At 44.6% G+C, this 71361-nt stretch overlaps 2 protein-coding genes across 5 annotated transcripts in view; one reads left to right on the top strand and one right to left on the bottom strand.

The window, feature by feature from the left end:
- Positions 1-12369: 12369 nt before the first annotated feature.
- PARK7 (Parkinsonism associated deglycase) lies at positions 12370-29313 on the top strand. Its single transcript, XM_004013749.4, has 7 exons — positions 12370-12443; positions 13300-13458; positions 15037-15138; positions 16939-16998; positions 17865-17934; positions 22664-22750; positions 28924-29313. The coding sequence occupies exons 2-7, from the start codon at positions 13369-13371 to the stop codon at positions 29082-29084; spliced, it is 570 nt and encodes a 189-aa protein (XP_004013798.1). The 5' UTR covers positions 12370-12443; positions 13300-13368; the 3' UTR covers positions 29085-29313.
- A 36314-nt stretch (positions 29314-65627) lies between these two features.
- The window catches only part of ERRFI1 (ERBB receptor feedback inhibitor 1), a 14079-nt gene continuing 8345 nt past the window's right edge, over positions 65628-71361 (bottom strand). For 2 of the 4 annotated variants that reach the window (XM_060396122.1, XM_027975677.3), the window contains exons 2-4: positions 69295-69490; positions 69107-69183; positions 65628-68248 (exon numbers count right to left, since the gene is read on the bottom strand). In XM_060396122.1, the coding sequence (XP_060252105.1) occupies positions 67065-68248; positions 69107-69183; positions 69295-69416 (1383 nt within the window). In that variant the 5' untranslated portion in view covers positions 69417-69490 and the 3' untranslated portion in view covers positions 65628-67064. Of the gene's footprint in view, positions 68249-68691; positions 68808-69106; positions 69184-69294 lie in introns of all 4 variants that reach the window. The other 2 variants (XM_027975678.3, XM_060396121.1) reach the window with 2 other exon arrangements.

The following is a 71361-nucleotide window of genomic DNA, read 5'->3' as shown; positions in this document are numbered from 1 at the left end:
AGCTTGTTACCAAAAACTATTAAGTAAACAGGTGTTCTGTATCTTTTAATTCTGCTGGAGAGAGAGAGAGTTGCTGTGAACCATGAAGGCTTGGGCTGCAAATGAAGACTGCTGCCACAGCAATAACACTTCAACAAGCAACACATCCTTGAAGTTTATGACTTTAAAGCCAAAGGCCAAGTTCTGCTTACAGGGTATTGGCTCCCTGCCCCTAGCATTCACTTTAGCCCTTGGGAAGGTAGAGGTTTTAAAATGTATCTGATTATGTCATAAACTCAACTTTTTTCAACAAACATTCAAGTATTGTTCCTGCAAATGAAAAGCAGGACAACATTAGGAGATGGTTTTTGTTTCCTTCCAAACTTTTTTTAAAAATAATTTTTATTGGACTATAGTTGATTTAAAATGTTATGTTAGTTTTTGCTATACAGCAAGGTGAATCAGTGATACATACATATATTCACTCTTTTTTATCTTTTATTTATTTTTTGGCTGGGCCACATACCATGTGGGATCATAGTCCCCAGATCAGAGATCGAAATGCTTAGTTCCCAGACCAGGGATCCAATGCCTAGAATTGGAAGCACTGGACCCAGCAGGGAAGTCCCCTATCCATTTTTAAAAAAAATTTCTTTCCTATATAAGTCATTACAGAGTAATGAGAAGAGCTCCCTGTACTATACAGTAGGCCATTGTTTATTTATTTTACATATAGTAGTGTGTATATGCCAATCCCAGTCTCCCAATGTATCCCTCCTCTCTTTTCCCCTCAGTAATCATAAATTTGTTTTCTACATCTGTGACTCTTTTTTTGTAAATATGTTCATTTCTACCCTTTCTTTTAGATTCCACATACAAGCAGTATCATTTGATATTTATCGTTTTCTGATTTACTTCATGCATTATGACAATCTCTAATTCCATCCATGTTGCTGCAGATGACATTATTTCATTCTTTTTTATGACTGAGTAACTTTTCCTGGTGGTCCAGTGGTTAGGACTCTATGCTTTCACCGCCAAGGGCAAGTCAATCTCTGGTCAGGGAACTAAGATCCTACATGCCTTGCAGCACAGCCAATAAAATAAATAAATAAAAGCAAAAGTGCATTCCCTCTGAACTTAAAAAAAAAACAAAAGATCAGTATTATCTATCAAATAATTCCATGCAATGGAGTGGTATCAATCCATTTCTTCCTCCAAGAAATCTGCCTCCTCATCTTCTGGATTTCCATTCTAATGAAAAATCACTGCTAAAAAACACTGGTTTTCATTATTTTTTTCTCAGTGACATGTCACCACACTGAATAAGAGTTCCAACGTATTTGTGTGCAGGTTGTGAATACTCTATACATATGTATTGGGTCTATCCCACCCAAGCAATCTCTCCACTTCCTTGTTACTGTCATTATTCTCCATCCCTTATTGATTCAATAAATTCAATCCAACAGGCATTTCTTGAACGCCTAATGCAAGTGTGTCATGATCTGACCCCCAACCTTCTCCTGCTTTGCGTCCCACACTCCCCTTTGGCCTGACTCCTTTCCTGTTCTTTAACATACTAAACACATCTCTGCCTCAGGGCCTTGACTTTGCTGCTCTTTCATCTAAAATCTCTTCCTCCCTCTTTTGTAGGTTTCCCCAGGTTTCCTCCTCAAAAATAAAAAGCCTTCCTCTGACCACTCTCTCTCCATCTCCTTTGCACCTAGAGTACAGCTGGGCACATGACAGCCCCTTTGTAAGTGTTTCTTGAATGGGTTCTGGTGTTCTGTGTTCAGTTCAGTTCAATTGCTCAGTCGCGTCCAACTCTTTGTGACTCCATGGACTGAAGCACGCCAGGCTGCCCTCTCCATCACCATCTCCTGGAACTTACTCAAACTCATGTCCATCGAGTCGGTGATGACATCCAACTGTCTCATCCTCTGTCATCCCATTCTGTTCCTGCCTTCAATCTTTCCCAGCATCAGGGTCTTTTCCAATGGGTCAGTTCTTTGTATCAGGTGGCTGAAGTACTGGAACTTCAGTTTCAGCATCAGTCCTTCCAATGACTGATTTCCTTTAGGATTGACTGGTTTGATCTCCTTGCAGTCCAAGGGACTCTCAAGAGTCTTCTCCAGCACCACATTCAAAAGCATTAATTCTTTGGCACTCAGCTTTTATTACGGTCCAACTCTCACATCCATACATTACTACTGGAAAAACCATAACTTTGACGAGATGGACCTTTGTTGGCAAAGTAATGTCTCTGCTTCTTAATATGCCGTCTAGGTTAGCCATAGCTTTTCTCCCAAGGAGCAAACGTTTTTTAAACTTTATGGCTGCAGTCACCATATGCAGTGATTTATAAAGTCTGTCACTGTTTCCATTGTTTCCCCATTTATTTTCTATGAAGTGATGAGGCTGAATGCCATGATCTTCGTTTTTTGAATGTTGAGTTTTAAGCCAACTTTTTCACTCTCTTCTTTCACTTTCATCAAGAGGCTCTTCAGTTCCTCTTTGCTTTCTGCCATAGGGTGGTATCATCTGTGTTGAGGTAATTGATATTTCTGCCAGCAATCTTGATTCCAGCTTGTGCTTCATCTAGCCTGACCTTTCACATGATGTACTCAGCATTTAGGTTCAATAAGCAGGGTGACAATATCAGCCTTGACATACTCCTTTCCCTACTTGGAACCAGACCACTGTTCCATGTCCAGTTCTAACTGTTGCTTCTTACCACAGTTTGAAAGCATCAGTTCTTCGGCACTCAGCCTTCTTTCTAGTTCAACTCTCACATACATATACAACTACTGGAAAAATGATAGCTTTGACTAGATGGACCTTTGTCTGCAAAGTGATGTCTCTGCTTTTTATTTCACATAATATTCTTGCATAATCTGTTATTGTTGCAGCGTGGGTCTCTGAGAAGGATTTGACTAATTGATTTGCCTTTCCCAATCCTTGTACCTCAGTGGCTAACAGATTTCTCAGGAGGCAGGTAAGGTGGTCTGGTATTCCCATCTCTTTCAGAATTTTCCACAGTTCATTGTGATCCACACAGTCAAAGGCTTTGGCATAGTCAATAAAACAGAAATACATGTTTTTCTGGAATTCTCTTTCTTTTTCTATGAGCCAATGGATGTTGGCAATTTGATCTCTGGTTCCTCTGCCTTTTCTAAATCTAGCCTGAACATCTGGAGGTTCTCAGTTCATGTACTGTTGAAGCCTGACTTGAAGAATTTTGAACATTACTTTGCTAGCGTTTGAGATGACTGTAATTGTGTAGTAGTTTGAACATTGTTTGGCATTGCCTTTCTTTCGGATTGGAATCAAAACTGACCTTTTCCAGTCCTGTGGCCACTGCTCAGTTTTCTAAATTTGCTGGCATATTGAGTGCAGCACTTTAACAGCATCATCTTTTAGGATTTGAAATAGCTCAACTGGAATTCCATCACCTCCGCTAGCTTTGTTTGTAGTGATGCTTCCTAAGGCCCACTTGACTTCAGACTCAAGGATGTCTGGCTCTAGGTTAATGATCACACCATTGTGGTTATCTGAGTCATTAAGGTCTTTAATAGTTCTTCTGTGTATTCTTGCCACCTTTTCTTAATATCTTCTGCTTCTGTTAGGTCCATACTGTTTCTGTCCTTTATTGTGCCCATCTTTGCATGAAATGTTCCCTTGATATCTTTAATTTTCTTGAAGAGATCTCTAGTCTTTCCCATTCTATTGTTTTCCTCTATTTCTGTGCATTAACCACTGAGGAAGGCTTTCTTATCTCTCCTTGCTATTCTTTGGAACTCTGCATTCAGATGCGTATATCTTTCCTTTTCTCCTTTGCCTTTAACTTCTCTTCTTTTCTCAGCTATTTGTAAGGCCTCCTCAGACAACTATTTTGCCTTTTCACATTTTTTTCCTTTGGAGATGGTCTTGATCACTGCCTCCTGTACAATGTCCATATGAACCTCTGTCCATAGTTCTTCAGGCACCCTATCAGATCTAATCCCTTGAATCTATTTGTCACTTCCACCTTATAACTGTAAGGGATTTGATTTAGGTCTGTTCTGTGAGGCATAGATAGAAAAGACACCATCCCAAAGTGGTCACAATGTAGAGAAGAAGGAAGAAGCTTATACATATAATTATTTTAAGGCTTCACAGCCTTATAAATTCTATATTAGGAGGACAAAATAATATGCAAATATAGTTTCTTGGAGAGATTGGCAAATGCAATTGGGTTTTGCATTGAAAGTACAGTACATACTTTCAGAAGGGCATTCCAGTTACAGGGAACTGCTATGTGGAAGCGTGAAGAAGCCAAGTACGGAGTGTATTCAAGGAACTGGAAAAATGAATGAGGGAGAGTAAGAGGTCAGAATATGGAAGATCAGGCAGAAACAAGGTTTGAAGCACCTTGGAGGGATCAGGACAGTGTGGAGGGATCCCACTGTCCTCCAAACTCTTCTGTGGATTTTAATCCCCTATATAGCTGCGCACAGCCAAAGTCAACACATCCACACACCCATGCAGCCATGCAAAAGTCTCCAAAATATTTTGTTCTCACCCTGGTGCCGTCATAGTTTAACAATCTTCAGAGTAAGCAGGCCTCAAGAAAAGAAAGGGACACAAGATGCAGTCGACCCGTAGAAGTCAGGAAGGTTCTGCTAGATTCAAGTGTGTTGCTGGGTGAAAGCTGATTACCTTGCCTATTGAGAGAAATGCTGGCATGGCTCCTGGATTATCTGAAGACATTACTGAAGCAGAATTAAAGGACTACCATAGGGAATAACAAGAAGGGATTCAACATTTCAATTCCTTTGAGCTTATAGAAACCTAGGGCGTTGCCAAGCTATGGACAGGTGCTGTGCAGTGCTAAGTTGCTTCAGTCGGATCTCTGAGCATGAATACTGGGATGGATTGCCAGGCCCTCCTGCAGGGGATCTTCCAGACCCAAGCGTGGAAGCCTACTCTTTTACATCTCCTGCATTGACAGGCATGTTCTTTACCACTAGTGCCAACTGAGAAGCCCAATGGACAAAGGTTACTCTTTACATTTTACAAATGAAAAGGGTTTTTTAAACTTAAGATAACCCACGTTGAAACCATTATCAGATCTTACTCTACTTCCAGAAATAAGATGCCAATAGAGGAGAGCACGGTAGCAACTGTTTTGCAGGGGAAAATGAGGAGGGAAAAAAAAAAACACGTAGTCTTGCTTTTCACAAGGCTCTGCAGGTTTTCCAATAAGCTATCAATGAGGTGAATTCACTGGATCTTGCAGAGCCTGCGTTTTGATTCTTCAAAACACCACGACTCAGAGACCGCGGACAGGGTCAGTGTCGTCGTTCCCTCGCGCACCCATTGGCCTCGGCCACCACAGCGCATCTGAGACCATAAGGTGGGGAGCGTCGATTTCCTGCCTCCCCCTCGCAGGCCGCAACTTTCCCCGGAAGTCCACAGAGTCGCTAAGGGGCAGCGATTCCACGGGTGCGGTGACCCCGATGTGACCGATCGTGTCGTTCAGACGCCTCTCGCCGCCCACAAGGAAGCGGCCCTGAAGGCGCAGCTAGTGCAGCCGCTCCACGCTGCGGGAAACATGGCCAGAGACCCCCCCCACCGGAGCTGAGAACGCACGCCGCCCCGCGCCCTCACGCCCCACCCACGGCGGCGCGGCTCCACCAATCCAAGCGCCGCGCGTCCGGGTCGACGGAAGTGGGTCTGACGTCACTGCGGGTCGGCCGGCCGGTTTCCGGCGCCCGGCGGGCCGTGGGAGTTGTGCTAGGTGGCCCACGCTTGGGGGTGCTTTTCACACGGGGTGGGAGTAGAGGCGAAGCCATCCTCGGGCCCCTCGCAGACTTCGGTGTCAGAATTTCCCCCCTTGCGCCAGCGCTGCCTCAAATGTCAGGGCTCGCCCACTCTTCTCCGGTCTCGCCAGCTTAACCTTTTGGGGGCTCTCAGGGGAAATTCGCCATTTCTGCTGGACCTGTCTAGGGAGTGCCCTGAACCCACCCTTTACTGGATGTTGAAAAATACATTTATTTAATGCCCCAAATGGCCTCTTTATGCCCAGTAACTGCAGTTAGCACCCCCATCCCTGTCCCTAACGCTCCACCACCTTTCAGTGAATAGAAAACAGGTTAGGTTAGTATAGGGTAGTATTACCCATTCACCCTCTGGTGAAATGAATTTGACCTAGGAAATGAGGTTAGAATAGGAATAAGAAATTGGTTGAAATCACATCGTACACTGCAGTATTGTACACATGTATAGTATATCAGTCCTGAATATTCATTGCAAGGACTGATGCTGAAGCTGAAGCTTCAATACTTTGGCCACCTGGTGCGACGAACTGACTCACTGGAAAAGACCCTGATGCTGGGAAAGATTGAAAGCAGGAGGAGAAGGGGACGACAGAGGATGAGATGGTTGGATGGCATCACAGTTTGAGCAAATCTGGAAGTTTGGCTCAGGGTAGCCTGGTGTGCTGCAGTCCATAGGGTCGCAAAGAGTCTGACACAACTGAGCGATTGAACTGAACTGAACTGAAATTATTTAAATCTGTAGCCATTGTCAAAGAAAGGAAAGAACGTCGTATAGGGTGAAATTAGGATGATATTTGCAGGTGTTTATTGAACACCTGCTATGTGCCAGGGGCTGCAAGAGATGCTAGGGATTCAGCGATGACCAAGACAGGAAGGTCCTATCATGGAATTCACAGGGTTAAGGGGAGACAGATAATAAGTAAACAAAAGACAGAAAATGCTAGAATAAGTGCTATCAATGAAATAGAAGGATATGTCATAGAAAATTAGTTTTATTGAGATGAGATGCAACATATAAGTGGCCCATGGAAAAAAAAAGAATAAACCTGGCAGCAGTTTATTTTCTATTTATTGTGATCAGGCTAATTCTAAGAAGTTGCTTTTTAGAACCAGGATCAGAAGGACCATGGCTGGCTGCTGAGAATGTAGGGGAAGCAAAATCTTTACCTTCTTAAGTTCTCTGGCTGGACCTGGGAATTAAATTGGCATTAGACTTAGGAGGAAAAGTGTACAAATTAGTATAAGCTTTACCATGACCTGGGAGACTTCCTGAGGAGTTGAGGACTCAAAGAAGAGGCCAAAAACCTAAGTGCGTATACACTGGATTGAGCTGAAAGTGGGAATTGTGGGAAAGTAAAAGAAGATCAGAGGAAGATAGCAATTATTTTAAGAATCTCTGTGCAAATTGGTAGACTCAACTCCCTGTCTGGTATTAAGAATGTTTCTTTCTTTTTGGTGTAGGGAAGGCGCTTACTACAGAAGAGTAGCATCTGCCTTGGGCAAAAAGGAAAATGGGAGTGTGCTTTTCTTGCACCTATTGTTTTTCGTGTCCCTTTAACTGAAAATAATTGATATCTTGAAATGGCATATTTGAAAGTGGCACATCCTACTGTCGTTCACTCACATTATCAACACCATTTCTTGATTGTTGGGTTGTGGGCTCCACAAAGCAGATCAGTATCTCTTAAATACATGTTGCAACAGCTGCAAGAAACTGACAATTTTAAGCTCTTTGGAAACGGAGAGTGTTTTAGTTTCTACTTGTCCCAAGGCCTAAAGACTTGTCAAAGTTGAAAAATGTAGTGGATAGGATGGCATTGTTTTACCTGGAAACAAGGGACTGAACTAGGGGATGTCTTCATTTCTCATACTAGAGCAAGGTTTTTAGGGGAAATGGTTTAATTTTTTGGCTTTGTTTTGTAAATGTGTAATGAGAAATAAATATGAACTGTAAGGTTGAAGGGTGTCAAGTTGCTGACTTATAAATAAGTAATATTGATAGACTCTATGGTGAGTAGAGTGTGAAATCTGACATCAGAACATCTGAATTTGACCAAGACTCTGCAGGACTTTATACAGTCATTTCATCCCTCTGGACCTCAACCTCAGCATCTGTGAAATGAAAATTATGTTCATACCTGCCAGGAAGTCAATATACAATGTCTAAAACCAACATGTGAGAAATAACAGTATTAGTATATTGTTTTAAAATAATCACCAGAAGAAATCATTTAAAGAGTTGAAGAGAGGAGGGCTGGAGAGCAGGGCTGAGGGATATGAAGAATGGAGTCAGGAAGCTGTTTTTTCATGAGTCTTTGCAGTTAGTATTAGTGGGCTGTGTAACAAAACCCGGGTACTGCTTTCTGTTCCCCGGGGAAAAGGTCTTCCTTATGACAAGACAAAAGTACAAGCAAGCAAGCCTCATAATCACATTACTGCTTTACAAGGTTTTGATCAGGTCATGTCTGTTACCATTCCATTAGCCAAAGCAAGGACAAGCCCAAAGTCAAGGGGCTGCAGGTGAAGAGGAAAGAGAAAATATTTCTGAAAAATAATCCAATCTACCCTAAGAAACATTTGAGTTTTGAAAACTGTATGCAGTGTATTCATTTGGTGAAAATTCACACGAAGGTCCATTTCAGATCTTAATGGTGATGTAGCTAGGAGTGGTAACTCAGAGTCTCTCTCTTGCTTAGCATCATCTTGCCATTTTTATTCTGTCGTGGCTGTCTCATGCTGCAGCAGGCCACCAGCATGGTTGTCTCCTTACACGTTTGCTGTGGACACTGGAGCAAAACAGCTTGTTTTCTCTTAGTTTTCCTTCCATCTACCTAAATCCTTCCTTTGTTCTTGAAGCATGTCCTGATCACTTGCCTCTTCTCCCTCTCTGTCTCAGTCCTATTTCCCACACTACTTCAAAATTAAAAGGGGGCAATATTTGCCTGCCTCCTTTGCAAATAGCCAAATGTGATGTCATTCAAGAACTCCCCAAACCTGTTCTTCTTAAAATGCAGCGTGATTGAAGACACTTAAATTTTTTGCATGCATGCATAAAATAGTATTGCATTAATAGCATTGCATTAATCTATTTACAATTAAAAAAAAATAGAAACCACTCTCACCACCATTGTAAGGGTCACATGAAATGTATGGAAGTGTTTTGTAAACAAAAATAGCCTGTTGTTTCTTAAGAAGATACATGTTTTTAATATTAATTTAATTTCTAATATTAATATTCAATTTAAATTGAAACAAAAAACACTGATGTTTAAAAATCCTTTTTGACCTCATATTACTGGTGAGAATACTAAGTGATTCAGCTTATATGGAGTCAATCAAATGTACTTCCCACTTCTGGAAACTTACCCTCCAGTTATACTTGCACGAGTAGGACCTAAGAATGTGATCATGCAATGCAGTGGTTTTGACAGAAAACCATTGGAAATAACCTAAGTGTTGACAGTAGGACACAAGTAAATAAGGGCTTCCCATGTGGCTCAGAGGTTAAAGAATCCACCTGCCAATGCAGTAGACTCAAGAGGTGTGGATTGGGAAGATCCCCTGGAGAAGGAAATAGCAACCCACTCCCATATTCTTTCCTGGGAAACCCAGTGGATAGAGGAGCCTGGGAGGCTACAGTCCATGGGGTCATAAACAGTCAGCCACAAATGAGCATGCACATGGCAGTAAATAAGATATGGAACATGCCCACCCGCAGTGGCACACTATTTTGTTCACAAGAAAAATAAAATGAGGAACTTCTTTTTGATACGGAAAATCTTCAAGGTTTTCTTAGCGTGGTAGTGGTAGCAGGAAGGGAAGTGTATAACAAAATAGTCTGCTACATTTCTATGAGAAAGGAAAACAGTAGTATTTGTATTTGCTTGTGCATGCATAAAGAAATACTGGACATATGCCCAAGAAACTAAGAACGTTGTTACCTAGAAGGTGGGAATGGAATTGGATGGGGACCCAGCTAGGAATCATCTGTTCTATGGAATCATTTTGGATTTTGAAACTAGTAAAAGTATCACTAATCAAATAATTTGAGATTGCTGACCTTAAAAAAATAAGACATTCAGAAGGCCGAATTTACTTGGGAATAGCAGAGAAATTGCCAACTCAGGACAAGCCCACCTAACTATGGTGAACCACAGGCAAGTTCAGGAAGCCACGGAAAAGTCAACATGTATTAGATTTTAGAATGAAATTGGGGAGGGCTGTGAGTTGGAGAAGACTCTTGAGAGTCCCTTGGACTGCAAGGAGATCCAACCAATCCATTCTGAAGGAGATCAGCCTGTGATTTCTTTGGAAGGAATGATGCTAAAGCTGAAACTCCAGTACTTTGGCCACCTCATGCAAAGACTTGACTCATTGGAAAAGATTCTGGTGCTGGGAGGGATTGGGGGCAGAAGGAGAAGGGGACAACAGAGGATGAGATGGCTGGATGGCATCACTGACTCAATGGATGTGAGTTTGAGTGAACTCCGGGAGTTGGTGATGGACAGAGAGGCCTGGTGTGCTGCGATTCATGGGGTCGCAAAGAGTCGGACATGACTGAGCGACTGAACTGAACTGAACTGAACTGTGCACTTTCACAAGATTATAATTTCAATAAATTAATTAATCAAGCATGGACATACATCAATTTATTGCATTTACTTGTGCTTCACAGACATTTCATTTTTTTACAAATGGAACGTTTGTGGCAACCCTGCATCAAGCAAACCTACCAGTGCCATTTTTCCAACGGCATTTGCTCCCTTTGTGTCTCTGTGGTACCCTTTGTTAATTCTCCCAGAATTATGAGTGGAGTCCAAAGATGACTCAGTTGCTGCAATCTTGTGATAAAACTTTATCTTCAGATGAGATGAGGTGTAACTTTTTACCGATGATTTCTTGAGTGGGAATCTACTCCTGGTGAAGATACTGTGAAATTGAAATGACGACAAAGGATTTATAATATGACATAAACTTAGCTGACAAAGCAGTAGTAGGGTCTGAGAGAATTCCAATTTCAAAAAAGCTTTGCTGTGGGCAAAATTTTACCAAATAGTATTGCGTGATAGAATGACTCCTTCCTGTAAGGCGAATGCAGAGAAAAAGAGAGCGAACCAAGCATTCAGGCAAGAAAAGAGAAATTTATTAGAGGGAAATGAGAGGTAGACTGGCCCTTGAGGAGAACCATTGTCCTCCCTTTCTGATGGGGTCTTTCTTATACGCCACCAATGAAAAATTTTCTGAAGGGATGGTTAACTTTTAGCCTGTAGTTGAGTCCTGGAGTCACGTAGCTGGAGGTCTGGAATCTGGTGGTCTTAAACCAGAATGTTATTTGGGCAATTTGGTCAGTCTCAAGGATCACTGTGATTTTATTCTTTGTTTGTGAGGGCAACACAATGAGCCATGTTAACAATGAGACCCCCACCCCCACCAGCAATGTGGGCCTTATCACTTCACGAAAGAGCCGCGTAACAAATTTTATTAAGAAACTGCCACGGCCACCCCCAACCTTCAGCAAGCATCACCCTATACTGTCAGTCATCAATATCCCAGGTTCCACCAGCAAAACTCTTCATCAGGAAAAAGATAGGACTCACCAGCTCAGTTGATGGCTAGCATTTTTTAAGGAATACTTTTAAAATAAAGCATATACTGTTATTAAGACATAATCCTATTGCATACTTTAACAGGCTACATATAACTTTCATCCCTGGAGAAACCCACTCCAGTATTCTTGCCTGGAGAATCCCATGGATGGAGGAGCCTGGTGGGCTACAGTCCATGGGGTCGCAGAGTCGGACACGACAGAGCGACTTCACTTTCACTTTCTATAACTTTCATGATGCACTAGAAAACCAAAAAAACTGTGGTCTGAAACCCAATCTAGTGTCCCTGACTTCGGTGTTCAGCTCCTATTCAAATCCTGTCGATGCAGTATTAAACTCTACTAAAAATACTATTTTGAGAACCAAATACACGTGAAATTAGCCACTAGCCAAATCAGTCACAGAGGAATTGGGGAGACCTTAAGGAGTCATAACAGAGCGGAGGTGACTGGACAACGCCCGCCAAGAAACAGAACAATGCAAAGAAAGCCCCTAGGACACAGAGGAAGCAAGAAGGAACTATTTTATTTTGTGAAAATGCGGGTTTAAAGCAAGCCCACGCAGCTCTCCAGACGAGCACAGCGAAAAACGTCTGGCTTGCGGCATGAAAAACGGGTTAAATTCAGCGCGCGCTGGGGGCACGCTGGGCCGTCCCTCGGATGCGGGAGATTTCGGGAGAATGCGTGAGTTTAGAAGATTCCGCTTTCTCTTGTTCCAAATGGAACCAGGCCTAGGCGTACAATCTACACGCAGAAAGGCAGGAGGTACCGCACGTCCCCCGAGGTTAGTTCGGCCGGATATGACATCACGTGGGGCGAGCTACGTGGGTTTGCGCAGTGCGGGGCTGAGGAGCCAGGCAGGGCGGCGCGCGCCTGCGCAGTGCGGGGCTGAAGACCAAGCCTGACAGCGCGCGTGCGTGCCGGCGTGCGCGCTTGCTGCGTCCCGGGTTGGTGCGGTACCGGCCCAGTCGTCACCGGCGCAGAACTGCGGACGGAACGGGCCGAGGCTGGCCGTCTGTGGGAAGAGAGGCGAGGTTCAGGTCTGGGCCATGGGGAGCGCAGCGCAAGCTCGGGCCGTGGGGGCACGGGCCGCCCGCTGGACCCCTAGAGGGTCCCCGAACCGGGGCGGACCCGGCCTGTGTCTAGCCGCGTCTGAGGAGGATGCGGTCTCCCAGGGTTCGCAGAGGGCGCCGTTCGCTCGCCAGCATAGTAGCAACGCTGAAGCTTCTAGAATTTGCCTGCATAACATCGCACCAGCTTGGAGCTAGTTAATCTTGTTTTTTTGACATCGTTTACTAAAATCTGTGTTGCATGCGAAACAAAGTCCAGAAAAATAGGCTAACAGCAATTCAGACCCCGGCATAGCGGCCGTCGTTTACAACGAGAGCTAAGTGCGAAGAATCTATCAGGATTGAGTGTAGCATGGGGGAATTACCATTTTTCTCCGTTTTTCTTTTTTTTTAAGCGTGTTCAAATATGTAACACTGTTAACCGCCCCCGAGAATTAAGTGCAGTTACTGGAACTAAAAAATAAAATCCCCTCCAAAAATCTCGGGGTGATTGCTAAAGACAGTATTTCTTTTTTTATCCATGAAGTTCAGTCTTCTCTGTAAAATAGTACTTGAAAAAAGGTGGTTTTGTATTTCTCTCTCCCTCTTGGAAAGCTTCATTTACAATATATTAGAAATTAGATTTTTATAAACGTGATGAAATCTGAACAGTAACCAACGTGCTGGCAATCTTGCTGTGATGTCATCTCAAAAAACAGGAACTGAAATTCTGTTTAAGTCAGTATTAACCAAATAATGCTGTTTTATTGTGTTTGCCTATCAAAATCTTTTCCCTGGGAAGCACTTGGTTACTCTGCTTAACAGTGTTCCTTAATCTTGTTTTTAGGTCTTGTACACTTGCAGTGAAAGTTTCTTGAAAATCTTGTTTTGAGTCTTTAATAAATACAACATAAAAATGGCTTCAAAAAGAGCTCTGGTCATCCTGGCTAAAGGAGCCGAGGAAATGGAGACAGTTATCCCTGTAGATGTCATGAGACGAGCTGGAGTAAGTCCCTCAAAGTTTTTTAGCCCTCCTCTGTTTGAAAGCATTTTTGGATTCTTATAAGTAATTTTGGATAAAGTAGTGTTGAATGTACTTTCTGAAATATTTCAAACATACGCAACAGTACAGAGGCTGTGTAATAATTATCTGCAGTTTAATATTGTTAACATTTTACTGTATTTCTTTCAGACCTGTTTCTTGAAGATACAGATGCTTTAGAGGAATAAACATTGCAAAGCTCTCTTTATTTCCCTAATTCAATTCCCTTTCTGGCCCCAGAAATAACTGCTTTCCTCACAGTGATGTGAATCCAGCCCAAGCGTGTCTAAAGTAACATTAGACTGTGGTTCTCACTCTGCATATCCGCATTATGAACCTTTATACGCCCACATAACCATAGTGAATGCTTACGTAGCCTTGACGGAATGGTGGATGCCATTCTAAGCACTTATACTAGTTTTTAAAACCTTAAAACCATCCTAAGAGTTATTGCCAACCTCATGTTACAGTTGAAGAAACAGGCGGAGAAGCAGTCAGTCAGTGAATCAAATATTTAAATAAGTGAACTAGTCACATTCTAGTAAAGAATATAGATGCAGTTTATTTAAAATTGCTGCTTAGTATTGCACTATGGGAATATGCCCAGTCTCCATTCCTCTATTGCATTGTTTTACAGCATTATAGTGCTGTAATACTCTTTTTTTTTTTTTTTGGTCGTTCTGGTTTTATTGAGATATAATCAACATATAGCATTGTGTAAGTTTAAGGTGTACAGCATACTTAAATCTATCATGAAATGATGACCACAATAAGTTTAGTGAATATCCGTCATCTTGTATCAATACGAAAGTAAAGAAGTAGAAGAAAAATATTTTTTCCTATGATGAGAACTCTTAGGAATTACTCTTAAAAACTTTTGCATATTACACACAACAGTATTAATTGTACCTATCCTGTTGTACATTAGTTTCTAATGCTTACTTATCTTATAGCTGAACATTTGTAATATTCTTGTGCAGGTTTTTCTTGTTTAAAGATATGAAAGTTTTTCTAGGCTCTGAGCCTAAAAGGAATTACTACTTGCATATATGATGTTACTAGATTTTGTCAAGTGACTCTCCAAAGTACTGATATGTGGGCCCACCAGCAGTGAGGAAAATTCCTATTCTCAGTATTGTCAACTTTGTGAATTTTTGCAGGGCAGCAGAGTAGTATTTCATTGTCTTAACTTGCATTTCTACCTTATGAAAATACCAGGAGGGTTAAATGGCAACAGCAACTTTGCAAGCTGTTTTATCGGTAGGATGATCATATGATTTATCACACAGACAAGAACACTTGTGGAAGAAAGGAGGCTAAGCAGATGGGGTACTGGGACAGCATCTTTAATTCATACTGTCAGACAAACTGGGACAGATCTAGTGGTTAAATAATATTTAGCCAACTTAATAACCTAAAGTCAGCATGGTTTTGTTGCAGTATTTCTTGCCAGGTTATTTTAAAACACAGGCCAGCTGTGAAAATGTTACTCTAAATTTATGTTCAGTGTTCTTAAATATCATGATGACGTCTTTCTCTTAGATTAAGGTCACCGTCGCAGGTCTGGCTGGAAAAGACCCGGTACAGTGTAGCCGAGATGTTGTCATTTGTCCTGACGCCAGTCTGGAAGATGCAAGAAAAGAGGTTTGTTCTCTAGACTTGGGATCGTTCCTTCTTACTGCTTCTTTATCAGTTTCTTGAACTCTGTCTTAACTACATCTGAAACTGTAATTAGCACAGCCTTGTTTTAAGAAAGTTACTTTGCTTGGAGGTCTTCAGCACTAAATTAAGCCCTGGGAATTGGAGAACTTTGCCTTTTTCCACTCTGTATCCTCAGAACCTGGCAGGTCCCTGACCTCATGTGCTTGGTGTGGGCGGGACACCATCACTAATGTTCTGGCTCATACAGGCAGCCTTGCCTCCTTCTGTAACTACATTACTTAGTATGAGAGTCACCTGCACATTTCCCATTCATTTCTTACCCTTTATTCGAAAGCTGCTTCTTATCTTTCCTTTATCAGTGACACAGATGTGGGGTTGTGTGATTCATTTTACACGGAATAACTCATACTTGATTTGTGGTTGGATTAAAGGAGGAGTGAGTTCTCCTTAAATTGTGTCACTTTTTCAGTATCTTCAGAATTGAGGTTCTTCCTTTCGTGGGGGACCAACACTTTTGGGAATCCGTCAAGAGCTGTGGTCCCTTTCCTCAGAAGCATGCCTGCCCACACATACCAGACACTTGAGCCTGTGCTTTCACGGGGCTCAGGCTTCAGGGGCCAGTGTGACAGAAGTGTCGGGTACACCCTCTTCCAGCAGGGATGGGGCAATCACCACCCATGGCAGCTTTTCTGTGCTATGAGGAGCCTGGGCGCAGAATTCCCTGTGCCTGGCTCTCCTCAAAAGCATAGAAAAATGTATGCCTCTCTGATAAATTCATGTATCTCAGTGCTAGATTGTGAAGTATAAGAATGTTGATATTTTGTAGTTGTTGAATCTCTAAATAAGAGGTTAAAAATGAGAGAGTAGCAGTGTTTCTTCCCTGTTCTTTTTTGTCCTGTAGGGTCTGGGTGTTCTAGAATACTGGTTACATTTTGTGTCTGTTTATTGTTCAGTTTCTAAATGGAGTGAAAGAAATTTTCATACTTCACAGATTTTAAGTTTTGCTTGGCTTCGAAACAACATAGGACATTTCATAGTCTTTAAAAGTAACTAGTATATGTTGGAGTAAAAATGTATTAGATTTTCATTTTGTTGTTTGGTTAATGACAAAATTTTTTTTAAACTTTTAACATTTTAACATACTGTATTAAATCAATTTCTCTTTCATAATTTAAGCAAGTTTGAAATCATTAGATTTCTAGGGTGTTTTAGTATCTGAGATAATAAAATATTGTGTCATTTTTTTTTAATACCCCAAGTTCCATTTTACTTAAGGTTAAAACATGCTTTTGTGCCTTCTAGAGTTTTTTTAATTTATTACTGTGTACATTCTTGTTGAAAAATAATCCATACAATGTAGACAAACACAAAGTCAGGTGTTATTGTTAATGTCCCTTTCTCATTCTTCCCTTCCTTGCTTCCTGCGTCAGCTGGCAGTTTCCTTTGTCCATGAGTATCTATACTGTACACATGTATGTGGGGGTGAGGGTGTGTATAGAGACACACATATGCATTCACATACATTTATTGTTTTTATAAGAATGAGATCATGCTACACCTGCAATTCTGCAGCACAGACATCATTTCGTGTTATAGTATATGGAGGTTTTCTGCATTGTTGGTAGTTACAGTATTCCATTGTAGAGAAACACCTTGAGTTATTTAACTTTCTCTATGAACAATATTTTTACTGTGACCATATTTAACATATGAATGTGTTACTGTTTAATGCACATTTCAAATAAAACATTTTCACTTTTCTTATTTTTTAAACTGTTACAGGGACCTTACGATGTGGTGGTTCTGCCAGGAGGCAATCTGGGTGCACAGAATTTATCCGAGGTAAAGTGTGTAAAGAGAGTATTCCAACATCTTGTATTCTGTTGCTTTTGTTATTAAAATATTTCAGGAAGGAGGCTGTGAATAGAATAGGAAAAGATGAACAAAACGGTGTTCCAGCTTAATTTTTAAAAAAGTCATTTCTAATAAAATCTACTGTAGAAGTAAGCAGAATTGGTGGAACAGTTGTGAATAGATTCTGTGAATAGAGTCCAAATGTAAGATTACCACTGCCCCCCCAGTAGCAACAGAATGATTTATTTTGTGCTTGTGAAGGGTTAAACACTGAAAGGTAAGAGGTTGGCTGTCTATTCAGCCATTGGAGTGAGGGAGATTGCAGGGGCCTAGAGCTGCCAGCTTGAATGAAAAGTGGTATAAAGGAAACCACTGCTGCTTCTGTTATGTGAAGCATCAGTCTGCAGGAGGGAAGGGAGAAGGAGATGAGAGGGGCAGGGGCTTCATGAGATAGAAACTCATGAACCAGGTCAAGTCAGACATTTGGGACCTCGGGGCTCTCTCCTCACTTTGCTATCTGGAAAAAACCCCAAACAGCACCTTTCCTCTTTGCTGTATCCCTAGAGTACAAGACAGCAAAGGTTAGCATGCCCAGGGGAAATAGTTTTCTCAGCTTATCTTTAAACATCTTTAAGGAGAGGATACCCTTTTCTATATAAACGTTGTGGTTGGGTTTAAGCCTGTAGAAACACTATGAATTTGATAGTTTTCATATTGATGATTTGGCAATATTGTTGAAAAACAGTCAGATGGAAGATGTTGTGGTTAAGCTAAAGCCAGATTCTACCAAAGTTTCTAGCCGAGATTGGCTGTGGCTTAATGACAACTTGATGTACTTTGGTTCTCTTGACTAGTCCGCTGCTGTGAAGGAGATACTGAAGGAACAAGAGAAGAGGAAGGGCCTCATCGCTGCCATCTGTGCAGGTAACCTCAGGCCGGCCCCTGTCCAAGGGTGTTTTCAGTTCAGTTCAGTCAACTCAGTCGTGTCCGACTCTGCCGTCCCATGAATTGCAGCAGCTTGCTTCAAAAAACACATGACAGGGTTGTCTTTGAGTACGAGATTGTGTTCCCAGTACTTCTTCCACTTCTAAAGCATGAAGGGCTTCTGTGTTGATGTGTTTGTTTAGTTGGGAGCGTGAGGTTGGTGTCATGTCAGAAGTGACTGCAGTTACTCCGTTTTCTGCCTCTCCCTGCCTTTGGTGTGCATTGTGTGGAACCTATTGTTTTCTGTGTATGATGGGCCTGGAGGAAAGCAAGGCCCCTCTGGAATTCAATAAACAGTTGTTACAGCCAGTCCCAGTGCCAGAGAGGACTTCTGCCAGCACAGGGTCAGCAAGAATCAGGCCAGCGCTAACAATCCCAGTCTGCCCTGAGCTTGCCCTGGGGGCTTCCCATCTGATCCTCAGGGTTCAGCTCCAAGTCTGAGGTACTGTATATTCTCTGCCACATGATTTCGAGTAAGGATGGTGGTGCTTTGCAGGGGTCCTCACATCTTTGAAACCTAGTAATATCAGTCCTTTGGTTTTTGATACCATTTTAAAGTCCGTTCTTTTTGCTCTAATAGATGATATTCCGCCATCTTCCATTTTTTTCATAGTGTAATTTGGCAGGTGCCTGTGGCTCAGATGGTAAAGCGTCTACAATGCGGGAGACCTGGGTTTGATCCCTGGGTCAGGAAGATTCTCTGGAGAAGGAAATGGCAACCCACTCCAGTACTCTTGCCTAGAAAATCCCTTGGACGGAGGAGCCTGATGTCCATGGGGTCACACAGAGTTGGACACGACTGATCGACTTCACTTTCACTTTCCTTATTCATAGGTCTTCATTAAATGTTTTATCAAGAGAACAGATAAGCAAATGAATGGATGGTTAGACAAAATGACACGATATTTTGTTCAATATGGTAGACTCTTTAAAAGAGATCATAGTCATAGGCTGGGGGTCTGGGGACTGAGCCTTAGAGCAGTCGTTCTCTCACTCTTTCCAGAGGGGCAGAGCAGACACTGCTCACACATTATTTGCCTTTTTGCTTTTAGTTCTCATAGGAATTACATCAGAGAATAACAGTGGCATCATTCAGGCATGGCTTGTGTGCTGAGTGTTCTTAGCTCGTAAACCTTTCAAGTTTTAATTTCTGGCATTACAGTTACTGATAAATGTAACTCACACTAATAGCTGAAAGGACCCTAAGACTAGAGTGTTTGAGAACCCGCGAGTAAGAGACCAGGAAGGACTGAGGGGCATCCGCCTGGCAGTCCTCGTCTTTGGGTTCCAGTCAGCACTGACCTCTGACCTGCCCTTCTGGCTTAAGGATTTCTCTGCTAAAGGACACTGCAGCCCAAGTAGCTGCACTGCTCCTTAAGGAGGAAGACATCAGTTAGTTCAGCCACTCAGTCATGTCCAATTCTTTTCGACCCCATGGACTCCAGCACGCCAGTTTTCCCTGTTCACACCTGCTCCCGGAGCTTGCTCCAACTCAGTCATGTCCATTGAGTCGATGATGCCATCCAACCATCTCGTCCTCTGTTGTTCCCTTCTTCTGCCTTCAGTCTTTCCCAGCATTGGGGTGTTTTCCAGTGAGTCAGTTCTTTGCAGCAGGTGACCAAAGTATTGGAGTTTCTGCTTCAGCATCAGTCCTTCCAATGAATATTCAGGACTGATTTCCTTTAGGATTGACTGGTTTGCTGTCCAAGGGACTCTCAAGAGTCTTCTCAAACACCACAGTTCAAAAGCATCAGTTCTTCAGCACTCAGCTTTCTCTATGGTCCAACTCTCACGTCCATAAATGACTACAGGAAAAACCATAGCTTTGACTAGATGGACCTTTGTCAGCAAAGTAATGTCTGTGCTTTTTAATATGCTGTCTAGGTTGGTATTAGCTTTTCTTCTAGAGAGCTCTTTTAAGAAGATTAGAGATACCAAGGGAACATTTCATGCAAAGATGGCCATAATAAAGGGCAAAAACGGTATGGACCTAACAGAAGCAGAAGATACTAAGAAGGAGGAGGACATAGGTGGTATTAGTTGAATATGGACTTGGTCCAGTCCACCCTCACCCCACCTCACCCCCCACCCTACGTGCTGACCCCTCACCTCTGCCACATCGTTAGTGCTTAGTGCTTTGACCAAAGAAAGAAAGGAAGGGTTTGCGTTGGGTTTGTGTCCTTAGGACTGCTGAAAGTAAAAAATCACATGTCAGTTTGTCATTTTGTGTCACTAAGGTAGCAGAATCATGAGCTGCTTCTGGTTCCCAGTGTTGTGCTGAGGCAGGATTGATTCCCAGGCTGTTAAGACATGCAGCCCTTATCATCATTTACATCCATCTGTAAAGTAAACGGCGCTGGTAACATGTCGTCTGATTGAATGTCCTGCACTTTTCTGCTGGGTGCTGCAGAAGACCTGAGAAGCGTGATCGTGTGTTGAGGAGAGATTGGAACAAGCAATGGCAGAGATTCCATGTTTCATTCAGTAGATGAGAACAAGATGAGGCTTACACTTAGGGATTGGAAACAGTTTACTGAACTGAAGGAATGTTAGCTTAACCCCTGATACTGAGTGAGAGCGAGAGAAAGAACCTGGAAGGGAGGCTTTCTGGAGAAATGAAGTGAGACTGGGGGAGAGAGGGAGCCGTGAGGGGTATGGAAGCCAGTTGGCAGGTGCTGGGCTCCAGGTACAGGTTCAAGCTCTGGGACGCCTGGAGAGGCTAGGACCCTTTCCATAAGTAACCACATGGTGGCGCTGTTGACTCTCCCTCTGGTCCTCCCAGGGTGATTCTGTCCACTGTGCCCTCTGCTCCCAGGTCCGAGCTGGACCCCTGTGTATTTGCATATATAAAACTTATTTACTTTTGACTGTGTGCTGGGTCTTCATTGCTGTACAGCCTTTTCTCTAGTTGAAGAGAGCAGGGGCTACTCTTGGTTTTGGTGCACAGGGTTATTGCGGTGGCTTCTCTTGTTGTGGAGCACAGGCCCTGGGCTTCAGTAGTTGGGCACGTGGGCTCAGTAGTTGTGGTTCTTGGGCTCTAGAGCACAGGCTCAGTAGTTGTGCACTGACTCAGCCGCTCCGTGGCATGTGGGATCTTCTCAGACCGGGGATGGAACCTGTGCCTCCTGAAGTGGTGGGCGAAGTCCTTACCCCTGAGCCAGCAGGGAAGCCCCCAACTAGGATTCTCATGCCCCAGAAAGCCATAATTTTGAGTTTACCATACATTTATTAACATCATTATAGGTAACAATTTTATCACCTGGAGGGAGCAGAAATGATTGTTTCTTAAAGTCTTACAAAATAAGAAAGTAATGAATCCATTCAAATAAAATTGAGTGATAATTATGACAGACTTTTAAAATTTGCTTCCAAACACAGCTCTTGTATGCAGAATACAGGTTAAGGAGGGAGGCGACATCAGACATGTTTAAGAGGCTTTTGATGTAAGATATAAATGAGGACTTGGTCTAAAACCGACACCTGATGTTAGACCGACAGCTTATGTAATTAGGTGATACTTGTTTGATCTTCCTGTTAGTAGCTGTTAAGATCTTGAGTCGACCATAGGTCTGCTATGTAACTACTTTTTCCTTAGAACTGTGTTGAAATATGAAAGGTCTGAAGAGCCAGTGCTTGGGTTTGCTGGAGCTGAAGTGGGCAAGTCTGTCTTGGGACCTTAGCTGCAGTGCCCTAATCATTTAGAAGGTCACAGTGGTCTTCTGGAGTTTTTCTAGGTTTGATATGAGGTGTTAGAAAGTTTTTCTTTGTGGGTTTTTTTTTGTTTTGTTTTGTTTTTTTTGGTGACTTAGAGAAAAAAGGTAGAGGGACTCCTTTTTTAAAAAGTAGATTTAAAATAACAGAAGGTAAGAAATCTTTCTGATTTTAGACTTTATTTGAGAATTATTACAAAATGATTTATCAATAAAGTTGACCACTCATTAAAGTCTCAAGTTGGCACCTGCATTTTTTTTTTAACCTTCGTTTTAAGGGCGACAGTGTAGAGGACCACAGTGGGCATTTGTGCTGTACTCTTCTCTTCAGTGCATGGTTGTAAGAAAGAAACGCCAGCACCTCTGTGTCTCAGCCATGTAGGCATTTCATGGGTGTCTCCGGTGGGGCTGGGAAGATCTCCCATTCAATTTAATATATTCATTTAATATATACCACCTGATATATTTGGGTAGATGGGTGAGTGCTGATCTTTCATTTTCAAGTAGAAAAGTAAAATTAGTCCGTGAAATAGCAGTCAAGCCCAGAGGTTCAGAGCATGCTGGTTGCGTTCAATGTATAATTAAGTCTTCCATTTGCAAAGAGGCAAGACATTTAACCCTTGGTGGTCTCCCATTCTTTGTACCCCTGTTATATTTACAGCCTGTTCCTTGAGGGGGCATGGTTTGTTAATCTGTTTGCTCCTTAGGTATAAAGGTAAATCTTCCTGATTAAGTGGTTATTGAAGTGTTTTGAGTTTGTACATTTTTGCTACACGTGTTCTGCAGATGGTTGCTTATAAACATACTTTACCTCTCATACTAGTAAGTGTTTAGTTTCAGAATCATAAGTATATTTTTAGGTAAGAGCCCCCTGATTCAAAGCATGCTCTTATTGCTGCAGTTTTTAAAACATGGGTTTTTCTGTGTACACACTTAAATCTCTTTATTCATCTTTTTAGGTCCTACAGCTCTGCTGGCTCATGAAATAGGTTTTGGAAGCAAAGTTACAACACACCCACTTGCTAAAGACAAAATGATGAACGGAAGTAAGTACATGCTTATGTTCTAAGGTGGAGAAAGACCTACTCAGAAAGCTGTGCAGTAGCATTGTCTCCCACTTGGAAGATATTTTGTACATAGGGGGTGGGTTGGGGTGTAATGTGTTCCTCACTTTCTTTGCAAGTGTTTTAATGAGAAAGACCAGCTAACGGGTGGGTCTCTCTGTGCAGGTTGCCTAACAGGGTACAGGGGCTGAGCCAAAGGCCTGCTGGGTTCCGCGTGGTCACAGATTGAAGTGGTTGCAAAATGCCAGTTTAACTGGCTTACTAAATACTTTGCCAGCAGTCTAAGGATAAAATTTAAACCTTGGTGGCAATTTCAGAGGCTGCCCTTTTGCCCACAGTCCAGAGTAAAATGGACATTGCTCCTTTCCTGCAGAGGAGGCCTGCTCCTTCATTGACAGGTTCCTTTGTAGATATTAATATCAGCCAGATGTTTAACTTTTATACATTTATTTTTATAAAAACAATTTTCTGTTCATGGTAAAAAAAAAAAAAGAAAAAAACAAGCAGTACAGAAAGGAATGAAGTAAAGGTAAATGATTTCCTTCTCTCTGACTTCCCTACCCCCTTTCTACTTTTCAGAGGTAACTTCTGTTAGGTTTCCTGTGTAACTCTAGAATTTTCTCTGCACATACTCATTATCCTTTGTAGTTTAATGTTTTTACTCAAATGAGAGCTAGTAAATATGTTCTGCAGCTTGCTTTTCGAACCTAACATTATACCTTTCTTCTCTCCTAACTTATTATTTCTCTAATGTTACTTGGTACTTGAAGGTTATGTTTTTAAAAACGCATGTCATTGTCTCTGCCCTCCAGGAGTTAATAGCTTGCAGATACACGTGCACCAAATTAAAAAATGCATCAAATTTCAAATTATGAGGCAGTGTGTAGTTAGGGGCACAGCAGGGTCACTGTGCTTCTGGATGTGCAGCTGTGTCATGATGGATGCTGCCTCAGAAACAGTGCTTCTCGGCATGTGGTTCAGAGCACCAGCCAGGCAGTACCTTCCTCTGCCACCTGTGCCTGGCCTGCATATCGAAGGGAGCAGAGACTGAAACCTGTATAGAGAAAGGCACATCACACTGGTGCGGATGTGTGCAAGGGAATCAGAAATTCCCACTTGGAAATCATAAGTGGCTCAGCTGGTGTTCAACCAGTGGGGAAACTGGGTGACCAGCTCCATTTAAAATACCCACTAACCAGCAGCCAGTGGCTACATCAAAAGACTGATAATATCAAGAGCAGATTTGAAAATAGCTGTGCCACTGATACATTTTCTCGTCATATCAGTTCTGCTCTGGACTTACTCTGAACTAAAAGTAGGGCAATTCATGTTCTTTCTTCGTTCATCCTTTCATAGCAAAGTGATGCGTTTTTCATTTTACTGCCTTGTAAAACAATAGACCTTATGCTTTAAAGGAGTGTTAGTTCACAGCAAAATTAAGCAGAGTACAGAGTTTCCATAAACCCTCTGTGCCCCCATCCTCACCTCCCTCCCCATCCGCTTCCTTTCCCCCGCAAGACGATACCTTTGTAACAATCGATGAACTGCACTGACACGTCATCACCACCCAAAGTCCATAGTTTACCTTAGGGTTCACTCTTGGTGTTGGACATTCTGCATATTCTTAGATTTGATCCAAAGTAGTATTGATTTTTTTTTTGAAAAATCTATAGTTGTTTTTTAGTTGATAGAAAGATAAGTTGTGAATAAAACCATCTATGTGAAAATTGATTTTTTTTTTAAGGCTCTGACTTCTGGGCATTTTTTAATGTAGGGGTTTAGTTTACTTTGAGCTAATGGTGGGATTTTGGAGGGTCAGAAAGAGCAGAATCAGGCTTCCTTTAGCAGTAACAACTCGTGAGAAGGAAGAAGCGAGTGGAACGTGTTCCCCATTATCTGCTTGTGTATCTTTGTGGCTCTTTCCTCGTAACACCTCAGGAAGACGAGGCTGATCAGAAATAGAAGAATGTGAGATTGTTGACTCTTGGGCACTTACAGGGCACCTTCACATGTGTTATCTCGAGCCTGGCAGCCCAGGTACCCAGTAAAGGACGTATGGGCTTCACCAACGAAAAAACAGGCCGTTGGCCCAAGTCGGTCCAGAAGTGGGGCCACGTGTCTGTCCACATGAGGCCCACACACACTGCGGTCACCAGGCATTGGGTTCAGTCAGCAAGGCCTCTTGTAAGAAAAAGACATTTGCAGTGTCTGCATTCTGAGAAGTGGAGCTGTGATCACTTCCTGGGTGAGGAGGCCCTTCTGCTTGTTCTCATCATGAACTTCAAATTAAGAGCACTGTGACATTTTTTACTCACATAAGCCATCCAATCTGAAGGACAGAGTGTTTCTATTTCTCAGCTTTAAAATAAAGAAGGGGTGACTTCAAAGTTTTGTTCAGTTCTCATTTGTGTGGTTTACTAAACGGCTGGATGCCGGCTCCCAGGGACGAACAGGGACTCCGGAGCAGGTGACTCCCATGTGGCTCCAGCCCCACCCCTCCCTGCCCCCAAGGGCTGGTCCTGTAACCTCGCTGGGCCTTGGTTTCCCCATCTGTCACCTGAGGAGGACCATAGGTAGCTCCTGCCTCTCGGGGCTGTTGATGGGCTCTGTGAGTCAGTGTGTGTGACACACGGGGACGTCCATGGTCACTGAAGCTGTGTCAAAGGGCCCACCAGTCAGTGCCTGGCTCTGCCTGGCTCCGGGCTGAGTGCTGGAGATGCAGAGCAGACAGGCTGCTATCACCAGGGCTCAGCCTGTTGGGTTGGCATAATGCCCATTTTACAGAAGAGAAAAACAGGGAGGTCAGACAGCTGCTAACTAGCAGACTGAGGTTTGAATCTGGCAGACTGATACCTGAGCTGCTGTCCTCAGGGGTCAGGGGCTTTTCCTAGAAGGGCTGGATAGTAATGATCTAGGGCTGTCTGGGCCACCGCGTCTCTGGGGCTCCCAGACCACGAAGGTGAGGGTGTGCAGGGGAAAGTGGCTGTTGGTTACTACCCTCTGGCCCCTAGCCTCCCCGGCTGCTTCGTCTCTGGGTTTTGAGAGGGGCTTTGAAGTGTTTGCTTAAAGTTAAAAAGGAATGAACACCTCCTGCAGGTTGACCAGGAACGGACTGGTGTGCAGGTGTCGTTTTTCTCCGTCTTCACCACTAGGTGGAGGTGGTCTGCAAGCAGACCTTTAGCTCTTCTGGCTGAGATTTTTGAGAACTGGAATTTTTAAACATTTTTAACCAGTGTAAGCTGTATTTGTAGTATTTTACCCACAAAGGGGTTGTTACCTCAATCGTTCAGAGCCTTGCCTTCATTGCCTGTGTCTCAATGTCCATCTCGGCTCTGGGTTCTCTATTTCAGCACTTGGGATGATCTCTAACCAACTGTAAATGAGGTTAGCTTAGGAAAACCTCTCCCCTGCAGGCTAGGGATCCCCTTTTCTTCTGTAGAAGGGTAACTGGGAGGCGCCCACGGACTGTCATCAGTTGTTTCACTGGGTGACTTGATTTGTACTGAGAGGAAGCCCTGAAGCAGGGCAGTGGTGTTCATCCCTGGGAAAGGACGGGTACTTTGGGACATGGTCTCTAAAGCTTGCTGGTGCAGCAGGAGCATCTTGCTTAGGTGCGCTGTTCTGTGTGAGCATCAAACAAGCATTTCCTGAGCTCTTTGGGCTCTGGGGACAGAGAAGGGGACAAGATCAAGCCATCTTCTTGGGGCTCCTCAGAGGGGGAGGGGGCAGAGGTCGTGCGGTGTTGCAGGCCCAACTCTGCCTGCAGGTACCAGATGGGGCAGGATTGCGTAGAGGACCCTTGTGGGCTTTTGACCCCCGCCCTGAATCTGTTTGTCCTTCATGTCCTGTCATTGAGCAGTGTCACCATGCAGCCAGGTGGCCGGAAGTCATCATTGGTGTCTCCCCACGTCCAGTTCCTCCGCAAGGTCTTGGCATTTTATCTCCAAGACACACCTCGGGCCTCCATGTCCTCACCGTGGCCTTTATCCCGTCCAGGTCGCTGTTTACTCCTGTGGGTTCTTCTTCGTCTCCCCTCTGCTTCTTTCTGCCCTGTCTTTGTGCACAGGCTGGGCCTCAGGGCCTGTGTACCATGATTTGGAGTTGAGGGTCACTTCAAGGTGCCAGAGAAAGTGGTGAAGGCTTCTCATGGGGGGCACCTGGGTGTGCTCTGGTTTGCACTGTGGAACGTGCCCTGTTGGGTGGCGCTGAGAGTGGAGGGAAAGACAGGAGGAAGGGGGACTCTGCACGCAGAGGTCCTGCATTGAGGCAGCAGGCAGGGAGTGTTCATTTGATCTTTCCTTCACCTGACACTTGGAAGTACCTCCCTGGTGCCATTAGCATTCTAGACTGGACACGTAGGTGAGGGCTCAGCATTTCACAGACCAGAGGTAAATAGGAGCCAGATGGTTTCTTGGGTGCTGGGAGGGTGCATGATAGAGTGACCTGGGGGGCCTGGTGAGAGAGGGGTCCATGCTGAATTCAAAGGAGTGAGTTGCTGAGAGGAGCTTTCTGGGCAGAGGGAGCAGCCTGGGCAGCTCCTCCAGGGCCGGAAAGACTACAGTACCCTCTGTAGCAGAGCTGCAAGCTTCAGGCGGGAGAGTGGGCCCTGGGGGCAGCTGCGGGGTCAAGGGGCCAGGCCACGTGGGGTGCTGCTGCATGTGAGGAGTTCTTGCCTGGTGCTTGTGCAGTAGGAGGATTTGGTGACTGACTGATGTAGAATGTGAGGGTGGGAGGTGGTTCAGGGAATCCCAGCTTTGAGCCCTCAGATCTTGGAGGTGGTCGTGCGAATGTAGGAGCAGCCTGTTTTCTTACTACATTTGCAAAGATACAGCCAGCTGTGGCCTCCGAAAGCAGGCAGTGCCTGATGAGAAACTAGGTTTCTCCCCACTTGCACCTCTCTCTCCCCACCCATGACACATTGTGCGTTGTTTCTGCTTGTTTGCTGTGGAGGCAGCAAGCAGAAAGTGTGCATCACCCAGGGGGTCTGTATAATCCAGGTCGTTTCTACCTTCAGCACTGGTTCCCCTACATCCTCCTTCCCCCAGCATTTTATAGGGAAGGAAAAGTAATTTTCCCTTGTATCCTTCTGAGTTCTTAGTTGAGACCCTTGTTACAGGAGACAGGTTGACTGGAGAAGAACAAAGTTTATTAACATGTATACTTTATGTTTGGGCTTCCCAGGTGGTGCTAGTGGCAAAGAATCTGCTTGCCAATGCAGGAGACCTCATTAGGGGCTGTGGAGTCTACAGTGGAGGCCTGGCAGGCTGCAAGCCATGGGGTTGCAGAGTCAGACACAGCTAAGCAACTAAGCACTAGAACTCATGTTTACATGGAAGAGCCCCAGGGGAAAATGAGTAATTCCCTGAGATGGTTTAGAATTCTGGCTTAAATTCCATCTTAATGGGGAAAGGGGAGACAGGCCTCTCAGGGGAAGGTAATTGGGTTTTCAGAAAGATGAAGGGGCCCTTTGAAGAGTAGATGGGAGGAATGATAGTTTGTGACAAGGTTTGTCTAGGTGTAGTATCAGCTCCTGGTTTTCTCTTCTGATTGATAGAACTTCCCGGAGGGGATTTCTGATAGCTGAGTTCCTTTTGGACAGTTCGTGCTTAGGCAGGAAAGGGGATTCAGAGAAACCCTCTCCCTTTCTGTCCTGCTGTGTTCTGAGAGCTGGAGGTACCTAATGGAGTTATGAGTGACTGGCTACAGTGCTGGTGTTGTGAGCTTTTGCTTTTTTAAAAAATTTTGGCTCGTTTGTGTTTTCATTTTTGTGAGACAGTAGTGTGTGGTTCGGAGAAGGCAATGGCACCCCACTCCAGTACTCTTGCCTGGAAAATCCCATGGACGGAGAAGCCTGGTAGGCTGCAGTCCATGGGGTCGCTGAGAGTTGGACACGACTCAGTGACTTCACTTTTACTTTTCACTTTCATGCATTGGAGAAGGAAATGGCAGCCCACTCCAGTGTTCTTGCCTGGAGAATCCCAGGGACGGGGGAGCCTGGTGGGTTGTCGTCTATGGGGTCGCATAGAGTCGGCCACGACTGAAGCGACTTAGCAGCAGCAGCAGTGTGTGGTAAGGGAATGGAAGTGTCGAGTGGTGTTCATGGCTGTCCTACACAGCCCACGAGGACGTAACCCTTCTTTGTTTTTATTTCCCAGGTCATTACAGCTACTCCGAGAACCGTGTGGAGAAAGACGGCCTGATCCTCACCAGCCGGGGGCCAGGAACCAGCTTCGAGTTTGCGCTGAAGATCGTCGAGGTGCTGGTTGGCAAGGAGGTGGCCGACCAAGTGAAGGCCCCGCTGGTTCTTAAAGATTAAAGTGGAGAGGCTTGATGATGGGTCAGAGAGACAGGCCACTTGTAATCCAGCCTCATTGTGTTCACTTTTAAAGGGGGAGGCGGGGGGCGGTCACTGTGCAGAGAAGCCATCTTCCTCACTCCCTCCCCATCCATTTGTGGCTCTGACATGACAGTTATGCAGAGATTCCAGTTGTATCCCCTCATTTCTGAACCTTGATTGCGGAATAAATAGGGCATTTAGCAAACTACCAACTGTTCCTTCTTTTCTCTCTGGTCTCTGTTTTCTTTTGTGAAACCAAGTGGTATCAGCTTCGTCTGCAGCTCGTAACTATTGTTCAGTCATGTCCAACTTTTTGCAACCTCATGGACTGAAGCCACCATGGCTTCTGTGCCCATGGGATTCTCCAGGCAAGAATACTGGAGTGAGTTGCCGTGCCCTTCTCCAGGGGATCTTCCTGACCCAGGGATCGTACTCCAGTCTCCTCCATTGCAGGCAGGTTCTTCACCATCTGAACCATCAGCAAAACTGATAGCTCATAACTATTGATCGAGCTGCTGAAATAACTGAACAGGGGACATGGTTCACACAGCAAGGTGAAAACACATACAACAGATGAAAGAGGCTTGTGACTTCTCTCCAGTTCATTAACTAACTGTATCCCTAATGTGCTGTTAAAAATACCAACGCAGTTGGCTTACTGGTGAATTTTTGTAAGTCAGTTCCTCATCTTCTGTTCCAGAAAAAGTCCTGAGACGGGAGATGAGAACCTCTCAAGCCCGGCATTGCCTGTTTTCCCCTCCTCAAGGAACAGCACCCAGGTCTTTCAGCTGCCCAGGTGGGGTGGGTGAGTTGAACACTAGGGCATGGGCCCATCCAGTCAGAGCCCAGCACACCTGACCACGCAGCCCAGGTGAGACCCGTCAGCCAGTGAGATTCTGTTCTGGGACCTCCCCGGCCTGCTGCGGTTCTACCTGCCAGGTGCTCAGGGACTGGCCCTCGCGTGGCTCCAGAATAAGAGGTAGGAAGCTGAGGACGAGGCTTGACCCAAGGTCTGTCTACACCTAGAGCAGGACAACTCCTGGACTTTTGAACACGTGTCAATTCCCTTGACTTTTGTGTTGGTGGAATCATTTATATGGGACTGACGAGATGGAAGTGAACTACTGACGACAGGGCTGAGCTACTAAGTAAAACTGCCCAACAGAGAACGTGCGTTGCTGGGCCGCCTTGTCATTGGCTGTCCTTCCTTTCCTCCTGGGCACAGTATGGACACCAGTGAACTTTCTGAAAAGGCTAGGCCAGGTGGTCAGTACTTAAGGTATGTGGGCTGTCAAGCTTCCATCGCAATTGCTCAGCTCTGACCAGGCTGCACAGAAGCGCCCACAGTCAGCCATCAGGACCGCCGTGCCGCAAAACCCCCTTCACCAAACCAGGCAGCAGCAGAGCTGGACCCTCAGGCTGCAGTTTGTAGATTGACCCCTGAACCAGAAGGCAAGGTGGATGTTCATTGCTAAAAATGCAAATAATAACTGCTTGTTTTGATGAGCTGCTTGGTTTGATTAGCTCCTGACAGGATATGAGGAGGGGGAACAGGAGAGACCTCATGAGGGGTGGGAGCCGCTGAGGCTTCAGCTGAGACCTGAGGGCAGGCCCGGCTCCATGAGCAACTGTCAGCATTGCTGCACCTATGGTGTGCTGAGCCTGAGCCTGGGGCTGGAGTGACCGTGGGGAGACACGGCCTGTCCTAGATCTGTGTAGGGTTGTTCAGTCACTCAATTGTGTCTGATTCTGTGACCCTGTGGACTGCAGCACTCCAGGCTGCTCTGTCCATTATCAACTCCCGGAGCTTACTCAAACTCATCCGTTGAGTTGGTGATGCCATCCGACCTTCTCATCCCCTTCTCCTGCCCTCAATCTTTCCCAGCATCAAGGTCTTTTCCAATGAGTTGGCGCTTCACATCAGATGGCCAAAGTATTGGAGTTTCTGCTTCAGCATCAGTCCTTCCAATGAATATTCTGTACTGATTTCCTTTAGGATTGACTGGTTTGATCTCCTTGCAGTCTAAGGGACTCTCAAGAGTCTTCTCCAACACCACACTTGGAAAGCATCAATTCTTCATTGCTCAGCCTTCTTTATGGTCCAACTCTCACATCAATACATGACTACTGTAAAAACCAAAGCTGCTAGACTGACCTTTGTCAGCAAAGTAATGGTCTCTGCTTTTTAATTTGTCATAGGTTTGTCATAGCTTTTCTTCTAAGGAGCAAGCATCTTTTAATTTCATGGCTGGAGTCGCCTTCTGAAGTGATTTTGGAGCCCAAGAAAAGAAAAGTCTGTCACTGCATTGTTTCCCCATGTATTTGCCATCAACTGATGGGCCTGAATTCCATCATCTTTGTTTTTTGAATGTTGAGTTTTAGGCCAGCTTTTCACTCTGCTCTTTCATTTTCATCAAGAAGCTCTTTAGTTCCTCTTCTCTTTCTGCCACGAGGGTGGTGTCATCTGCGTATCTGAGGTTATTGATATTTCTCCCAGCAATCTTGATTCCAGCTTGTGCTTCATCCAGCCTGGCATTTTGCATGATGTACTCTGCATTTAAGTTCAATAAGCAGGGTGACAATATATAGCCTTGACGTACTCCTTTCCCTATTTGAAACTAGTCCGTTATTCCATGTCTGGTTCTGGCTGTTGCTTCTTGACCTAAATACAGATTTCTCAGGAGGCAGGTAAGGTGGTCTGGTATTCCCATCTCTTGAAGAATTTTCCACAGTTGTGATCCACACAGTCAAAGCTTTAGCATAGTTAATGAAGCAGAAGTAGATGTTTTTCTGAGATTCTCTTGCTTTTTCTATGATCCAAAATGGATGTGTGGGTTCGGGAGAGAGGAAAAGATCTACATTCTATGTGGAAAGCAGAGAGAAGAGAGTGACAGACTGTTCGGCAGGGTGTGTAGAGAGGCCTCTGAAAAAAGGCCTGAGGGGGGGCCTGGTGTCTGCTGAGAGCATTCCAGGAAGAAGAAACAGGAAGAGCTAAGGCCCTGAGGCTCGGGTGAGGCAGAGCACTGGGTTGCTCGAGGGGTGGGGTTGGAGAGGGAGCTGGCGCCACTGGGAATAGTCAGGACGGCCCTGACCCTTCTTGGTCCAGAGGTCAGCTCTGTTGAGAGAGGACCCCATCGGGAGCAAGAATGAGGACCCCAGAGGTGGGCACGCATGTGGGTAAGAGGGAAACCATTTCCGAGATTCCATCTTGAACAGAAGGTCACATGGAGACTTTGTGTCCTTAGCCAGAGAAGGAGCCCTTGTGGTAGGCTGGTGAATTTGGAGTTCAGATCGATGAATTTGAAAGGTCTATAAAATATACTTTCAATGAAGACTCAAAACCTGCTACGTCGAAAGTCACAAATTACTGACATTTATTATTCATTATTAACAGTGAACATTAAAAACTCTTGCAGTACTTCCCTGGCAGTCCAGTGGTTAAGACTCTGCAGTTTTACTGCTGGGGGCAAGGGTTCAGTCCCTAGTGGGAGAGTGACATCCTGCATGCCTTGAGGCCAAAAAAGAAAAAGGAAACAAATTGATTATTTGGTTTAAAAAAACAACAAAGCTCTTGCAAGTCACAAGCATATTGTACCAGCAACCCCCACCTCTGATTCAGCTCCCTGGAATTTGAGTGATCTGCAGGAAGGGGGCAAGGAAAGGTGATTCCAAGTGGACAAAAGGGAAAGAGTATTTTTAAGAGGCTCAGTTTATCAGACAGAGTCCAGGAGATATTTTCCCCCTGTGTTTGGGGTGGGGCTTCCAGGATCTGCTTTATCTAAACCCTGGGCCTTTTCTGACCAGGTCAGGAATTACTGGCTTTAGGCGTATCAATAACATTTAACTGCCTCTACCCTCTCTATCTGTCAACTTCTTTCCTAAGCTAAACACACCTAATCTCTTCCTTCTAGGAAGTAAAGGTGGGAGGGGGCCATGGTACCCAGAAAGAGAACTTGGGACCCAAGGAGGGTTGCGGTCCACATTTCCAAGTGATCTGGACTTAGAATTTAGGTGTGTGGTCCGTCCAGCTGGACCTCCTCCTCATTCGAGGGTCACTCCACTTTGGGCATCACTTTTCCTTTGCTGACAAAGGTCTGTCTAGTCAAAGCTATGGTTTTCCAGTAGTCATGTATGGATGTGAGATCTGGACCGTAAGGAAAGCTTACGGGGCTCCTTAAGGAGCGCTGAAGAATTAATACTTTCGAACTGTGGATTTGGAGAAGACTCTTGAGAGTCCCCTGGACTGCAAAAAGATCAATTCAAACCAGTCAATCCTAAAGGAAATCAGTCTTGAATATTCATTGGAAGGACTGATGCTGAAGCTCCAACACTTTGGCCACCTGATGCAAAGAACTGACTCATTGGAAAAGTCCCTAATGCTGGGAAGGACTGAAGGCAGGAGAAGGGGATGACAGAGGATGAGATGGTTGAATGGCATCACCAACTCGATGGATATGAGTTTCAGCAAGCTCCGGGAGTTGGTGATGGACAGGGTAGTCTGGTGTGCTGCGGTCCAAGGGGTCACAAAGACTGAAGAGGGGTGCTGTCCACATTTCCAAGTGACCTGGATTTGAGTGACTGAACTGAACTCTTTCATGCTCACCTTTGTGGCTTTGGGAGCCCTGGTGCCTGCCCAAGGCCGGTTGTAGAATTAGAGAGGAGGTGGGGTCTGGAAATCAAGTCTCACCCAGAGTCCAGTCCCCTCAACTGAAAGGAGCAAATCTCTCATGCAAGAAGCGGCTCTGAGACCTTGACCCAGCAGCTCTGGGCCCCAGCCTTCCCAGCCGTTTCACTGGTCAGAGGTGGCCAGGCTGCAATCCCTGAGGCCCTAGGCAGTGGTGCCCTAGGGAAGTGATGGCAAACTGCTGTTCCGCAGGGGGTTGGTGATTGTGATTTTGATTTTTAGTGAAAGCCTGATGAATAAAACGAAGGAAGGGCTGTGTCCCAGGTTCTGAATAGAGCAGGGAGGGCCCAGAGCTGACTGGATGGCTAATTGACTCTTTTCAACCCCATGGAGTGTAGCATACCAGGTTCCTTTGTCCATGGGATTCTCCAGGCAAGAATACTTAAGTGGATACCAATTGCCTTCTCCAGGGGATCTTCTTGACCCAGGGATCTAACCTAGGTCTCCTGCATTGCAGGCAGATTCTTTACCATCTGAGCCATCAGGGAAGCCCTTCAGTTCAGTTCAGTTCAGTTCAGTTCAGTTCAGTCGCTCAGTCCTGTCTGACTCTTTGGCAACCCCATGAATTGCAGCACCCCAGGCAGAAAAGAACAGAATGGGAAAGACTAGAGATCTCTTCAAGAAAATTAGAGATACCAAGGGAACATTTCATGCAAAGATGGGCTCGATAAAGGACAGAAGTGGTATGGACCTAACAGAAGCAGAAGATGTTAAGAAGAGGTGGCAAGAATACACGGAAGAACTGTATAAAAAAGATCTTCATGACCCAGATAATCATGATGATGTGATCACTAATCTAGAGCCAGACATCCTGGAATATGAAGTCAAGTGGGCCTTAGAAAGCATCACTACGAACAAAGCTAGTGGAGGTGATGGAATTCCAGTTGAGCTCTTTCAAATCCTGAAAGATGATGCTGTGAAAGTGCTGCACTCAATATGCCAGCAAATTTGGAAAACTCAGCAGTGGCCACAGGACTGGAAAAGGTCAGTTTTCATTCCAATTCCAAAGAAATGCAATGCCAAAGAATGCTCAAACTACCGCACAATTGCACTCATCTCACATGCTAGTAAAGTAATGCTCAAAATTCTCCAAGCCAGGCTTCAGCAATGTGTGAACCGTGAACTCCCTGATGTTCAAGCTGGTTTTAGAAAAGGATCAAATTGCCAACATCTGCTGGATCATGGAAAAAGCAAGAGAATTCCAGAAAAACATCTGTTTCTGCTTTCCTGACTATGCCAAAGCCTTTGACTGTGTGGATCACAATAAACTGTGGAAAATTCTGAAAGAGATGGGAATGCCAGACCACCTAACCTGCCTCTTGAGAAACCTATATGCAGGTCAGGAAGCAACAGTTAGAACTGGACATGGAACAACAGACTGGTTCCAAATAGGAAAAGGAGTACGTCAAGGCTGTATATTGTCACCCTGCTTATTTAACTTATATGCAGAGTACATCATGAGAAACGCTGGACTGGAAGAAACACAGCTGGAATCAAGATTGCCGGGAGAAATATCAATCACCTCAGATATGCAGATGACACCACCCTTATGGCAGAAAGTAAAGAAGAACTCAAGAGCCTCATGATGAAAGTGAAAGAGGAGAGTGAAAAAGTTGGCTTCAAGCTCAACATTCAGAAAACGAAGATCATGGCATCCGGTCCCATCACTTCATGGGAAATAGATGGGGAAACAGTGGAAACAGTGTCAGACTTTATTTTTTTGGGCTCCAGAATCACTGCAGATGGTGACTGCAGCCATGAAATTAAAAGACGCTTACTCCTTGGAAGAAAAGTTATGACCAACCTAGATAGTATATTCAAAAGCAGATACATTACTTTGCCGACTAAGGTCCGTCTAGTCAAGGCTATGGTTTTTCCCGTGGTCATGTATGGACGTGAGAGTTGGACTGTGAAGAAGGCTGAGCGCCAAAGAATTGATGCTTTTGAACTGTGGTGTTGGAGAAGACTCTTGAGAGTCCCTTGGACTGCAAGGAGATCCAACCAGTCCATTCTGAAGGAGATCAACCCTGGGATTTCTTTGGACGGAATGATGCTAAAGCTGAAGCTCCAGGACTTTGGCCACCTCATGCGAAGAGTTGACTCATTGGAAAAGACTCTGATGCTGGGAGGGATTGGGGGCAGGAGGAGAAGGAGACGACCGAGGATGAGATGGCTGGATGGCATCACTGACTCGATGAACATGAGTCTGAGTGAACTCCAGGAGATGGTGATGGACAGGGAGGCCTGGTGTGCTGCGATTCATGGGGTCGCAAAGAGTCGGACACAACTGAGCAACTGAACTGAACTGAGGCCTCCCTGTCCATCACCAACTCCCAGAGTTTACCCAAACTCATGTCCATTGAGTCGGTGATGCAATCCAGCCATCTCATCTTCTGTCATACCCTTCTCCTCCTGCCCCCAATCCCTCCCAGCATCAGGGTCTTTTCCAATGAGTCAGCTCTTTGCATCAGGTGACCAAAGTATTGGAGTTTCAGCTTCAGCATCAGTCCTTCCAATGAACACCCAGGACTGATTTCCTTTAGGATGGACTGGTTGGATCTCCTTGCAGTCCAAGGGACTCTCAAGAGTCTTCTCCAACACCACAGTTCAAAAGCATCAAATCTTTGGCACTCAGCTTTCTTCACAGTCCAACTCTCATATCCACACATGACCACTGGAAAAACCATATCCTTGACTAGACAGACCTTTGCTGGCAAAATAATCTCTCTGCTTTTGAATATGCAGTCTAGGTTGGTCATTACTTTCCTTCTAAGGAGTAAGTGTCTTTTAATTTCATGGTTGCAATCACCATCTGCAGTGATTCTGGAGCCCCTCAAAATAAAGTCTGACACTGTTTCCACTGTTTCCCATCTATTTCCCATGAAGTGATGGGACCAGATGCTATGATCTTAGTTTTCTGAATGTTGAGCTTGAAGCCAACTTGTCTACTCTCATCTTTCACTTTCATCAAGAGGCTTTTAGCTCCTCTTCACTTTCTGCCATAAGGGTGGTGTCATCTGCATATCTGAGGTTATTGATATTTCTCCTGGCAATCTTGATTTCAGCTTGTGCTTCTTCCAGCCCAGCATTTCTCATGATGTACTCTGCATAGAAGTTAAATAAGCAGGGTGACTTGATGTACTCCTTTTCCTGTTTGGAACCAGTCTATTGTTCCATGTCCAGTTCTAACCTTTCAGAATTGATACAAAAGGAATCCTTACATATGTCACTGTTTTGTCCTTTTTTTCTTTCTTTTTTTTTTTTACTGATTATCTCTCTTTTTTAAAAAAAATTATTTCTTTGTTTTTGGCTGTGCTGGCTGTACATTATGCCATCCCTGGTGGCTCAGTGGTAAAGAATCTGCCAGCAATGCAGGAGACACAGGAGACATGGGTTCAGTTCCTGGGTTGGGACAATCCCCCAGAGAAGGAAATAGCAACCCACTCCAGTATTGCTTCCTGATAGCTCAGTTGGGGGCTTAGTTGGGGCTTCCCTAATAGCTCAGTTAGTAAAGAATCCACTTGCAATGCAGGAGACCTTGGTTCGATTCCTGGGTTGGGAAGATCTGCTGGAGAGGGGGAAAAGCTATCCACTCCAGTATTCTGGCCTGGAGAACTGGGTCTCCGGGTTGCAAAGGGTCAGACAGGACTGAGCAACTTTCACTTTCATTTGGGCTTCCCTTGTGGCTCAACTGGTAAAGAATATACCTGCAATGCAGGAGACCTGGGTTCGATCCCTGGGTTGGAAAGATCCCCTGGAGAAGGGAAAGTCTACCCACTCCAGTATTCTGGCCTGGAGAATTCCATGGACTACACAGTTGACTCATTGGAAAAGACCCTGATGCTGGGAGGGATTGGGGGCAGGAGGAGAAGGGGACGACAGAGGTTGAAATGGCTGGATCGACTTTATGGACATGAGATTGAGTAGACTCCAGGAGTTGGTGATGGACAGGGAGGCCTGGTGTGTTGCGATTCATGGGGTCGCAAAGAGTCAGACATGACTGAGTGACTTTCACTTTCACTTTCACTTTTCCAGCTTTCTTGCCGGGAAAATATCACAGATACAACTGAGTGACGCAGCACATTTGCTTGCTTGTTACTACATCATGCAACTCAGTTCTCCCAATATCCCTGCAAAGTTGTCATCATCTGTTGTAAAAAGAAGAGAAGCCATCTCTTTATCCTGTGCTATAGGTTGCCCACGGATCAAAGGCGGCCATAACGGGGGAAGTACGTGTTTTAAACTGTGGAGCACTAAATGTAAAGTATGATTTTAGCGTGACCAACACTATCATCTTAAAGTCTGGATATGTGTTCTATATTCTAGGCTGTTGCTTCTCCAAGGAATGAGGAAAACATTCCTTTTTTCTGAGGAATCACTTCATATTTGATTGCTAAGTCGAGTCCGACTCTTTGCGACCGCATGAACTGAAGCATACCAGGCTTCCCTGTCCTTCACTGTCTCCCAGAGTTTGCTCAAACTCATGTCCATTGAGTTGGTGATGCCATCCAACCATCTCATCCTCTGTCGCCTCCTTCTCCTTTTTCCTTGAGTCTTACCGAGCATCAGGGCCTTTTCAAGTGAGGTGGCCAAAAGTACTGGAGCTGCAGCTTCAGCATCAGTCCTTCCAATGGATATTCAGGGTTGATTTCCTTTAGTATAGTTAGTTATTAAAAAAAAAACAAAAAAAAAAACCTCCTTGCCTTAGCCCTCGGTGAGGGACCTGGGCACCTATGGAGCTACCTACTACTGCAAGTCAGGGCCACTGCACCTCCACCACCCCTGCGCACCCCCCCCCCCCCCCCAAGACACATGTGGGGCAGAATCAGTGAGGTGCGCAGGAAAGGACTGAGGAGCATCTGGGCTGGACACTCCCTACAAATCCCAGCTCCAGCCTTTAGATGCCTAGGGCAGGAGGGCCAGGGCTCTCACATGGCCTGCTGCTGAGGAAGGATTCACCATCATCACCGTCATTATCACCATTGCCATCAGCATCACCATCTGGGCTTCCTGCAGCCCGCAGGGTCTGTTTCAGGTTCCCCGAGTCCTGGCCACCTGCAATCCCAGATCAGCTGCAATCTTCTCCCGGGCCTCACAACTCAGCTGCTGTTTTGCTTTTTCAGTTCTACCTGCTATCACATTCTCAGGTTTTCACTTTAAACATTTTGTTTTGTTTTTTAATTCAGCCAGCTCTTGATTTTTCCTTGGCTTAAAAATAACATTAGGAAAGTTCATTGTCTTAAAGAAGAAAAAGAAAAGTTGTGGGGAGAAGAGGAGCTGTGTGCAGACACAGATGTTGGTTTGATGATGATGGGATACCAGGCACTGCCTTGCTGGTGAGCAACCAGAATCTGGCCTCTGTCAACGTCCCAGCTTTGCTTGAGAGGTTTTCTTCAAAACCAAGCAAAAGTGAGAATGTCACAAAGGTGTCTTTGGCTCAGATTTCTTTGTTCAAGTGGAGAATAATATTTCAGTTTACTGAAGAGCGAGTTGCGCTTTGTTTTATATGACACCTGGAATGTAGCCAGTCAGTCCTGAATGCCTGTGTCCCTCCAGCCCCCACTCCACTCCAGCCTGTAGGGTGGAGGCCTTGGGCCCACCTGCCTTGATCCTCAGGTCCCCAATGTCATGTCTGGTCAGTTTCATAAAAGTAGCCTTCTCCTTTAGCCTCGCTGAATGACTAGCCCTCGGGATGTTAGAGGCAGTTACGTGGCTCAGATGGTGAAGAATCTCCCTGCAATGTGGGAGACCCAGGTTCGACCCCTGGGTTGGGAAGATACCCTGGAGAAGGGATGGCAATCCACTCCAGTCTTCTTGCCTGGGAAATCCCATGGACAGAGGAGCCTGCGGGCTACAGCCCTTTGGGTCCCAAATAGTCGGACACAACTGAGCGACTAACACCTGCCAGGTGAGAGACAGGTAAAAGAGGATGATACAGAAACTGATAGTCATGCCTTAGAGCCTTAGCCCCTCCCCTTGATTTGCCTTGAGCAGTGAATCAACTCAGAATAATGGACAAGTTGGCAAGCAGGAATGAGCTCACCTTCTTTAATACTTGGTTATACTTCTTTGAAGGCAAAAGGAGAAGGGGGCGGCAGAGGATGAGATGATTGGATAACATCACTGACTCAATGGACGTAAATTTGAGCAAACTCTGCGAGATAGTGGAGGACAGAGGGGCCTTGTGTGCTGGAGTCCATGGGGTCACAGAGAACGGGGCACAGCTTAGCAACTGAACAACAAAAGCTTTTTCAGCTACATATGTTTCTCCATCCCTAATACAAGAATAATAGACATTCATCATACTTACAACAGAGTAAATTACCTCTGGGTTGTGGATAATGCTATGCTATTAGTCCATAAGGCATCAAGCTCAATGCCACCTGAGTCTTCAAGCGCTTTAAAAAAAAATGTACTTATACTGCAGGCATATTCCACCGTTTATCCATTGTATTGCCGATGAATATTTAAGCCCTTTCCAGGCTCCCAGCATTTTGCTCACATCTCCTGATACATATGGGCCAGAGTTTCTCCAGTTGTTATTGTTCAGCCACTCACTGATGTCCGACTCTGTGACCCCAGGGACCGTGGCACATCAGTCGTCCCTGTTCTTCACTGTCTCCCGGAATTTGCTCAGACTCATGTCCATTGAGTCGGTGATGCCATCCAACCATCTCATCCTCTGTCGTCTCCTTCTCCTTTTGTCTTTAGTCTTTCCCAGCATCAGGAGCCCCTGGTGACTCACACAGTAAAGAGTCTGTCTGCAGTGTGGGAGACCCGGGTTCAATTCCTGTGCTGGGAAGATCCCCTGGAGAAGGAAATGGCAACCCACTACAGTATTCTTGCCTGGAGAATCCATGGATGCCATGGCTATCTTGGAGGCATCCTAGAGGAGCCTAGCAGGCTACGGTCTATGGGGTTGCAGAGTCAGACACGACTGAGCAATTTCACTTTCACTTTCCCAGCATCAGGGTCTTTTCCAATGAGCTGACTCTTTGTATCAGGTGGCCAAAGTATTGGAGCTTCAACTTCAGCATCAACCCTTCCAATGAATATTCAGGGTTGATTTCCTTTAGGATTGACTGGTTTGACTTCTTTACAGTGCAAGGGACTCTCAAGAGTCTTCTCCAGCACCACAGTTCAAAAGCATCCATTCTTCAGCATTCAGCCTTCTTTATGGTCCAACTTTCACATCTGTACATGACTCCTGGAAAAACCATAGCTTTGACTATATGGACTTTTGATGGCAAAGGGGTTTTGAGATACCTGCAACAAATTCAATGTGATACACAAAATCTATATTATTTTGGTTTGTAGAAGTCACAAGTCCTAGTGACACAAAAATTTAGTTGGTAACAGAAGGAAATGGCAAGTTTCAGTTACAGTTAGTGAAAACACAGACATTGGTTTTTTTCCCATTCAAGTACATGGACCCCCCTGAGTTTTAATTGCATATCCAGGTTAAGAACTCCTGCACTAGGAATTGCTAAGCCATTTCCCAAGCAGTTCTGGCAATTTATTCTCCATGAGCAGTGAGCAAGAATGACTGTTGCTTCATATCATGAGACCATTAGTTATTATCAAACTCTTAAGTTATTGCCAGTTTGGTGCATGTGAAATAGTATCTCCTGGAGGCTTTACTTTGCATTTTCCTGGTTACTCAGGAAGAATTTTTCTTGGGGTTTCTTTTGTGTAATGACTCTCTTTTGCTCATTTTCCTGTTGAGTTTTTGTCTTTTTATTTGTAGGGATTTTTTTATACATTCTGGATATTAATCATTATTATTTACATGAGAAGAAAGGGGGAGAAGTGAGTGAACTAGTTTCGATTTTAATCTAAATAAAGAAGAAAAAAACAAAAGCGAAAGCCCTGTTAATTTATGTTTTGCAGATATCATTCGGATTGTGGCTGCCTTTTCATACTTCTTAAAAAACAATGATGTATATAGCTGATTTACAATGATCTATTAGTTTCAAGGTATAGCAAAGTGATTCATTTATATATATATATATATACTAGATTCTTTTCCTATATATCTATATTCAAAATACATATATATTAGATTCTTTTCCATTATAGGTTATTAAATATAGTTCACAGTAGGTCCTTATTATTTATTTTATATTTGATAGTTTGTATCTGTTAATCTCAAACCCCTAATTTATCTCTCCTTCCAATTTTCCTCTTTGGTAACCATAAGATTGTTTTCTATATCTGTGAGTCTATTTCTGCTTTGTAAATAAGTACATTTGTAGCATTTTTTTAGATTCTATATATAAGTTCAGTTCAGTCGCTCATTCCTGTCCAACTCTTTGCAGTTCCATAGACTGCAGCATGCTAGGTTTCCCTGGCCTTCACCATCTCCCGGTGTTTGCTCAAACTCATATTCTTTGAGTTAGTGATGCTATCTAACCATTTCATCCTCTGTCACCCCCTTCTCCTCCTGCTCTTAGTCTTTCCCAGCATCAGGGTCTTTTCTAATAAGTCAGCTCTTCACATCAGGTGGCCAAAGTATTGGAGCTTCAGCTTCAGCATCAGTCCTTCCAGTGAATATTCAGGGTTGATTTCCTTCAGGATTGACTGGTTTGATCTCCTTGCTGTCCAAGGGACTCTCAAGAGTCTTCTCCAGCACAATTCAAAAGTATCCATTCTTAGGCTCTCAACCTTCTTTTTGGCCCAACTCTCACATCCATATGTGACTACTGGAAAAAACCATAATTTGTCCTTTACCCCAAGTTATCTGCCATTTCAAGGTCCTGAACCTTAATCATATCTTCAAGTCTCTTTTGCCATGAATGATAATCTATAGGTTCTGGAGATTAGAACATAACATCTTTGGGGGAGGTGAGGTGGGGGGTGGGAATATTATTCTGCCTGTTGTAATAATATTCTTTATTAGATTAAGGAAATATACTCCCATTCTTGGTGTGCTAAATTTCTGTCATGAATGTTGAAATTTACTAAATGTTTTTCCCATATCAACTGAGATCATTAAAGCTTTTTTCATGTGGGGGATTTTATTAGTAGATTTTGTAATCTACTAATCTCACGCATGCCTGAGATAAGCACAACTTGGTCATCATGCTTTATCTTTTTTTATACATCACCAGATTCTGGTTGGTAAGAATTTAATTTAGGATCATTTCTTGCATCTCATGTGTAAGGTTGAACTGGAATTTTCCTTTCTTGTAGAATTTTAGTATAAAGATTATGGTAAATGTCATAATTTGAGTTGGGGACTGTCCCTTCTTTTCTTTTCTGTAGAAACATTTGTGAATGATTAAAATTATATATTCTTTGAATGTCTGATGAAATTACCCTCTAAATCAATCTAGATCTGGAGTTTTCTTTGTGGTGAGGTTTTTAACTGACCTGAAATTCACATAATGTAAAATTAACCATTTTAGAGCAAGGAATTGCTGGGTGTTCTATGGGTTTGTAATTTCCTGTTTCACTTTTTGAGAAACTATCGTTCAAATTCTTTGCAGGCAATAAGATTATTCAGGCTCTTTTATCTTCCTGAGATGGTTTTGGTAGGTTATATTTTGTCTAGGACTTCACTTACATCATTTAAGTTCTCAAATTTATTGGCATAAGCTGGTTTATAATTTCTTAGAATGCTTTTAGTCTTGGCAACCACCTGTAATATTGTCCCCTTTTTCATTCTTATTATTGCTTATTTGTGCTTTTTTCTTTTATTGATATTTTCTTTGATCAATAATCATGCAAGGGTTTTGTCTATTTTATTAGTCTTTTCAAAGAATCAACTTTTGGCTTTGATAATACTTTATGTTTTATATTTTACCTACTTTTGAGAAACTTCTTTCTTTTTCCTTTCCAGACTTTTCAGCCTCTAAAGTTGGATGCTTGGTTCATTAATCTTCAGATTTTTCTTCTTTTCTAATGTAAACACTCAAGGCTCTACTTTAAATGTGTGTGTATATATATATAATTTAAAATATATATACAGTTCCAAATTGGGAAAGGAGTATGTCAAGGCTGTATAATGTCACTCTGCTTATTTAACTTATATGCAGAGTACATCATGCAAAATGCAGGGCTGGAGGAAGCACAAGCTGGAATCAAGATTGCTGGGAGAAACATCAATAACCTCAGATATGCAGATGATACAACGTTTATGGCAGAAAGCAAAGAGGAACTGAAGAACCTCTTAATGAAAGTGAAAGAGGAGAGTGAAAAAGTTGGCTTGAAACTCAACATTCAAAAAGCGAAGATCATGGTACCTGGTTCCATCACTTCATAGCAAATAGATGGGGAAACAATGGAAACAGTGACAGACTGTATTTTCTTGGACTCCAAAATCACTGCAGATGGTGACTGTAGCCATGAAATTAAAAGATGCTTGCTCCTTGGAAGAAAAGTTATGACCAACCTAGATAGCATATTAAAAAGCAGAGACAACAAAGGTCCATCTAGTCAAAGCTATGATTTTTCTAGTAGTCATATATGGATGTGAGAGTTGGATCATAAAGAAAGCTGAGCACTGAAGAATTGATGCTTTTGAACTGCGGTGCTGGAGAAGACTCTTGAGAGTCTCTTGGACAACGTGGAGATCAAGCCAGTCAGTCCTAAAGGAAATCTATACTGTCCATGAAATTCTCCAGGCCAGAATACTGGAATGTGTAACCTTTCCCTCTCCCAGGGATCTTCCCAACCCAGGGATTGAACCCACATCTCCCCCACTGCAGGCGGATTTTTTAGCAGCTGACCCACAAGGGAAGCCCAAGAATACTGGAGTGGGTAACCTATCCCTTCTCCAGTGGATCTTCCTGACCCAGGAATCAAATTGACTTCTGCATTGCAGGTGGATTCTTTACCAACTGAACTATTAGGGAAGCCCCCTAAAAGGAAATCAGTCCTGAATATTCATTGGAAGAACTGATTCTGAAGCTGTAGCTCCAATACATTGGCCACCTGATGCAAAGAACTGATTCATTGGAAAAGACCCCCATGCTGGGAAAGATTGAAGGCAGGAGGAGAAGGATGAGATGGTTGGATGGCATCACCGACTCAATGGACATGAGTCTGAGCAAGCTCCAGGAGTTGGTGATTGACAGCGAAGCCTGGCATGCTGCATCTATGGAGTCGCAAGAAAGTTGGACACAACTGAGCGACTGAACTGAACTGATATATACAGTACATATATATACACATACATATATCTATGTCAATTCATGTTAACATTTGATTCTGATTATTTCCAAGTGCATGCATTTTTTCAGTTTATTTAGCTATATTTTTGCTATTGATTTCTCACTTAATTATAAGGTGGTCAGAGAACCTGGTTTGCAGAGTAACAACCTTTTATACTTTGTTGAACCTTACCAGTTCATCGGTTTTGTAAATATTTCATATGTAATGGAAAAGAATGTGTCTTCTCACACCCCTCAGAATGCTAAGATGGAGAAAGTAGGATGAAGCTGAGCACTGATGATGAGGGAGCATCTGGAATGCTCCTGGTGGGAACATAAATTGCTACAATCAATTGAGCAAACTTATTGGGAACATCTACAAACAATATAGGCTCAACCTACTCAACAAAAATATGTACATGTGATAGTCAAAAGACATGTCCAAAAATGTTCATCTCAGCACCATTTGTATTAGCTGTGAGGAGGAAACTAAATGTCCATCAGTGAAAAAAGGGATAGACATCCTGTGGTTTATTCTTATAATGGAATAAAAATGAAAAGACATTTCTTTGTGCACAAGTCTCATAAGCATGATATTGAGCAAAAGAGATACAAAAGAGGTCCACTGTACAATTTCATTTATACAAAGTAAAAAGGGACACAATAAATCTATAGTGTTAGGATCAGGATGGTGGTCACCTACAGCATGGATTGTAACTGGTGAGGGGTTGGACAGCAAGAAGTGGGGTACTGCAATGCCGAGAAGTTGTATTTCCTGGTTTAAAACAAGTCCTGGCTCTATAATGTGTCCACTTGGTGAGAAATCAATTCAAATATTTTTATCCATTTCTTTATTTTTGGCTTTGCTGGATGTTCATTGCTGTATGCAGGCTTTCCCTAGTTGTGATGAGCGGGGGCTACTTTACAGTTGTGGTGAACAGGCTTTTCTTTGCAGTGGGTTCTCTTGTTGTGGAGCATGGGCTCTGGGGTGTGAGTGCTTAGTTGCCTCGTGGCACATGCTATCTTCCCAGACCAAGGATCAAACTTGTGTCCCCTGCACTGGCAGGCAGATTCTTAATCACTGGATCACTAGGGAAGTCCCGAGTCATAGATATATTTTTTGTTTATCAACTTATTTTTTGGCTGTGCTGGGCCTTCATTGCTTTTGCGCAGGCTTTCTCTAGCTGCAGAGAGTGGGGCTACTCTTTGATGTGGTGCATGGGCTTCTCACTGCACTGGGTTCTCTTGAAGAGCACAGGCTCTATGGTGCACAGGCTTCAGTAGTTGTGGCTGAAAGGCTCTAGAGCACAGCTCAGCAGTTGTGGCTCACCGGTGTAGTTGCTCAAGGCATGTGGAATCTTCCCAGACCAGGGAGCGAATCTGTGTCCCCTTCAGTGGCAGGCAGATTCATATCCACTGAGCCACCAGGAAAGTCTTTGAGTCATATATTTTTGATCTGTGTACTTTTCTCTATGTTCTCATTCACTTAAAAGTTTAGTTTAAAAATGTCTATTCTTGGGAAAGAATCTGAAAAAGAAAAAATTATATATATATATATATGTATATATATATATATATATATATATAAAGAGAGATAATAACTTTGCTGTAGAGCTGAAACATTGTAAATCAATTATGCTAAGTGCTATATTGCTTCAGTCCAGTTCAGTTCAGTCACTCAGTCATGTCTGACTCTTTTCAACCCCATGGACCACAGCACGCCAGGCCTTCCTGTCCATCATCAACTCCCAGAGTTTACCCAAACTCATGACCATTGAGTCAGTGATACCATCCAACCATCTCATCCTCTGTCATCCCCTTCTCCTGCCTTCAGCCTTTCCCAGCATCAGGGTATTTTCAAATGAGTCAGCTCTTCATATCAGATGGCCAAAGTATTGGAGTTTCAGCTTCAACATCAGTCCTTCCAATGAACACTCAGGACTGATCTCCTTTAGGATGGACTGGTTGGATCTCCTTGCAGTCCAAGGGACTCTCAAGAGTCTTCTCCAACATCACAGTTCAAAAGCATCAATTCTTCGGCGCTCAGCTTTCTTCACAGTCCAACTCTCACATCCATACATGACCACTAGAAAAAGCATAGCCTTGACTAGACGCACCTTTGTTGGCAAAGTAATGTCTCTGCTTTTGAATATGCTGTCTAGGTTGGTCATTACTTTCCTTCCAATGAGTAAGTGTCTTTTAATTTCATGGTTGCAGTCACCATCTGCAGTGATTTTGGAGCCCCCAAAAATAAAGTCTGACACTGTTTCCACTGTTTCCCCATCCATTTCCCATGAAGTGATGGGACCGGATGCCATGATCTTCGTTTTCTGAATGTTGAGCTTGAAGCCAACTTTTTCACTCTCCTCTTTCACTTTCGTCAAGAGGCTCTTGAGTTCCTCTTCACTTTCTGCCATAAGGGTGGTGTCATCTGCATATCTGAGGTTATTGATATTTCTCCAAGCAATCTTGATTCCAGCTTGTGCTTCTTCCAGTCCAGCGTTTCTCATGATGTACTCTGCTGAGACGTTAAATAAGCAGGGTAACAATATACAGCCTTGACGTAGTCCTTTTCCTATTTGGAACCAGTCTGTTGTTCCATGTCCAGATCTAACTGTTGCTTCCTGACCTGCATACAGATTTCTCAAGAGGCAGGTCACGTGGTCTGATATTCCCATCTCTTTCAGAATTTTCCACAATTTATTATGACCCACACAGTCAAAGGCTTTGGCATAGTCAAGCAAGCAGAAATAGATGTTTTCTGGAACTCTCTTGCTTTTTTGATGATCCAGTGGATGTTGGCAATTTGATCTCTGGTTCCTCTGCCTTTTCTAAAACCAGCTTGAACATCTGGAAGTTCATGGTTCACATATTGCTGAAGCCTGGCTTGGAGAATTTTAAGCATTACTTTACTAGCCTGGGTATATTTCAACAATTCTGGAAAATTCTCACCCATCATTTTTTCAGATATTGCTTCTTCCTTATTCCTTTGTCTCTTCTTCCAGATAATGTAATTTGCCTCCTTTTATCACAGTATCTTTCATACTTCTCAACCTCTCTTTTCCCAGATTTTTGTATTTTGATACTGCATTCTTCATAATTTCTTCAGATCCATCACTGAGTTCATTAACTCTTCAGCTGTTTCCAACCAGGTGGCCGACATGTCTTTTGAATTATTCTTCTTAATCATTACATATTAATTTTATTTTAAAATTAGTTTTAGTCTTTTTCAAATCTGTTTGTTTTATTTACGTGTTTATTTATTTAAGTATACCAAACATATGTTTTATAGTCTATGTCTGATAACTCTTTTTAAATTAAATTTCATATTGAAGTATCGTTGATTGACAATGTTGTGTTAATTTCAGGTGTACAGTAAAGTGATTTACTTATGTGTGTGTGTATATATATATATATATATATATATATATATATATATTCTTTTTCAAATTCTTTTCCCACTTAGGTATTATAGAGTATTGAGCAAAGGTCCATGTGCTATACAGTTCCATGTGCTATACATGTGCTAACCTTGTTGGCTATCTGTTTTAAATATAGCCGTGTGTCTCTGATAATTCTAGAATCTCAAGTCTTGGCATTTCTGTCTCTGCTGTCTCTGGTTCCTGCTGTTTTTACTTATGGTGCTTTGTTTCCTTGTGTGTTTTATGGTTTTTGCTTCAGAAGTGTTCATTTTCCTTTATTTTTAATTCTGTAGGATTCTTTGAGGTTCAGAATAATTTTGAATTCCTTTCAGAGAGAGTTTACACTTGCTTCAGAAAGTCACCTGAGGGGCCCTTTCATTCTAAGACCTGAGTGTGTGTGTGATCAATTTCAGGGCTCAATGTAGGAAACAGAAACTACTCACTGCCGTATAAGACTTTGTTGTTGAGCTGCTAAGTCATGTCCGACTATTTGCGACCCCATGGACTGCAGCACATCACGCTTCCCTGTCCTTCACTGTCTCCCGGAGTTTGCTCAAGCTCACATCCATTGAATCTGTGATGCCATCCAACCATCTCGTCCTCTGTTACCCACTTTTCTGCCTGCCCTCAATCTGTCCCAGCATCTGGGTCTTTTCTAAGGAGTCATCTCTTTGTATCAGGTGGCCAAATTATTGGAGCTTCAGCTTTAGCATCAGTCCTTCCAATGACTATTCAGGGTTGATTTCAAAGGGGTTTAAAACAGGAAATTAGGTGCTTATAAAATCACCGGAAAAACTGGAGTCATGGTAATCAGGAAGCCTCCCCCAGAATTATTGAGTTGAAGACCGAATCACTGTAGTTTTGATTCAGGCATAAAGAAGCCAGGGTTAGGAGGCTACTGCCACTGCAGCTGTTACCACAGCAACCATAATCTACCCACAAAGCTGCTGATTAAACCCTGAAATGCTGAGTCTGGCCACCGCCAATCTTTTATATTCATCTCCATGACCTTGGTTGTCAGCAGAACAGTCTCTGCCTCAGTTGCAGCTACCAAAACTCATGCAGGTCCATGCAGTTGGCAGAACCTAATTCACATCTGGGCTTATCCGCTGGCTCAGTGGTAATGAATCTACCTGCAGCGTAGGAGACCTGAGTTTGATCCCTGGGTTGTGAAGATCCCCTGGAGATGGGAATGGCAACCCACTCCAGTATTCTTGCCTGGAAAACCCCATAGACAGAGGAGCCTGGTGGGCTACAGTCTATGGGATCTCAAAAGAGTCGGACACAACTTAGCAACTGCAAAAGAGCATCAGAAATTAAGCTTTTATGTTCCAGCCTCTACAATTACGGGAGTTGGAATGTGTGCTGAGTCTGTAGATTGTCTTGCTCAGAGCTACCAGACAGCTTCTCACCTCTTTGCAGCCACTCTTTGCCCTTTTATCAGCTTTTGCTTAGTGTATCTTTTCCATCCCAATATTTTGGTCCTGTGTGAGACACTGTTCACTGGCTACAGAATGTTCATTTTGAAATCCCCATCTCTTGTCTACCTTCACCAAGTAAGCTGGGGTTTCCTCCTCTCTTGCCAGCTAACAACAGTGTTGATTACTGAAACACCAGCAGAAGTCTATTGAGAGTGCTGGGAAGGTTTTTGCTTTTCCTGAAAGAGGAAGCCACGTGACCACTGTTGCTTTTCTCCGCTTCCCACCTTCAGTATAGATGCAATATCTGAACCCTTGGCAACCACTTTGTGACCATGAAGAAAGAGCCCAGAGACTTGCTGAGGTGCCACCCTTATGCTCATGAACCAGCGCCAGCAGCCACATACTTCTAGACTTCAACAAGAAAGATAAGCGCTTTTGTTAGCCACTGTTAACTGACATTTCTGTTAGTATTCAAAAGGAGCTGCAACCAATATATAACTTTTTTTTACGTACGTCTTCTGTGAATAATATATCAATTTGGTTGCTACTAACTTAACCTGAAAGTCTCTGTTTTAAAGTGTTACCCTTATCTTTGTTGTTAATGCTGTTATTGCTTTTTATTTTATGTAAGTATATTTGATTTACAATGTTCTGTTAGTTTCAGGTGTATAGCGCAGTGTATATATATATTCTTTTTCAGATTTTCTCTTATAGAGAATATATTTTGATACTATACTCAAAATATTGAGTATAGCATCCTGTGCTATATATTCATAGTAGGTCCTTGTTGGCTATCTGTTCTATGTTTAGTAGTGTGTATCTGTTAATCCCAACCTCCTAATTTATCCCTCTCCTACTTTCCTCTTTGGTAATCATAAGTTTGTTTTCTTTGTGTGTCTATTTCTGTTTTGTAAATAAGTTCATTTGTATCTTGTTCTTCTTAAGATTCCACATATAAGCGATATCATATGGTATTTGTCTTTCTGTGTCTGGCTGACTTCACTTATTATGACAATCTCTGGGTCCATCCATGTTGCTGCAAATGGCATTACTTCATTCTTTTTATGACTGAGTAATATTCCATTATGTACAACTATACCACATATTTTTTATTCATTCATCTATTAATGGATATTCAACTTGCTTGTAAGTCTTGACGATTGTAAATAGTGCTGCAGTAAACATTCGGGTGCATGTCTATTTTTGAACTAGAGTTTTCTCCAGATACGTGCCCAGGATGGGATTGCAGGGTCCTAAGGTAGTAGAATATCTGGTCCCATCACTTCATGGGAAATAGATGGGGAAACAGTGGAAACAGTGTCAGACTTTATTCTTTGGGGCTCCAAAATCACTGCAGATGGTGACTGCAGCCATGAAATGAAAAGATGCTTACTCCTTGGAAGAAAAGTTATGACCGACCTAGATAGCATATTCAAAAGCAGAGACATTACTTTGCCAACAAAGGTCCATCTAGTCAAGGCTATAGTTTTTCCTGTGGTCATGTATGGATGTGAGAGTTGGACTGCGAAGAAGGCTGAGCACTGAAGAATTGATGCTTTTGAACTGTGGTGTTGGAGAAGACTCTTGAGAGTTCCTTGGACTGCAAGGAGATCCAACCAGTCCATCCTAAAGGAGATCATCCCTGGGATTTCTTTGGAAGGAATGATGCTAAAGCTGAAACTCCAGTACTTTGGCCACCTCATGTGAAGAGTTGACTCATTGGAAAAGACTCTAATGCTGGGAGGGATTGGGGGCAGGAGGAGAAGGGGACGACAGAGGATGAGATGGCAGGATGGCATCACAGACTCGATGGATGTGAGTCTGAGTGAACTCTGGGAGTTGGTGATGGACAGGGAGGCCTGGCGTGCTGCAATTCATGGGGTCGCAAAGAGTCGGACACGACTGAGCGACTGAACTGAACTGACTGAACTGAAGGTAGTATGATATCTATTTTTAGTTTTTTAAGGAACCTCCATACTGTTCTCCATAGTGGCTGTAAATTTACATTCTTACCCACCGTGGAGGAGGGTTCCTTTTTCTCCGTTCCTTTCCAGTATATATTATTTATAGACTTTTTGGTGAGATTCATTCTGACCAGAGGTGATACCTCATTGTAGTGTTGATTTGCTTTTCTCTAATAATTAGTGAAGTTGGCCTGTTTGCCATCTGTATAATTTCTTTGGAGAAGTGTCTATTTAGGTCTTCTGCTTATTTTTGTTATTGTTGTTTGCTTTTTTACATATTGAACTGTATGAGCTGTTCGTATATTTTAGAAATTAATTTGGAAATTAATCCTTTGTTGGTTGCATGGCTTGCAAATATTTCCTCCTGTTCGGAGGTTATCTTTTCCTTTGCTGTGCAAAGCCTTTAATTCAGTCCCATTTGTTTATTTTTGTTTTTATATTTTGTTTGTATTTCCACTGTTGCAATTTATGCCAAAGAGGGTTAATGGGAATTTAACTTATTCCCCTTCTGTGATTGCTGCAATGTTTTGACTTATTCTTGCTATCTTATGTTTGCTTTTTACCATGATTTTTCATGTTAAATTTCTCCTCTTTCACCATTTGTTGGATTAATCATTCTCTTAAAGTTTCATTTTCTTTTTCACCAAGTGTTTTAGGGGCCATACATCCAGTTTCTACCATTCCTCCTGAGACAGTTTTGTAGTCTTGTTTCTTTTTGTGCTGTAGTTTGAATACCATCTGTGCGTGTGTGCATGCTCACTCTCTCAGTAGTGTCTGACTCTTTGCAACCCCATAGACTGTAGCCCAGCAGGCTCTTCTGTCCCCCGGATTTCCCAGGCAAGTGTGTTGCCATTTCCTCCTTCAGGGGATCTTCTGTGTCTCCTGCATTGGCAGGTGGATTCTTTACTACTGAGCCACCTGGGAAGGCCCTTGAATACCTTCCACTTACCTTAAAGTTTGTTTTCATGTTCACATTAAAAGTCCTTTCTTTTGCAGTATCTAATCTGTTGTCAGACTCCTAAACTTTTTTTCAGGTATAACATTTTTCAGGTTTAAGACTTCCCTTTGGCTCTCTTTTCACAGTTTCTGTATCATTCCTAAAAAGTTGTCCCTGGGGACTGCCCCTCTGGTCCAGTGGCTAGGACTCCCCACTCCCAGTGCAGGAAACTGGGGTTCAGTCTCTGATCAGGGAACTAAATCCCACATGTGGCAAGTTAAGAGTTTGCATGACACAACTAAAGATCCCAAGGGCCTCAGCTAAGACCTGGCTCAGCCAAATAAATAAATGTTAGAAAAAGTCAACCCTAAGTCTTTACCCATTATATCCATCGTTTCCTGTCAAATCTTTAACATGTATAATACTTATTTTCACATCTTTACTAAGTCTGGCACATGGCTTTGCTGTGGGCCTTCTTCTATGGACTGCTTTTTCTCTTGATTATGGGATGCACGCTCCCACTTCTTTGCAGGCCTCATAAATTCTGATGTACCCTGAACATTATGGGTGAGGCACTGTAGTAGGGTGGTTTCTGTCATCTTCCTCTGAAAGGTGATGAACTTTGTTCTAGAAAGCAGTTCAATTACTGGCAGATAAGCTTTGATCCCACGGCAGCTTAGTTCTCTGCTTTGTTCAGGTAGGTTTACTTCAGTTTTGCCCTCAGTCTGGGATGTGGGCTTCACTTCTAAAACATCACCCTTCTGGGGTTTTAGTAGAAAGTCTAAGAGGTTTACCAAGCACCTCGAACTTGAGCGGACTTAAATTCCAAACTCTGTGTATGCAGTTGGGCAGCTGCTGAAATCTCAGCTCCATCCTTTGCCCCTCCAGGTGTCACTTTCAGCCAGGCTCCTTGGAGGCATGACCCATACACATACTGTACTGGAGCCAGCCAAGGACTGAAGGGGTGTTTGTACACAGATTTTGGGCATTCCTCCTTTTGAGATCTTCCTTCCCTTAATTCCCAGCTACTGTGGCAGAGCTGAAACCCAACTTCTCTCTTTCCAGCCCTGTAAGACGGCCAGCCAAGCAAGAGATGTGGGTTCAGTCCCTGCTGAACTGGAAAGATCCTGGTGAAGGAAATAGCCACCCACTCCAGTATTCTTGCCTGGGAAATTCCATGGACAGAGGAGCTTGGTGGGCTACAGTCCATGGGCTCACAAAAGTGTCAGGCACGACTTAGCAACTCAACAACAAGATGGCCACTTTCTGTTTGAGTTCTGCTTCTTGTGTGCAGAGAAAATTAAGAACTCTTAGGGGAAAGCTGGCTACTCATGGATCACCCCTGGATTCCTTCCTTGTAGGGCACTGGTTGCTTTCCAGCACCTTTACATAGTTGTTGTTTATATTTTTCCTGAGTTTATAATTGTCACAAGTAGGCTGGGCGAATCTGACACAAGCTTCTGTGCTATTATCTGAAGTGAAACTTATCCTGTAGATTTTGAAAAAACATGTATTTATTTATTTGACTGCACTGGGTCTTAGTTGTGGCATGCGGGCTCTAGCTCCCTGACCAGGGATTGAACCCAGGCCCCCTGCGTTAGGAGCACAGAGTCTTGGCCACTGGACCACCAGATTTTTAATGTACACTGTGTGTGCTCTGTTGCTCAGTCATGTCTGATTCTTTGTGGCCCCATGGACTATAGCCCATTGCATGCTCAGTTGCTTCAGTCATGTCCAACTCTTTGCCACCCCATGAACCATAGTTTGCCAGGCTCCTCTGTCCATGGGATTCTTCAGGCAAGATACTGGAGTGGGTTGCCATTCCCTCCTCCAGGGGATCTTCCCCCACTAGGTGATCGAAATTCACGTCTCTTACCTCTCCTGCATTGGCAGGCAGGTTCTTTACCCCTAGCACAACCTGGGAAGCCCATAGCCCATTAGGCTCCTCTGTCCATGGAATTCTCCAGGCAATACAGAAGTGGGTTGCCATTTCCTTCTTCAGGGATATTCCTGGTCCAGGGGTCAAACCCATGTCTCCAGGCAGATTCTTTACCACTGAGCCACCAGGGAAGCCCCATGTATACTAACAATATTCAAAATATCCAGAATTAATCAATTCTATCCTCTTCTCCAAAAAGACAAAAATGTGCATTTGATTTCACTTCTTCCATCATTCTCCTTTTCCCTGAATTAATCTGGGATCTTAGTTCTCTGTTATTATTAATTTTTTAACTAGGCAACGAATGCGTACAAATTATTTAAATTTCACTAGAAGTTGTAATGGCTATCCTGTTTGCCTCTGGCCCATTGGATAACACAGTTTCCTCCTTCTTGGATTCTTTGTTTCTTGCTCTCTTTCACCTTGAGGAATTCCTTCAGAGAGCAAATCTGAGAGTTACAGATGTCCTGAGGTTTATATGCCCTAAATACTCCATGTGGCCTTTCACCAGAATGCTGATTTGGCTGGGAAAAAGATTCTGGGATCAAAGTCATTTTTTCTTAGATTCTTGATATTGATATTGCTCCATTTTCTTCCAACATCTTGTGTTGCTGGGGCTCATATAATTCCTAACTCTTTGTAGATAAGTGTCTCCTTATTTTCCTTTGGAAAGGATTTCCCCCTCCTTTCTTCATATTCTGAAGTTTTGGGAAAGGTGTCTGAGTGTGTCTTATTTCCAGGTAAGTCATTTGTAACCTGAGGGCCCTTCCCATGTGAAGACCTGTATCTTTTCTTCAGATCTGGGAAATTTTCTTCTATTATGATTTTTAAAAAATATTTATTTATTTGTCTATCTTAGCTGCAGCACACAGGATCTTCCACTGTGGCATGTGGGCTCAGTACCCCTACACATGTTCAGCCACCTGATGCAAAGATTGGACTCATTGGAAAAGACCCTGATGCTGGGAAAGATTGAAGGCAGGAGGAGAAGGGGATGACAGAGGATGAGATGGTTGGATGGTATCATTGACTCAATGGACATGAATTTGAACAAACTCTTGATAGTGAAGGACAGGGAAGCCTGGTGTGCTGCAGTCCATGGGGTAGCAAAGAGTTGGACACAACTTAGCGACTGAACAACAACAAGGCTTGGGGGATCTTGTTCCCCAACCAGGGACTGAACACTTGTCCCCTGCATTGCAAGGCAGATTCTTAACCACTGTGCCACTAGAGAAATACTGTTAAGTTTTAACAGTATTTCTTTCATGCCATTCTTCATTCCTGCCTCCTCAGATTCTAACTGTGTCTTTACTTTTCTTCCCCTTTTCTGTTCCTTGGATCTTTTTTCCCCATACGTTCTTAGTCACTCAGTCGTGTCCGACTCTTTGCGACCCCATGGACTGCGGCCCATCAGGCTCCTCTGTCTACAGGGATTCTCCAGGCAAGAATACTGGAATGGGTTGCCATGCCCGCTTCCAGGGGATCTGCCCAACCCAGGGATCAAGCCCAGGCCTCCCACTTTGCAGGCAGATTCTTTTACCAACTGAGCCACCACGGAAGCCCAAGAATACTGGAGTGGGTAGCCTATCCCTTCTCCAGAGGATCTTCCTGACCCAGGAATCAAACCAGGGTCTTTTGCACTGCAGGCGGATTCTTTACCAGCTGAGCTACCAGGGAAGCCCTTTTTCTTTTTTTTCTTTAATGCCTTGTTTTTGTGTCATGTAACACTGTGTCTAATCTCTGAGGATTATTTTCATGTGTTTGCTTTGTGAAATGTTTGCACGAGTGTTGGTCTCTGTTTATAGAGTTTTGTGCTCTTCTTGATATTAATTTTTTCCCAAAGGCTCAATGATTTTTCATTTTATGCTCATGTTTGCATTTGAAAACTCTTCTCTGTCGGTGGATCCAGGCTCAGATCTCATGTCCTAGGAAGAGGAAAGGTCTGTGCTTCTGGACAGGGTGTGCAGTGGGGACGGGTCCTTTTCATCAGGTAGGGCTTTCCTCCCCACCTGGAGACTTCCTTGTCACCTGGGGCCTGTCTCTTGGACACCAGCACTCTAGCCTGGAGGCAGACACTCACTGGCACGGCTTAGCGCAGGGCTGGGGGTGGGAGCGGCTGGCCAGCAGATCCTCTGCAAGTGGTTCCGCAGATAATCACCCTGACGACTGCCTCAGGGCTGCTTCCTGTTCTGTGCCCATAAACACAGAACTTTCGCAGAACTCTTGGAACGGCTTTCACAGAAGTCATTGCCTGCAAATATTTTAGCCTTCCTTTCCCTTTGATCCGATTGCTCCATCAGACCACACCTATCTGCTCTGCGTCTTTCATGAATTCCTGAAACAGTCTGCGCTGCCAAAGTGATGTTTTTGGCTTCTATTCTTCATTTTGGGAGATTTCAGGAGATGTTTAGAAGGGAGGCAGGAGGGCTATACGTGTTAGGCCGTGGATGGACTCCCCACAGCCCTGCCGTGTTACATCCCTAGCGTTGAACTACATGAGGGGCTCTGACAACTACTGAGACCATGTGCCGCAGCTGCGGAAACCTGTGCACTTACAGCCCGTGCTCTGCACCAAAAGAAGCGGCCTTGACGAGAAGCCTGTGTGCCGCAGCTAGAGAGGAGCCCCACTCTCCACAATGAGGGAAAGCCCGCGCGTAGCAGTGAAGACCCAGAGCATCCAGAAATAGACGGAGGCAGTTAAAAAAAAGGGAGGCTCTGCACCACTCCAAATAAGCTCCAACTTTAGGAAAAAGACCTTCCAACAGTAACCAGAAAAGGAGTTGAAAGCATAAATTAGACTACAAAATTTTAGAAGGAAACTTTTCTGTGCAATTCCCATCTAGAACCAGTTATGGGGAAGTGAGGTGATCAATAATTCCAGAAAAGTATAAATGGGCTCTTCTAAGTCAGCCACAACTTGTGTCAATACACACTGATGCATAAATAACACGGCAAAGTTTTATGTGCAACTCAGGGCGTGGCACTTCTGTATGATTCAGAAAGAATAATATGAGTTTGCATAGCTGGAAATGAGCATTGGGTGGGGATTAAGCAAGGACAGAATTATAATGCACACTGGGTGGGATGATGTGTGTGCGTGTTGTCACTTGGTCACGTCCGACTCTTTGTGACCCCATGGACTGTAGCCCGCCAGTCTCCTCTGTCCATGAAATTCTCCAGGCAAGAATACTGGAGTAGGTTGCCATTGCCTCCTCCAGGGGATCTTCCCAACCCAGGGATTGAACCTGGGTCTCTTGCATTGTAGCCAGATTCTTTCTCACCAGGGTAGGAAGAGAACACCCCTTTTTGCCTATAAGGCTGTTCAGAGAAAGTTCTGCATCCAGAAAACTGTCTTAATCATTAAGAATAGGATTTGAGAAAAAAATAGACATAAATAGATGTCTATAGATTGATCAAAACTTCAAATAAGCAGATGATACCATTCTAATGGCAGAAAGTGAGGAGGAACTAAAGAGCCTCTTGATGAAGGTGAAAGAGGAGAGTGAAAAAGCTGAGTTGAAATTGAGCATTCAAAAAACTAAGATCTTGGCATCAGGTCCCATCACTTCATGGCAACTAGAAAGGGAAAAGGTGGAAGCAGAGACAGATTTTGTTTTCTTGGGCTCTCAAATCACTGCAGATGGTGACTGCAGCTTTGAAATTAAAAGGTGCTTGCTCCTTGGAAGAAAAGCTATAGCAAACCTAAACAGAATATTAAAGAGTAGAGACATCTCTTTGCCAACAAAAGTCCGTCTAGTCAAAGCTATGGTTTTTTCTAATAGTTGTGTATGGATGTGAGAGTTGGACCCTAAAGAAAGCCGAGTGCTAAAGAACTGATGCTTTTGAATTGTGGTGCTGGAGAAGACTCTTGAGAGTCCCTTGGATTGCAAGATCAAACCAGTCAATCCTAAAGGAAATCAACCTTGAATCGTCATTGGAAGGGCTGATGCTGAAGCTGAAGCTCTAATACTTTGACCACCTAATGCGAAGAGCCAACTCATTGGAAAAGACCCTGACGCTGGGCAAGAATGAAGGCAAAAGGAAAAGAGGGTGGCAGATGTGATTAGATAGCATCACCGACTCAATGGACATAAATTTGAGCAAACTCCGAGAGATAGTGAGGGATAGGGAAGCCTGGCATGCTGTAGTCCATAGGGTCACAAAGGGTCGGAGACTGAACAATAGCCGGAAACTCCAAGATTTAGAGGAAAATATTTAAAATGAGGATTTCATGGACTTTCTTGGTCGTCCAGTGGCTGAGACTCTGTGCTCCCAATGCAGGGGGCCTGGGTTTGATCCCTGATCAAGGAGCTAGATGCTGCAACAAGAGTTCACATGCTGCAGCTGAAGACTGGAGATCCCGTGTGTCGTGGCCAAGACCGGTGAAGTCAAATGAATGAAACAAATATTTTTAAAAAATAATAAAATGAGGATTTCAGTTAGATAAATCAATTTCTTTATAAGATCCTTATCAATGACCAGATAAGTGGCTATTTGCTTAATCCCATTAAAGTGTGTGGTTTCTTGCAGAAGGAACAATCGAACTGATTCAGCATCCAATGAGTCTGGAAGAAAAGAAAAGAAAAAACCCTATAGCTTTGAAAACAAAAACAAAAACAGATTTCTGGCTGCTCTCCTCAAAATCCTCCCACACGGCTGACTGACGGCAGGATCAACACCTGTTGTGTTACCCCCTCCCACGGCTCAGCTTTCTTTCCTGAATAAGCTGTTGACCGGCATGTGCCAGTTGAGATTTTGGTCTCAGTGACAGTGACTTGGTTGCTTGGCTCCACACAGGTGTATTTTCTTCTTATATATTCTATTTTTTTAAATATGTATTTATATATTTGGCCATGCCAGGTCTTAGTTGTGGCCTGTGGGATCTAGTTCCCTGACCGAAGATTGAACCAGGCCGCTGCATTGGGAGTGCTGAATCTTAGACTCTGGACCACCAGGGAAGTCCCCAGGTGTCTTTTCTTTTGAAGAAGATGGCTTGGTTGTAAAGCGGGTGCTGATGTCTTCACAGAAGATTTCAGGGTGCCTTGTGAAGACCCTGGGAAACAGAAGTTTCTAACTGTTGGCTGTCAATATGGTCAAGGAGCTGCAGGAAGAGGGCCCACCAGTCAAAGTGGCTTCCCACGATCTGCCTCGTGGGCCACAGCTTCATTGTATGGGGGAAAATCCAGCTGCTTGGGGGCCTGATGTTGTGTTTTTTTTTTTGCATTGGTTCTGCTGCGATGCCCAGGAGTTTTCTGCTATGCAAGTTGGAGATCTGGAGGAGATGGAAAGTTGAGCTGAAAGACTGCAAAGGTAGAGCTTGGTCGGAACCTTGATGGGAGGATACAGTGGTGGCAATGCTTGGAGAAGAGCCGCCTGGTTAAATGAACTCTTGTTGTCTTTGGAAGGCGGTTGTTATAATTTATATTGAAATGACGCACGGGGCTCAGAGGAGCCTCGCCCACCGGCTGCGAGGGCAGTGAGAACTGTTCCCGCAATCTCTTCACAGTTCTGGGATCATGTGAGCTGGGCCACCTGGGCTCCTGCGAGCCCCAGACATGTAATTAGAGGCTCCTGGGCCGGGACGATGCGTGGACAAGTCTTATCATGCATCTGGGCTGCTGTGGGTGCGCTGAGCTGGGCTCCCAGGCCTCCCTGTGCCTTGGGATCCTGCGTTGGCTTCTGCTTAGCCAGGAACTGTGATTGGTTACTATCAATAGACATAAAGCTGTGTATAGGACACCAGTACCTGCAGGAACCTCAGCACGGCCAGGGAAACCAGCAAAATTAGCTTCCTGTGCACTAAGCTGGGGACGGCTCTGGGCTCAGCCAGACAGATGGACTCATCCTGCCTTACTCAAGAGGGGAGGGGACAGAAGTCATGCAGTCCCCGGAGGAGGCGCTGGGCTCATCCTTCATGACCGTGATCTTTGAAGAAGCACACCAGAAGCATGTGATGCAGATGTTTATTTGACGTGGATCCACAGTGATTGCCAAGGAATGAAGCTGCTGCCTTTCTGCATCAGGGCAAAAAGTCAAGATGATGAATGTTCCTACATTCCCAGGGATTGGTCCCTTGATTATAACCAGTTGGTTCCCCCCTTGCCGGCTTCTACTTTGGTTGGGAGAAGGGGAAAGGCAGGCTTATCTGCCATCAGGGATGCTGTTTTAGAGGACTTGCTACAGGTGGGCTCGCTTGGGGTTCCTGGCCGTTTTATGAGATCACGGGGTGAAGGACGACGGCATAGGCAAGGCATGTGTAAGCCTAGTGGCCTGCCAGCAGCTCTCTTTCTAGGCAGGGAAAACCTTCCCAACCAGCTCCACCCACCAGGTGGCCATGGGCTGAGGAACAAAGGGCTGTCAAGGGCTGCTCTGACGTGAAAGCACTTCTGCAAGTGTGGGGAAACATGCACGGTGTACGTAGGTTTGCCACTGAATTCTGGGCATATCATGTGAGAGCCGAGGTGCGCTTGTTTAAACATGCTCTAGTCACAGTTCTGGATGGCTGAGGAAGAAGTACCTTGAAATTTGATACATGCAAGTGAAAAAGCAAGCATGAAAATTCACACCCTCAGATTGCATTATGCTTGAGTTACATGATTTCACTCAGTTTTTTTTTTTTAATTCCCTGAGCTCTTTAAAAAGATATATAATTTATTTATTTGGGTCTTCGTTGCTGCGCAAGGGCTTTCACTAGTTAAGGTGAGCAGGGGTGACTCTCTAGATGTTCGAGGCTTCTCATTGTGGAGCACAGGCCCTAGAGCATGTCGGCTCAGCAGTTGTGGCGCACAGGCTTAGTTGCCCCGAGGCATATAGGATCTTCCCAGACCATGGCTGGCCCCCGTGTCCCCTGCATCGGCAGGCGGACTCTTAACTACTAGACCACAAGGGAAGCCCCTCACTTAATCTTGATGAAAGGAGAGGCAGCCAACTTTGAATGGACTTGAACCCTCTATCCCGTTCTCACTTCTCTCTACTTTTTCCAAATAAAACTCCAAAACTTCTCTTAAAGGGTGTAAGGTTTGAATGTGGAGAGGAGAAGGGTCAGAACATTTGTCAAATGGCCTAGTCTGCAAAGCAAACAAGTCCCTCAGTGTGTTTTAGTTTGATCCAAACTTACTTTCTTAAGAACAAGAATTCAAACACCGACACCTCAAGCTTTAGGACTGGTTTAGAAATTCACAGTGTGCCTCCTGGCTTGTCTCAGGTTCAGATTCAAAGATATGGAACATTAAGTCTCTGTCTATCTGAAGGCCTTTAAAGGAAAAATCATTCATGAATCCTCAAAGTCTGAAGTCATATCTTTACTCGAGTTAATGAAAATTAATCTTGCAGAAAATCTTGGCAGATCAAAATGAACATGAGTCAGTTCTATCTTCTCAACTACCATTACCAAAATGTAGAAATTTTTACAAGGTAACATAGTTCTAAAGCTTTATTAGCTTTTCACAAAATGCCTAACAGAATGACGGAATGAATTTCTAAGTTAATTTTTAAAAGTAGGACCTAAGTCTATTTTGATGTAACTATTGCTAAATAAAATATTGTATTATGCGTGTTGTGACAATGTAGTCAGCTTCCTGGGGTTATTTTTGGCCGTACCCCGGAACTCCCCAACCAAGAATTGAACCCACGCCTCTTGCTGTGGAAGTGTCTTAGCCACTGGACCACCAGAAGGCCTCACTTTCCTGGTTTTGATAATGGATGATGATTATATCTTATTGTTGGGGGAAATGGGTAATGGGTCCAGGGGACCTCTCTGTACTGATTTTGAAACTTTAGAATCTATAATTAATCTCAAAATGAAAGTCAAAAAAAAAAAGAAAGAAAGAAAAGCTATATATGAAATAACCAGGAGCTTATTTTTGAGAAAAAGTCTCCATGTACCCTAAAATAATAGATTGTGTGATCAAATTAAGAACTAAATTACTGGGAATGCTCCAGCAGTCCTGTAGTTAGGACTCCATACTTCCACTGTAGAGGGCATGGGTTTGATCTCTGGTCTGGGAAATAAGATCTCGTAGGCCTAGAAGTACAGCCAAAAAAAGGGAGAAATGAAACAGAGAACAGCATAATAAATATCTTGATTCTTGAACTAGTGGGCGGATGTAGTTCTCTTTTCTATGAACTGCTCTAGAAAAATCTACAACTTTCTTGTTTTGACTAAGGGCCCTAGCATTGAAGAAACATCCCCTTAATCTTTTCATGACATAGTTAAGACAGCCCTTGAGACCTAAGGAAAAATAAACAACATATAAACCAGGTTAAACTTCATTAGAATGTGGAATTCGGTGAGATTGGCAATGCATATTTGATTGTTGCAGCCAGAGAGACTTTGAATTTAATATCATTCAGATTTGGAGTTGACTTACTAAAGAGTCCTCTTGAATTTAACTTCTGTTTTCTACCATGAAACAATCCCTAATAAAAATAGGGCTGGGCCCTGCTCTGCCATGGTCTCCCATGGATGGGGAACAGAGATTGTGGGAGGCTGAGAGGCGCCTGCATTTCCTGACTTAAAGCCAGAGCTTTGTTACTGGGTATGACCTCTCTTTAAGAGAGACATCAACAGTGCATTCAGTGGCTGCTAAAAGTGGCTGTTTCCTTGACATAATGGCCTTATCAACACTAAGAGAGCAGGCCCAGGGCTGTCCTAGGCCAGGGAAGTGCTCAGCATTCCCTCTGCTCTGTGTGCTGGCTGAGGACTGAGTTGGCAAATGGATAACATTCTGGTTGCTAGTGGCAATGGCCAAGAAGAAATAGGAAAAGATAATATTTTTGCAGGACTTCCCTGGGAGTCCAGTGGTTAAGAATCCGCCTTCTAATGCAGGGACACAGGTTAGATCCCTGGTTGGGGAACTAAGATCTCACATGTCCCAGGGCAACTGAGCCTGTGGGCTGCAACTAACAAAGTCTACACACCACAATGAAGACCCAGTGCAGCCTGCCCCCTACCAAAATATATATACACACACATATATAATTGCAAAATCAAGGAAAAACTCAAAGGCGAAGAGGGTAGCAAATACACAATGAATTAAGGATTGTCTTGACCACAGCAGACTTCCCATGTGGCTTAGCAGTAAAGAATCTGCCTGCCAACAAAGGAGACATGCACTCCATCCCTGGGTTGGGAAGATTCCCTGGAGAAAGAAATGGCTGCCCACTCCAGTATTCTTGCTTGGAGAATCCCATGGACAGAGGAGCCTGGCAGGCTTCAGTCCATGGGATTGTGAAAGAGTCAGACATGATTTGGCGACTAAACAACTTGACCACTGTACAAAGAAAAGGCATGCAGAAAGCTGCTGCTGCTGCTGCTAAGTCACTTCAGTTGTGTCCGACTCTGTGTGACCCCATAGACGGCAGCCCACCAGGCTCCCCCATCCCTGGGATTCTTCAGGCAAGAACACTGGAGTGGGTTGCCATTTCCTTCTCCAATGCATGAAAGTGAAAAGTGAAAGTGAAGTCGCTCAATCATGTCCGATGTCCAGTGACCCCATGGACTGCAGCCCACCAGGCTCCTCCGTAGAAAGCTGGGAGATACTTAAGGCACCCCAGGCCACATACCCGGGACTGCCTCCCACCTGAGGTCCCCAGCCTGCTGTTTCTACCTTGAAGTATTATCTTCAAAGCCAATTTTTCTTCTTTCCCACTGTCCAACGCTCGGATCTCTGTTCTGACAGCCTCTGTCCTGAAGTCTCCTTGTTTCCAATCTGTTCTCCATACGACTGGCCTTTTGAAAACACATCCCACCGCATCCATCCTCTGCTTGGTGGTACCCACCACCCTTTCCCATTGTCCATCTCACTGTATAATTTCTGGCTTCTGGAAAACATCCAGCTCTCCTCTGGCCTGTGTCTCCTCTCCTGCCCCTCCCTGTTCACTCTGCCTCCTTCAGCTCAGATTCCACCCCTGCAGACCCTACCACCTTGGGGGATGCAGCGAGGGGACGGCGTGCTTTGTCATCCTGTCACCACCATCCACGCCTTCCTAGGGTTTATCACAAATGGTCATTATGTACTGCTTCAAATTCCTGGGTGTGTGTTCCACGGATGTAGTTACTCAACGTATGTCTGATAAATGAACTCAAGTCCATTTCTTCATTTGTTAAATGCCAGAAATAATGCCCAACTTGCAGGCTTAGGGTGAGCAACACAGAATCACAAAATCAACTCCCGAACCAGGCCCTCACTGTGTGCGTTACTGGTTTACATGTAATTGTCAAAGGTAATTCCCATAGGTATCATCCCTGCCCCCCTACTAACTTTACCAGTGAGAAAATCAAGGTACAGATTTTGAAGAATCCGCCCAACGGGTCATTAGAAATAGCCGGAGCTGAACTTTTAGCCCAGACTGTGTGTTCAATTCTCACTCTTGACCCTGGCAGGAACTGAGTACGGGCGGGGATGCAGTCAACATCACGGAAGCTTTGCCGTCATGTGGGAAGCTCAAGGGGAGAGGAGAGCAAAGCAAACTAGGCGAGTGACACTGGACAGGAGGGTACCTTCCCCAACAGCATCTCCGTTTCCTCCTACTTCCCAAAACCGTGACTCTGAGAGACCAGGGCAGGCTGTACTTTCTTTGGGGGCCTCAGGTCAAGCGAAAAGGAGGGGCTTCGAAAGGACCCACAGCAATCCAGACCTAGTCCTCAAGCCCAAGATGAGACATGTCACATCCACGTCAGAGCTGGTTCCTTCCTGTTACAATCCACTTCATGGGGCCATCCCTCCCCACATGGAAACTGTTTCCCTGGCAACATAGCAGCATCAATTTAAAAGGACCCTTTTAATTACAGGTAAATACAAACAGCTCATTTTTGCTGTTGTCTGTATACTACTTAAATCTAAATTGCTCAAATTATTTGCCATTTTAAGGAATGATGGTAAATTTCAAGTGCATATTAGATGTAAAACATCCTCCTTTGTGCTTAAAAATGGTCAAGTAGTCATATTACTTGAGACACAAAATTATATAAGAGTGTAGGCAAGAAACATTATTAACGGTGTCATAAATAAGTATTATAACTTTATTAAAATGAAAAGACAATATTCAAAATAATGCAACAAAAAATGAATAAAATCCTTTGTCCAATACTGTACACATAAATGCAGAAATCAGTGCCTTTTTCTAAAGCATGTTTTAACCTTCATTTAGTTCATACTAAAATATAAGCTTTAAATAGCTCAAATAACATCACTCAGCAGTTTAAACTGTAAACAGCTTGTTTAATGTGGAGAACATTGTAGTAAGGTACTTCTGTTAATGAGCACCATTTCTTCTGTGCTGCTCTACACGAGATAAATACAGCGAAGCATGTGAAAGTGGAACACAAGCTCTGTGTCTCACCAGATCCAAGCGGAGCAGCCTGCCGTGAGAATTTCCAAAGTAGATGATGTGACCTCCGGTCTTAAGACATACTGGGCTATTGGTCAGAAGGGTTTTACTTAGAAAGCAAATAATCCCCAGGAAATACTGAAGAGGAACCAGCAACACAAGGCCAGCTTGTGTTGTATTTGTTTATTCATATGCAACTATAATAGGGGAGGGGAAAAAAAAAGAAACCCACAACACTCATCTCCACACAGATACTCTCAACCCAACAGCTGACTGTTTCATTATTGCTTCAACTGACATCCTCAACACTGGCCAAGAGTTTGCTTTTCCCCATGTGTCCTGCGTTTCCTGGGGGTGGAACAGAGAAGGAATGGTAAGGAAAAATGACTTATTCTGTTACCTTCCCATTTTTTATGAGACCCAGACAGGTTCGAATACAGTACCAAAGGTGCTGCCACCCCTCCAGCAAGACCTACAGGATTTAGGTCTCAGGACGACTTAAACCAGGCAGGTGAAGTCATGGAAAGAAATGTACGGCCTGCCCTCCATGGAAAAACTGCTTGTAAAAATAAATGAAACAAAACAGAACAGGCCTCAGAGCTGGCAATCTTCAACCTTATTATGCAAAAAGTAATATATATATATATATATTTTATGATTCTGAGCTAAACAATACTGTATTCTCTCCCATTTGCTCAATTTTCAGTCTCTCAGGAGCCATCCTCCAGCTTGAGTTTTTATTGTTCTAAATATATATTACTCTAAGACAGGAACTACTGGGTTAACTTGCAACTAGAATCTATGATTTTACCACAAGTGTAGATGCAGGCGTCTAACGTGCACACATATGCGTGTCCCTTGTCCTTCCTCCCTGCAGCGCACCTTTAAATGACAGGCTTGAGCAGACTTTTCTCTGACGCTCACACGGTCAGGGATGCTCAGCACCTCAGCACCTCCCGACTCTCTAAGCCCTTCCCATTCAGACGGAGAGTTCGACTCTCTGATCCTGTGATCTGGACTATTTTCCTGGGGAACCTTGACAGGTCTGGGGAACTGCGAGAGAACCACTTGCTCCCATGGCACCTCTGCTGAGCTGCGACTCCAGGGTCTAAGGAGAAACCACATAGGAGAAATGTTTGCGCTTCACATGGCCTCCCGGGTCCACTCGTGGCTTTAGGTCCAGCTTTTCTGGGGCTGAAGAGATACTGCCATTGGCCAGGAGTGGGTGGACGGGGGTGTTCCCGTGTGTTTCTTCTGCTTCCCTAAAAAACTTTTCGAATCTGTCCAGGTAGGGTGGCCTCTCAGGGAGCAGGTAGTAGTGCGTGGAGCTTGCCTTCTTCCCATTTTCAATGATGGGCAGGATGCAGGGTGCCTTGCCGGCAGCCCCCTCGCTGTGCTGTCTCTGCAGGGCTTTGCTGCTCACGTACTTGGGGTCGGGGGCAAAGCTCTGCGTGGGGGGCATGACCCCGTTGAGGTAAGATGGGAGGCTTTTGGGGCTTGGGGTGCGGGAGTTGCTCCGGGACAAGGGCTCTCTAGGTGGGACTTTGGGGGGCCTGTCCTCATCGCTATAGGTACTGGAGGTGACCTCGGCCGACCACCTTCTGTAGTCTGGCTTGGCCGGCCGGGGAGGGATGGGGACCCGAGGGGGAACTTCAGGCTTGTCGTCGTCGGAATTGGGAGAAGCCCTGTGCACAGAGCTGGAGATCCTGATAGCCGGCTTGTTGAAGGAGCCCGCGGGGCCTGAGTGAGACCTCCTCAGTCTCCGGTGGGCCTGGGGCGGAGGGGGGTTGGCACTCGGTGCCCCGGCTGCCTGGTCAGGCTCCTGGCTGAGATCCACGGCGGAGACGGTCGGGGTGTCGAAATATGCATAGTTGATCTGTCCGCAGCCTCGGAAGCTGCGCCTGCCGGGGCCGTCAGCTCTGAAGTCGGAGAGCCCGCAGTCTTCCAGAAGGAAGTCCGTGTCCGAGCTGGTGAGGAACTCGACCTCGCAGTCGGTCTCGTCCAGGGCCAGGTCCTCGGAGATGGGCAGTGGTGGCAGGGGCCGGGAGCCCCGCTCGCAGGGTGCTGAGCTGGAGAAGAGGGTCAGGGGGCTCTTGACGGGGGTCAGCGGGGGTGTGGCGGCACAGACCCCGTTCACCGCCAGCTTCTTCAGCCCACACGCCACCCGGTCCTGCTCCTGCTGCCCCCAGCCTTCACTTGGGGGGATGATGAGGGGAGGTAGGCGGGACCTCAGAGGGGGCCCGTGCTCTGCACAGTGGCTGCTGCTCATCGGGCTGGATCCGGAGGTGCGTCCTGGAAGGAGATGAGAGGTTATGGAGGATGGTCTGTGCTCTCCCCGCGCCGGGAACTGGACCCCACCCCAGCAGCCTGGATTCTTGTTGCCTTCAGCTGGGTCACTCGTGGTGAAACACCAGCTGCTGGAACGCTGAGCACACCCAGGCAACTGCCGCGGGTGTAATCAAGGGCCTGGAGGCGGGGAACGCACCTGATCTGGTTCAAAGAACAAATTATCTCTTCCATCGTCTTGGCCGTGTGCACGGCGCACGCCCACACGCCCCAGACAGGTTCTGTGACATGTGCGAAGTCCACTGAAGGTGAACAGCATGTAATTTGGGGAGCCAGGCCACACCAACCTGGCCATTTGCGAGACGGGCCACCCAGGACATGCAGGGCAGGCCTGAGATAAGACGAGGCCTTACCTGGCCCATTGCAATACCCAGAGCCGGTAGACTCACCCGTGATATGACAGGCAGCCCTTAGCAAAAATCTAGAAGGGCTGATGATACACGCATTCGTCCAAGTTTCTGTCAGTATCTGTACTATTCTGTTACTTTCAAACAGGTGTTCGAAGCTAGTAAGGAAGAAGAGAGTTCATGTCTGAGGTTCTGGAGAGTTCAGTGTGTCTCCTGGCTGGGGTAGCTTCATGCCTCCACACAGAGACCCAGTGACTCCGGCTGAGCCACCGAGAGCCTGACAAGAACACGCTTACTTTAGGATCTGCTGCCACTAGGGGTCAGACTCCTGTCGGAAATGGCCTCGGTCACTCCCTCATTTAGAAAACAGCACTGGGGGACAGGCTCCCTCGGGGCTGCCAGTCTCCTCTCCCCACACCGAGGGCACCCGGGTTCTCAGGATGCTCTGGATACGTACCGATGGAGGTTAGCTGCTCCTGCGCCCGCGAGTTCAGACTGTAGGCCATGGTTATGGGGTCGATGTTTAAAAAGCCGCTGAAAGGGAAAGACGGACATCTGGGTCACAAACAAGTAGCAACCGCGTCCCCTCTCTCGCTCTGATGTCACCTGCTTAGGGGCTCTGGCGACCCCACATCTTGCACTTACTTCTCAAACTCGCTGCGGCCACCCCAGCAGGCCTTCAGGCTTCCCAAGGCTTGGCCATCATGCAGAAACCCAGTTTTTAATGGGACTCTGATCTCCTGAGCAGCCACTCCTGCCATGGACATGGTGCCTTATTCTGGGACGTCTTCAGACTTGTGATGCCCAGGGACGCGTACAGTCAACCAGTGGCTTTCATTCCCTGGTTGGGGGGAGGGGAGGGTACAGAGGAGGTTAAAAGCAGCATAAACAATCCCAAAACACGAGGAACTCGAGGGGAGAGAATTTCAGCGCCTGCGGAACAGAAACATCCAGTTACAGACTTACATTTGCTGTTGCTGCTGTTCAGTTACCAAGTTGTGTCCGACTCTTTGCGATCCCATGGACTGCAGCACGTCGTAACACTCCTGAGTTCTTACTTTTCACGAGGTTACTTAAATGCAGACATTAAAAGTCTTTTGGGGGGGTGGTGGTGGTAAATACAGGCTTCCCAGGTGGCACTAGTGGTAAAGAACCTCCTTGCCAATGCAAGAGGCATTAAGAGATGCGGATTCGATCCCCGGGTTGGGAAGATGCCCTGGAGTAGGCAATGGCAACCCACTCCAGTATTCTTGCCCTGAGAATCCCATAGACTGAGGAGCCTGGCAGGCTACAGTCCACAGGGTTGCAGAGAGTCGGATATGATTGAAGTAACTTAGCATGCATGCGGAAATACTAAGATTTGAGATGTTTTCAGCCAATGAGAAACAGTCCATCTCGGGCCAGGGCAGACCTTGAGGTTGGGCGTGGGGGAACAGACAAGTGCACACAGAGAGGCCTCACACAGACGTCTCTCCTGCCTCCTAGTAGACCGACCTGCCCGTGTGTGGTTGCACTGAGTGTGGAGCTCATTCCCTACTCCCTGCACCCCACCCTGTCCCAAGCTAAGAAAGTCATTTCAGGAATTACTGTGTTCAATATGGAAGCACCCTTGTTCACGAAGACCCAACTCTGATGAAGCAGAGGGTCTACAGCTGTCACTTGGTGACCCCACAAGCCCAGCACTTGTTTAGATTCTGTACTTCAGGGGTGGGGGGTGGAGGCGGGGTGCAGATGGGCCCCGGGAAGACAAATTCTCCAGGCACTACTTGTGCAGGAATCAAGAAGTCCTCACACACAGAGGACACTCATTCCCGTTCTCCTGTAAAAAAAAAATCAAGTTCTGCAGGATGACCGGCTTCGGGCAGAGGCCTGGACAGCATCCTCCTCCCTTTTGAAGGCAAACTGCGGTCTGCATTCTCTGCATTCTCCCCGGTGGAGTGCCTAGTAATTTATGTGCTGCCTCGCTGCAAGGCACGGGCGACAGAGGCCAAGTCAGTGCAACTTCTCCTACTCCAGCCGCCCCTCTCTTCAGACCCCTCCAACCCCGGTCGGATGCCACGTTTCTGGAGCCCCCCTCTCCCCTCAGTCCCCACTGCCTCACTTCAGTTTCCTGTATCCATTGGCAAGGTATACTCATGATTAGCACACGTCTCTGCCCCCTCTTCAGATACTCATATCTGCTTAGAACAAGTTGAGAACATACCCTGTCGACCCTCTGTGTCACAATGACCCCTTCTGTGACGTGTAGATACACTTTATGGTCCGTTCTCATCCTCTCGGCAACTGTGTTTGCACAAACCGAGAGCTGGGTGTTGTGCTGAGGGCTGTGGGCGACGTGAGTACGATAGAGATGCGTGTGCGGAGCAGAGGGAGGTGGCACATGGGCCAGGGTTCTGTTTTAGGGACGAGTCTGTCACCCACTACAGGACTCTGAGCTCAGGAAAGAAGCTGTGTCCCAGTTATTAATTATCACCACCTGAACAGGAGCAGGTGCTGGGTAAGTAGATGTTTGTTGAATGTATGTTTGAACAACGCCATCAAACTATTAGCATTGTCAATATCAACTGAATGTATACAATATGTAAGGCACAGAGTTGTTTTTAAGTTAAGGGTCTAAACAACACTCTGCAAATATATATATATTTTTATAAAAAGCAATGTAGAGAAGGTACTGTTTCAGTGACAAAGGACCAGGGGGCCCAATTACCACTT

Source organism: Ovis aries, chromosome 12, assembly GCF_016772045.2.
Source record: "Ovis aries strain OAR_USU_Benz2616 breed Rambouillet chromosome 12, ARS-UI_Ramb_v3.0, whole genome shotgun sequence".
In the NCBI taxonomy this organism is placed as follows: domain Eukaryota; kingdom Metazoa; phylum Chordata; class Mammalia; order Artiodactyla; family Bovidae; genus Ovis; species Ovis aries.
Note: the sequence above shows the minus strand (reverse complement) of the source record. Positions and strands in the feature narration are given on the sequence as shown.

Coding starts and splice junctions, on each gene's coding strand:
- PARK7 (XM_004013749.4), top strand. CDS start 13,369: ATGGCTTCAAAAAGAGCTCTGGTCATCCTGGCTAAAGGAGCCGAGGAA. Junction 13,459..15,036: donor ATGTCATGAGACGAGCTGGA/GTAAGTCCCTCA, acceptor TCTTTCTCTTAG/ATTAAGGTCACCGTCGCAGG. Junction 22,751..28,923: donor AGACAAAATGATGAACGGAA/GTAAGTACATGC, acceptor TTTATTTCCCAG/GTCATTACAGCTACTCCGAG.